General features: G+C 41.4%; 1 protein-coding gene and 1 pseudogene across 2 annotated transcripts; both read right to left on the reverse strand.

The window, feature by feature from the left end:
• Window positions 1-4,003: 4,003 nt before the first annotated feature.
• On the reverse strand, window positions 4,004-4,102 carry LOC121464997 (annotated as a pseudogene).
• A 6,252-nt stretch (window positions 4,103-10,354) lies between these two features.
• Window positions 10,355-36,354, reverse strand: Rxylt1 (ribitol xylosyltransferase 1). Of its 2 annotated transcripts, XM_041663218.1 has the most exons (6): window positions 36,104-36,354; window positions 35,174-35,329; window positions 30,234-30,336; window positions 19,452-19,766; window positions 17,375-17,545; window positions 10,355-10,805 (listed from the first exon to the last, which is right to left on the reverse strand). In XM_041663218.1, the coding sequence occupies exons 1-6, from the start codon at window positions 36,270-36,272 to the stop codon at window positions 10,388-10,390; spliced, it is 1,332 nt and encodes a 443-aa protein (XP_041519152.1). In that variant the 5' UTR covers window positions 36,273-36,354; the 3' UTR covers window positions 10,355-10,387. The 2 variants fall into 2 exon arrangements, with proteins under 2 accessions (XP_041519152.1, XP_041519159.1); XM_041663225.1 differs by lacking the exons at window positions 30,234-30,336; window positions 36,104-36,354 and having other exon boundaries at window positions 35,174-35,309.
• Between the last annotated feature and the right edge of the window lie 35,735 nt (window positions 36,355-72,089).

Raw genomic sequence — 72,089 nt, forward strand, 5'->3', positions numbered from 1 at the left:
TTCCTTTGGGACAAGTACTGTTTAGATGGCTGTTCCCTTTCTCCCACACCTCTGAGCACTACGTAATCATCACAAGTTCATGTTTGTCTGCGCTGTTACAATATGACCATGGCAATTAAGTTTTTTCCACAACAACCCACACTGTCTGGGCTGCAGGGAAGAATGTCACCATAGTGGGTGTGGTCCTGGCTGCATATGAACACCTTGTCTTATATTAGGATTCTGATTGTTCATGTCCCAAACCACGCTCCCCTGGTTGTGGTGACTCCGCAGACGCTTCCAGTTCCGAAGGGAGGAGTTTCCTTAGAATTGGTTATAATAGTATCTGTATGTCTCCTGCAGAAAATGACCCAGTGTGGCAGCTTTTAAGTCTATAGCTCCATTTTTGAATATTTGTCTTACTGAATCACAGTAACTATAACATAGAAAATATACTAGTTTCCAGGGAAACAGTAGAGTGCCCAAATGCCAGTTGATGACCTGTGTGAAACTAATTCTCTGGCATTGAAGTCATTACCTCATGTTCATGGAGGACTTAGATATTGCTGATAGTATATTAAATGTCATGGCTGACAAGCTGTGCAATTTTAAGTCATTTTATAGATCACGTATCTCTGAAATAAGACTTCTACACTATTACTCATAGTTTCCTAAATAAGAATTTTAGCAAATCCCTATTTTTTTTGCAGAAGATAATTGTTATTCCCTGAGAAAAGATTATTTACTGTTTTAAAAGCTGTCAAAAATTAAATACAAGAAAAAAATTAAATAAGAACTAAAAAATTAATCAATATGAATATATAAGCTTTAACCAAAAGCAAAGATTTTTACATTTTCTGGTTTTATTTTTATGTAGACTCAGAATTATTAGATTGTTTGTTTTATTATTTTAACAAATATTAATTTTAGCACTCTATTTCATTCTAGCACAGAAGAGAGCACTGTTAAATACATTTTTAAAGTACTTTTTTAGATTTATTTTATGTGAATGAATATTTTGCCTGTGCATATGAATGTGCACCACATGCTTGCTTGGTACCTGCAGAGATCAGAAAAACATGTCAGATTCCTGAAACTGGTGTTACAGATGGTTGTGAGCCATCCTGTGGTTGCAGGAGTTAAACTTGGTCTCTGCAAAAGCAACAAAGACTTTAAACCACTTCAGCTTCTCTTTAAATTTTTTAAAATTTATACTTATTTAGTGTGTGCAAGTATGTGTGCACACCATAACCTATAAGAGGAAGTCAGATGAAAACTTCAAGGAACTGATTCTCTTTTACTTAGGGCTCCAAAGACCAAACTCGGGTTGTCAGCATTCTTAGAGAGAGGGGGTGAGGGAGGAAAAGGGAGATTGAGGGAGGGAGGGAGGAAGGGAGGGAGGGAGGGAGAGGAAAAGGAAGAGAGGAGAGAGGAGAGAGAGAGAGAGAGAGAGAGAGAGAGAGAGAGAGGGGGGGGGGGGGAGGGAGGGAGGGAGGGAGAGTCTACATTTTTAACACTGTTTAGAAATTTTCAGTTACAGGTCACCGATTGTAAATTCTGCTTTACACATCTATACCAATGGGGCACAGCTCGGCTAAGTTCGTGGCTCTTCTACAGCACAGTTCTCTGTCCTGGTTTCTAAAAACACAGTCTTCATTTCCTTCCATGCCCCGCCTACCTTTACCATGCACATTCTACCAGCAGTCAGCCTACGACAGTCTGTGTGTATTGAGACAGCGTAGGCATTCTCTCCTGTGTCCTCAGTGTGTGACCGTCTGCGTGTACTAGAGACTCCTGTGTCCTCAGCGTGTGACAGCGTGTACTAGAGACAGCATAAGCTTTCTCTCCTGTGGTCCTCACCCTCACCTGGCTCTTCCTCACTGAATGAACCGGAAGTATCTGGATTTCTCCTGCACTCTTCAAATTAGTCTGTTCTAGACTTTATTAAAAAGACCATACCGTGATGGCTAATCTTGGTTGTTAACTTGATAGCAACTGAAATCAATTTAAACAAGCTGCTAGCTCTCCTGTGAAGGTTTTATTGATCTGACTATCTGAAGCAGGAAGACCCACCCTAAATGTGGCTGCTACCTTCTGATGATAGCCCACACACAAGAACATGGAAGAAAGAAAGTTTGTTTTTTGCCTGCTTGCCCTAATGCTTTTGTGGGTTTTTTTTGTTACTTAAAACAATTTTAAAATTTAACCATAATTTGAACATACTTTGATCATATTCTTCCCCTCCCCCAAGTCTTTCTAGGTCTTCTCCCCTTATGTACTCACCCTAGCAAAAGCAAAAAAAAACAAAACAAAACAAAAAAAAAAAAAAAACAAGTACAACAACAAACCACCCCCAAACCAATAAAACACCACAATCTGTAACCAAATAAAAGCACACACACAAACTGTAAAGTCCATTATATGTCAGTCACCTACTCTTGTACATGAGGCCTACACTGGTGTAGTAGATTTACCCAGGGTCACGCCATTGCAGAAAATTGATTCTCCCTCTCCAAAAGGTGTAAGTGACAGTTCAGTTGTTAAGTTTCACTCTAGTGGTCTTGGGTGGGTGGGGGCTAAATGGGAGGATCAAGTAGGGGAAGCAGAGAGGCTAGGTTTTCATCATTCATTCATTCATTTATTCATTATCTTAATACAACTAAATAAAATACAATAAGATAAAATAAAAACTATCACATCAAAATTGGATGAGACTAACCAACAGAAGGAATAGAGCCAAAGAGAGGGCACAATTAATTAGACATCCACTTATTTGCACACTCAGGAATCCCATAAAACCAGAAGCCATACTGCCTACACAATGGACTTGGTGTAGACCCTTCAGGCCCTGTGCGTCCTCTTCAACCTCCGTGAGTTCATCTGAGCTTTGCTCATGTTGATTTAGAGGATCTTCTTCTCTTGGTGTCCTCTGATGTAGGATTTCCCTCTGTATGCTGTGAATATGTTTAATTACCACTGGTTAGCTTTGGCCTATGGCAGGGCAGAATATAGCAAGGTAGGAAATACAAGCAGAGATCGTCATGTAACTGCTGAAGGAGACAGATGCCAGAAACTTACCTGTAGGCCATAGCCTCATTATAATACATTGGTTAATAGAAATGGGTTAACTTAAGATGTAAGAGTTAGTTAATAAGAAGCCTGAGCTAATTAGGCCAAGCACTGTTGTAATTAATACAGTTTCTGTGTGATCATTTGGGTCTGGTCAGCCGGGAATGAATGAGCAGTCTCTGTTTACAGTCCTCCAGCCTCTCTGACTCTTACACTCTTTCTGCCTCCTTTTCTAAATGCTTCCCTGAGCTCTGAGGGGAAGGGTTTGATGGAGACATCCCATTAGGACTAAGTGTTTCAAGGTATCTCTCTCTTTCTGCACACTGCCTGGCTGTGGGTCTCCATATTTGTTCCCATCTGCTGCAGGAGGAAGCATCCCTGATGATAGCTGAGCAAGGCGCTGACCTATGAGTATAGCAGAATGCCATCAGAAGTCATTTCATCCCTACTCATTTTTAGACCAGCATTATTTGATTTTGTCTTAGGTCCCTGGGCTGCCTAGTCTCAGATTCTTGGTCACCCAAGCAGTGTTGGGTATGATTTTCATCTTGTGGAATGAGCCTTAGTTCAAATTGGTTATTGATTGGGTATTTTTATAAGCTTTGTGCCACCATTGCCCTAGTCTATGTTTTATTTATTTATTTTTATTTTTTTTTTGATTTTTCGAGACAGGGTTTCTCCATAGCTTTTTTGGTTCCTGTCCTGGAACTAGCTCTTGTAGACCAGGCTGGTCTCGAACTCACAGAGACCCGCCTGCCTCTGCCTCCCGAGTGCTGGGATTAAAGGCGTGCGCCACCACCGCCCGGCCCTAGTCTATGTTTTAGGCAGTGCACCATTGTAGATTGAGTTTGTGACTGGCTTGGATTGAGAAGATTGTAATTCTAGTTTCTAATATTTATCTAGTTTTCATTGGGTGCTTGTGTTTTAGCCCTTGGTTTGTGTTTCTTCTCTGGTTAAAAATATGGAATTTCTCAGGAATTTGTCACCACTGTGTGGTGGCCATGCTTATTTTCTCTGTATAGCTCCAATTATAGTTTATGTGCTGCCAAAACAAGCGTTTGCCCTCAGTCTTTTGTTTTGTTTTTTGTTTTTTTAAGACAGGGTTTCTCTGTGTAGCCCTGGCTGTCCTGGAAGTCACTCTATAGAACAGGCTGGCCTTGAACTCACAGAGATCCGCCTGCCTCTGCCTCCCTCAATCTTAATGGCAAGTCCATCTATCCTTGTTGTTGCATTCCTTTGTCAGTATAAGAACCAAGTTTTTTCAGGACTCCTGTGGGTCTGAAGACCAGCAGCTCTCCACCAGTCTGCCAGGCCTTTTGTGTCAAACGGAGGCGTGCACTGTAGGCACGTGGCCCACGAACAAAGCTGTGTAAGGAGTTTCCGAGACATTGTGGGAAAACTCCAAGTGAACAAGGCAGGAGTCTTGTCATCTCTGTTCCCACATAGCATGGGTTGTTCTTAGAATGTGCTTTCACATATCAGATAGGCGTTAAATTTCCATCAGTTTATTCACTACTACTGGCCATTTTTATTTGTTTTGTGACTCTATGGGAAAACATGGTTTTGCCTATGTAGCTTGTCCTTGGGACTGTACACTTTACTCAGGCAACTCTTCTTAACCCTCAGAGTATAAATTGTCTGATGCTCTGAATAAAGTTGGCTACTTCATGAGACTTGAATCTGCCTCATTTTCAGGCCCCGCTCTCCCAGGTTCATGCTGCCAACTATAGCAGTAAACAATCCAGATTCATGACCTCTCCAGCGTGACACAGCTATTGTTGGACTATCTGGATTGTATCCCATAAGCCAATATAGTAGCTCCCCTTTTAATGTGTATTTATTCCACTGTTTTTTTTTCTTTAGAGACACTAATATATTTACTTTTCAAAATTCTTCCAGCCTTCCCTCACTTCCCAATGCCAAAGCCAATCCCCCATGTTTAAGTATTTGTTACAGCAATTCACGTCTGGGTCCCAAAATTCTCCCATATAACCCATACTTTCCTGTAGCTGCCATAACAAATCACATACAGCCCAGTGATCCTCAAGTATTTTACTTCTATCTCCCAGCCCTGAGAATATAAGCACATGTTACTACAGCCTTAAAAAAACCACATTATTTACCAATCTATTACCGCCCCCACCCCCGTGTGTGTATGTGTTTGTGTAGGCATACATTTGGAGGTCAGAAGACAACTTCTGGGCCGTGGGGATTGAACTCAGTGGCCAAGCTTATTGACAAGCACCTTTACCCACTAAGCCCATCTCTCTGACCAGCTTTTTACAGAGTGTTGGGGTTTGAACTCAGGTCCTCATGCTTATAAATATTTTACTCACTGAATTGTCTGCTATCTCCTTCATCACATATATCTTCTCAGAGTAATCATATATGAAAAAATAAAAATAACATTCTTATAAATATCAATACTAATGGTTATTTTTTTCTTTCCTCTTCAGGCCTCTGTTGCACTAATTTCATTCTAGATCATATATGTGGTCCTGAATGAATAATAATTAGATCGCCTGATGGTAAAAGTGTGGTTGAACATGGATCTCAGTGATTGAAATGCTAACCTAGTATGTTCAACTTCCTGTCAACCAAAAGTATTGGTAATGCAGAAATATCATTTCTAGAATGAATATAAGAAGTTTTGATATCAAATTTAGTTTTGTTTATCTTTTGCTTGTTTAATTTTGTTTATCTTTTGCTTGGAGACTGTGGTCTGTTTTCTACAGTTTCATCACAGGGCCCAGCTGTAGTTTCTGGCTACTTCTCCATAGATGTGGACAATGTGGTACTTGTTTTAAATGGAAGAGAAAAAAACAAAGATCTTCCACGCCACCCAGTGGTTACTTTACGCACAGAACTTAATGCAAACCCAAAAGCTGCAGCATCTGGCTGTTGTTTTGCTGGGAAATGAGCAGTGTGATAATGACTGGATAATGCAGTTCCTCAAAAGAAACGGAGGCTTTGTGGACCTGCTTTTCATAACATACGACAGCCCCTGGATTAACGGTGCAGATGTTCTCCAGTGGCCTTTAGGTGTAGCAACGTAAGTACAAGATAAGACTGTGTATCCCTAGTCTCCAGGGTCTAGTGTTCTGAATCAGGAACATGATGTTTTAAATGATGATAAGCTTACAGGTGATTAGGCCAGGGGCAATCTTTCCTAGGGTCAATAAGAGTGTGACCCCTCAGTGACAATAGTGATCTTTTTCCATGTCAATTTTTGGGTTTTCTTGGGTATTTTATGAAAAGAGTTGATCTAGTTAAATGTCATTAATAGGCTTGCCTTTACCTTTTAGAATGGGATCATATGGACTTTTTGAAAAAGTAAAGAGATTTTAAAATGAAGAGCCTTTCAAGTAAGTTATTACTTTATTTTTAATATGTTGAAACAGAATTACATCACTTTCCCCCTCCCCTTTTTCCCTCCAACACTTCCCAACTACTCTCTTTTGAATTCCTTCTATGCCAGTTCTCAAATTGATAGCTTCTTTTTTATTATTGTTACATACAATCTATGTGTGTATGTGTATGCACAAACATATATAAATACAACAAAATTGTGACTTTTTAGAGTGTTTTACTCTTTCCCAAGAACTGAAAAGTGTCTTTTGTTGTTGATTTTTAGGAAAGATGTAGTATAGATTATCAAAGTTATTAAGATTTTCCTGAAGAAACAAAATTTAAACAAAAATGAGCAAAAAGTCTGTATAGTTTATAGGAATAACAAATACTTTTTTCTTTTTAAAATTTTTTAATTGAAATAGAACTACAGCATCACTCCCTTTCCTTTCTTCCCCCCCATGCAGAGTAAAAGAGCCAGCCAAAGAAACACACCCTGATCCTGAAACCAGATCAAAAGATCATTGGCCCTGAAACCAGATCAAAAGATTAAAAAGGGCCAGTGAAAGAAACACACCTTGTCCCTGAAACACACCCTGTCCTGACCAACTCAGCACAAAAACCAGCCAATCTCAAAGCTTATCCAAACTCATGGTTTGTAATCCGACCAGTTCCCACCCTGAAAATCTACACGGTGGAAAACCTCTGCCCCTAAGAATCCCTGTTTGTACCTGTTACAGTTTAAAATTGCCCTTTCCCACCCTGGCAGAGGCAGCCACTCTCCTGGATCCTCTGCTTCACCCCCAATAAATCTCTTGAATAAGGTTTAGGTAACAAGGTTCTTTTTTGGGAGTGGAGTGGGGCAGAAAAGTAACAACTTTCCTTGGAGCAGAACTGCTACATTTCTGCAGGGGAGCTCCCTTTGCAGAACAGAGCTATAATGGCTCTCCTGGCGAGGAGCAGATGTGCCTCATTCCTGGGGAGAAAGCACCCGCCACTGGAAAAGAGCTGTAGGTATTGCCTGGTTTCCAATGCCCAGGATACCTTTCCCTTCAGAGCTGTAACACTCGTAGGTATTGCCTAGCTTCTGATAGCCAAGATACCTCCCCCTTCTGAGCTGTAACACTGATACCCCAGCCCTCCCAGCTATCTTTTCCTGAACCTCCACAGATACCACACAATATCCTTGTGGGTGGAAATTGGTTGAAATTATGTAAATCTCATCTATAAAAGGAAAAAATTAATTTGATGGTAGCCAAGTTTCCTCCATGTCTAACCCTCCTCCTATAAGATTTTCTTTTTCCTTTTTTACCTTTCTGGTTAGAGATTTTAAATTAACACCAAGTAGACTTTACAATTAGCTGCCACTAGCCCAGGAACTTTTGTCTCATTTCTCCCCTGCTCTAAAAAGTGCCCCATGGAGTGACAATAAGTGCTTAGCGCGTAAATGAATTGCCTCCCTGGTAGTTTTTGAATTAGACATTCATTATCATTTCGCTGGTTACCACTATGTACAGCCTTTACAGCCTTAGACTTTGGCCCAGTTAGCTGCATAGATGTCCCCAGAGGCCATGATAATAACCCTATTTCACACTTCTACTCTTACAGCCTTCCAATCGAGTAGGTTAGAGGTAGATCCAGTCTTGGGTGTTTTTAAGAAGAGCCTATATTTGTAAAAAGTTTTGGAATATTTTACTTGCTCACAGAATATACTGCACCACCCATTCATATAGTAGAAGATAATTTTGGTGTTGTTTTTCGTGTCCAATTGTGAGATCAGTAGTTCTCACTCAGCACTCTCTGAAGGCATTTGGTAAAGACTAGAATATTGTTTGTTATGACAACCTCAGGGAGTTGTCACACTGACATCTACTGGGCAGAGTACAGGGATACTGTTAAATACCCTCCCCCCATGTTTGCAGGATGTCTATAGCAGAATATTTTCCAACACACACACAGTTTTCAGCATGATGAGAAGTACTTTTAAGTATCAGAACTTCATTGATTAATATCTTTAAATTCTAAACTTTTGAAGTCTTGGCATCATGTATCATCTTTAAGCTTTATCTTTTATGTATCTTAAATTATTGCAATTACTTATCTTAAACTACCTTTTAAGCCTTTACAACTTACTTTATATCTGTGGGAGGCCACAGATTAGACTCTATTCCATCTTGACTTAAGATTAGATGTTCAAACCTATTCTTGGTCTTAAAGAATGTGTGTGCGGTTAGTAGATGTCTTGATCCTGAAGGCCAGTTAACAGGATGTTTGATCTAAGGCATGGTTACTGGGTGCTTTGAGAATTAAGGAAGTAATTACACTTGTTTGTTCCTTCTATCATGGTATTTTGCCTTCCCCTTTTGCTTAGGATATATAAGGGCTATGAGACATAACTTTGGGCAGATAAAGTACTCATTGGATGCCCTCCCGACTCTTTAGTTTCTTGTCTATTTCTTTCCTAAATCCTCACTCCCTCTTTCAGGCACGTTTGAAAAGATCAGATTTTTTTTTTTTAACACATATGCTTGGATATTTTTTTTTCCATCCAATCATTTATCACGAGACACAAATGGCGATTTCTGAGAGCAGTCACTACAAAGCAAGTTCCTCTAAATAAATAGTAAAAAGTCACACTGAAACCTGTTTTCACCTAACAGCTCTAGAAGCAGCAAGGCCTGATTTTCACATTGGAAATGAACTAACCAGGCAGCTGCTATTAAACAGAAGAAGCTACAGTTAGCCATCAACATGGGCCAGAGATCTGAGAATAAATTTAAAGAGGAAGTATAAACCAAAGGGCCTCTGTACTGAATGAGAGACTTACTAGCTACCTGGACAATTACTCTAGGCTCATCCTAGGCAATCTTGGTACTCTGGATGGAGATGGAGTGGCTCCATTCTTCAGTGGTCACTTCGGACAGTGTTAACTCATTAACTACCACATGGGGCCTGTGTAAATGAAAAAAACTGCCAGGTGCTTTATCCCAATAGCAAGGGAGCAAATACTTTTCACCTGGAAAAGAACTAAGACACAGCATGAACAGTTGGCTTGGGCAAAATCCCCATGGAAACTGCAGTTCTTAACCTGTTTTTCTGACTGCAATACCCAGTCTTTTGATATACAGTGCTGATTCCCTAGAGTGAACTAATTATTTCTAATCCTGGCAGATAAAATTGAATGTGTTTATCAAGTGCAATGCTTTGGGGACATATACACTGTGAACTGACCACACCTTGCTAATTAACATCTACATTACCTCAGAGTTAATACATTTTATGAGTACATATAGCATCCACTCATGCAGTCTTCAAATTTATTATTACAATAATCACCATTTTGTACAATAGAGCTGTTGAATTCATTGATCGTAACTGTAATTTTGTAACTTAGTCAGCATCTATCCTCATACCCTTACATTCAAATGTCAGTCCTAGTAAATAATACTGCATGTTAGTTCTTTTATTTCATGCATTATGTGCACTTGTGTGCAGGTGTCCTTGAGGACATGTATCAGGACATATGGAGCAATACTTACAGATGGTTGAAAGCCTGATATGGCTGCTGGGTACCAAACTGAGCTTATATGCAAGAGAAATAAGCACTCTTAACCACTGAGGCAACTCTACGGCCCCTAATGTGGGCTAAAGATGAGAGAAAAATTGGTAAATACTGAGTTATTTATCTTGGTAGAACTGAACCTAAGTAAGTTATTAGATGTGTTTCCATGCTGGTGGAGGTCACAAGGCAGCCTGTGAGACTCATTTCTATCCTATCATGTGGTGAATTTAGGTCACCAGGCTTGGCAAGAAGCACCTTTACCCACTCAACCATCTTGCCAGAGCAATCTGGGTAAAATTTTACCATCTTTTTTATCTTGTACGTAATAGTCAAAAAGGAGAGCATTTGGTCTGGTATATAAAACAGAAGTCGATGAAGCTTAGCAAACACTATAAATATACACACTTATAAGCACACACTTAGATATGATTAACCTTTATTATTCATAAAAAAAGAATTTTCTAAAGTATTAATAAATTTCCACTTCAGCTCTGCTTTGAAGTGTTGGTACCACTGAAGTAGCATTTTCCTTCTTTGAACTTTTTCTTGTAAAATTATAGTCTTCTCCTTTTCTAAAATAGCAGGAAGCTCCTTCCAGTTCTTGATGAAGATAAAGGGAGCACCCATGGCTTTGAGCAGCTGCAGAGGGGCGCTGTGGTGACTGGATGTGTTTCCACAGTGGCCAGCTGTCATGACATCTTCTACCACAGGGATGGAACCAAAGGAGCAGGCCTCATATATTCTATAACATTCTGTGTTCACTCCTACAGGACACAATGTGAGGTCACTCTGAAGCAAAGCATCCTGGTAATTCTTAAGACTTTCATTTGTCTCCTGAGGCTGCCACCTAGAAAATAAAACAAGGAAATCCCTGTAGGGTTTTACTTTCCTATGGCACCTGTTTTGAAAGAAATCTTTTAATGTCAATTATCAAAATTGTGAACAAATTATAGAGATGAGAAATATGAGACAATGAAAATATTGGACCAAATGTATTTAAAACCTTTTAAGAGTTTGTGGATGTGGATATAGCCCAGCTGGCAGCACTCAGACCTAGTTAGTATTGACCACCATCCATCCATAAACTGGGTGTGGCTGTACATGACAGTAATCAGAAGATGGTAGGTGTAGGAAGGATTAGGAGTTTAAAGTCAGCCTGGGCTATACACTGAGTTTGAGGACAGCCTGTGCTACACAAGACTCCCTAAAACAATTAAGGAATTTGAACATTTTATTGTTATATTTTTAAATATCTGATGATCAATCTTTGAGTGGGTAGTATTCATTCAATCTGTATTTCCCAAGTATGGGTTCTTTCCTCTCTAGCATATTCTGCCACGGCTGTGTTACAGTCTGGTGGTGAACATTAAGTCTTTAACTGAGTTAGGGTCAGAGTGTTTTCTAGAAAGGCTTAAGATCTGTGAGGAAAATTAAAGCAGAGAAGTACCAAGGGACTTCCGAAGTGATAGGGCTACATTCTCAAGGTGACTAGAGAATGTTTTATTTCTGAGGACTCAGAACACAAGAGTTGTGTGCGAACAGGTAGGCCATGCAGATGTGGAGAAGAATGGAGCATAAACAAAGATGAAGTCATAAGACTGCATGTGCCCACCATGCTCAAGGGACTGTAGGGAGCACAGCCAGGGAGAAGAAGAGTGGCTGATGGGGGCAGAGGAAGAACAGAGTCTGATTGGTCACACAGGGTTCTCCTATGCAGTTTTGATCAGGATGACACAAGCAACCAACATTTGAATGAAATCAACCTGGCTGCCATGTTGAGAATGGAACATACAGGCCATGTACATGTAGGAGCTAAGAAAAATCACTTAGGGGCCAAGCACTGTTTTCTATTTGTATTTTCTTAGTGAAATAAGCAAGGATTTTTAAAGCAGGGGAGATGGAGGAGGAGGTGTTGAGAGTTTAGGACAGAGAAGGGAGGAAGAATACATTAGGAAGAAAATTGTGTGAGTGTCAAGTTTTTAAACTGTGCAAACTTGTGCAGGGTATGAATGTGGGCATGGGGTGGGCAGAAGCTGAGATTAGCCAAGGTGGGGTTTCCTAGATGGGGGACTGAGGCACCTTCCTGACTCTATTTCGAAGGCAGGAGCCATTATGCTGTATTTTAAAAAATAAGTTTCTATTTACTATGAGAGTTAGAGTTGCTCTGCTTCTTGGAACCTGATGTTCCCCTACCCATGACCCTGATTTGTTTCTGAGAATACCCTTACACTCCCTGACCCCTCCCTAATCACATGGTGGGTGACCACATATTTTTTTTTAAGGTGTTTTGTATTTCCTTATTGCCCCATTGTCTCCTTTTTGTAAAACTACTTGTGATTTTACTCCTTAAAAGGGGCCTAAGAGATGGATTCAGGTCTGTTCTCTTTTTTGTTTTTTGTTTTTTTTTTGTTTTTGTTTTTCGAGACAGGGTTTCTCTGAGGTTTTGGAGCCTGTCCTGGAACTAGCTCTTGTAGACCAGGCTGGTCTCGAACTCACAGAGATCCGCCTGCCTCTGCCTCCCGAGTGCTGGGATTAAAGGCGTGCGCCACCACTGCCCAGCCACATCTGTTCTCTTTAATCTGACATAAGAGGCAATCACTGGCCAGCTCTTGGATGCACCCCTAAAAAATCAAGCTTGCTTCAAATTTGGCTCAAACTGTGGTAGTGATGATGTTGATGGTAACAGGATGAGGAAGGTGAATGTATATGCAGGGATGGTTGAAGTGAATACTGGGATGGGATGACAACTACAGGAGAATAAGAACAATGGGTTGTAAATTCCAGCTGAGTTGTGGAGTCAGCTGATAGGGAATGAGCTGGAATGACAGACAGGGTGGTTACCAAGAGGAATGCTGGACTCTGCAGTATGGTGAGACCCTGTGTTTGTGAAATCCAAGTGGCCATTGAGGAAATGAACATGATAGGAAATGGCTGACGTCAGCTCGCAGCCTGGAACTGCAGACCGAGGTGAAGGAAAAACTGCCTCCTCAGACTTAGAAACTGCCAAGCATTGAGACAAGAGTGGTGTGAGCCAGAGTGACTGTACAGGAGCCATGCCCTTTAAGGAATCAGGGAGGTACAGCCCAGGCTCAGTGCTGCAGAGAATGCCAGCCACAGTTACACATGCTGACAGGAGACTGGAGGACTGGGGTTTTGGGAGGGAAGGGAAGAATGGTCTAGAAGCAGCAAGAGTGCACAGAGGTACCTGACCTCTAGCTCAGTGCATCGAGAGCCATTTTATCAGCAGTCCTCCTGCAGTAAGTCTTTCCTCTTTTCCGACACCCTCACTCATTTATCAGCAGCCTGTTGTGGTCAGCACCCTCTTGCCTTTGTTCCTCCCTCCAAATGGACACTGGTGTCCCACACCAACACAAGGAAGACCCTGCTCCCTCTTTGTGCCTGTGTTTCACACAGTCCTCTACCTGGCGCTCTCCTGGGCTACTTGAAAAATCAATGTTCTCCTCTCCACCTGCTTAATTCTTTTCTTACATGCATTATCGTTGTTTGGAAAGTTTAGAGCCCCTTCCCCTTGGAGTTGCCACAGCCCAGACTCCACCTCCAAGAAAGCCAGCCAAATGGTGAGCCCTTCCCACAGAGGGTCAAGATCACTCCTATAGGCTACTTAAACTCCCCCCAGAGAACAGTGGTCTCCCCGGTTTTCCTTCCCCCTCTGTGTTCTGGAGGGCCACCAAGGAGCGCTGGCATCCATTAAACCTGGGCTTCTTTTAATTTGGTTTGATTTGGTATGACCTGGATGTAGGGCCGGAAAAACCCAACATTTGGAGGGTCCACCGAGATGGGCTGTTTTACTCACTAGCCCATGGTTACATGTTGGAAAAATGCCTTTCTTACCCATGCTTTCTGCCAGGCTTGGCTTTGTCTGGGTGAGTTCCCTTTTTTCAAGCACATAGGGCCCAGGGCCCATAAGTTTGTTGGGTAGTCTGTTGAAGCCACAGCCCATGTTGCCCCCCCCCCCCCCCCCCACTAAAAACGGTGAGGCAGTCCTCACTGAGGTGGGATTCCTTGGGATGGAGATGTTTGTCCATGCAATTCTCACACCCTTCTGCTTTTGTCTTATCACAGTGGACACACGTGGTAGGCACTGAGTCCCAAGACTCAGTATAGACTTGTAAAAATGGACACTTGCAATTTGAGGCCTGATCTCCAAACGCCCTGGGCTGCCTTTTATAAAAATCCTATTAAATTGGGGCTATCTAACGTCTAACGTAAAACAAACAAGGCCCCTTATGCCCATGGTTTCTAGATGCTGTGCTCCACTCCCCTCTCTCTCGCTATGTGTTCTCTACAACAGATCCGTTACTCCCATCCTTCTACTCTAAAACTGTATAGGTGTTCCATCCTTAGGTTTCTGTTTTCTCTTGTAGCGTCTGTTAATCTGGCCCTTAATGGCACCACCTGTGTGCTTCCCTGGTTCCTGCTGCTTGCCTACACCAGGAATTTTAAGTTGGTCAGATGACACAGGTTCCTAAAAAAAGATTTATTTGTCTGTTAAAATAATGTGGCCACACTATGCTTTATGTCTACGTGTGTGTGTTTCCATAGTATGCTTGTCTTATTTCTCTGTGTGTATGTGTGTGTGTTTTAAAATCTGTAAAACTTGTCACTCTCCAGATTACAACAGCGCTGGAAAAAAAATACAAACATGTGGGTAGCTTCCATTTTGACCTCAGCTCCATCTCTGGTAAGAGTACTTTCGTATACTAGACCTACCAAAGGAGACAGTCTGCCTCCAAAATTCTTTAATTTACAAAAATATTTTAATCTTCTTACATTCACTAGCATTGGTAAGCTGTAACTAACTGGGTAAAATACATGTCTAAATTTAATTTATATGTCTAATTTAAATATAACTAACAGGTAATGGTACCCAATTCTCAAATGCCTTTACAAATCTGAGAGCATGGCATTTAGCAAAAGAGCTTCTATTACAGAGACATGCCAGTTCCTGCAGCATCCTATAGCTCCTCCAAGAAGATGCATGGTTACAAAAAAGACCTTCCTCCTGGAGGCTTGCCTTTGGGTATGGCAAAGCCACCCACACACTAAAAGGGGCCTTGTACCTCATCAGCTTCCTGGACGCTACACCAGGGAATCAATCTTCTCATCCTGCCAAGACAGGTAGACTAAATCTTCCCCTGAAGGAAAATCTTCAGACCTCCTGGACTCAGCAGCTAACAGCTAACAGTACTGCTTCTAAGGCTGGTGTTCTCCAAAAACTACAGAGAGCCTTAAGATTGCCTGCATGGCCAGAAAAGTGGTCTCATTTATCTTTCCCAGATCTGTCTAATGGCATTTGATGACTTAAGTAAGGTACTGGTAGTTCATTACTTCATTTGTTAGGTTTCCTGCTAAAAATAGACAGGTGTGCCTCTTTCACAGGCTTCAGAGTGCAGGATAACAGGCTTCAGGTGTATCTTCAGAGATCCAAAGTTCCCAGTTCCCTTTGTCTTCTAAAACGTTTCTGTTCCAGTCTTACAGATACCTGCAGGTTCCTAGAAAAAGTTCTGCTGTATCAAAAATCAGGTCTGAAAAAAACTAACAATCTCCAGAGTCTATTTTAGCCCCACCCATTTTCAAGCATATTTTACAGGTCACTCCTGCTGTCTTGGCCAAGACCAACTTACAAAGGGCCCTCCAGACAATGCCAACACCTGTACTAGTTCCTGGGACTTCACCATTAGTACCAGCTCTCCAGACTCAAAAGGACAGCAACCAACTAAAATCTAGTTTTAAAGGGCATTTCTGCTCTCCTGTCTCACTATTTACCCTTGCCTCTCCTGTACAACCAGGGTACTTCTCCATCCCATTCTTTCTGGCAGTTAATAACCCTTCTCATGGCTAGCCCCATTCATAGGGGCAATAATAACAATATATTTTTTCTTCTAGCCACCTGCCTTCTCATCTCCCTCCAAAGAAAAGATGCCTGAGGTAAACCAGATGCCTCTCCAGCCACACCTCTTGCTGAGCGTGAGCCCACCAACTCCCAACTCTCCCCTCTCCCATATTGCCCCATGCCCTTGGGAAGTAGCCAGACTTGAGCTGGTACCCCCCCCCCCCCCCCTTATCCAAGGAGTCTGGAATGTCTGGTTGGAAGCATCACCTCAGCTCTCTAGCACCCCATTTATTCAAGGAGTCTGGAATGTTTGGAAAGTTCCAAGCCCCCTCCCCTGGGAGTTGCCATAGTCCAGACTCCACCTCCAAGAAAGCCTGCCAAATGGTGAGCTCTCCCCAGGGAGGGTCAAGACCACTCCCATAGGACCTCTTGGGAGTGCTGGCATCCATTAAACCAGGGCTTCTTCTAATTTGGTTTGATTTGGTCTGATCTGGATTATTGCATTGGCAGAGAGGTTTGTCAGACCAAAAAAAAAAAAACTTAACAATCATCTCTGACACATGCTACATTTTTATGTTTCCTCTAACAAACATCTGACTGCTATGAAGGCACATTTGTTGTTTTTGTTTTTCACTGCTGACTTTATCATGGGTTCAATGGTTCCTGGCATATGGCAGGTTTTTGGCAAGTGTTAAGTGAATGAACTTAATATAGTTACATAAATAGTAGTTGTATCCATCTAGAAGGCAATTTTTGTCACAATTAAAAAATAAATTTCTAGATCTAGAAGCATATCTTTTAGGTGTCTGGTCCCTGGCCACTCTGCATTATACTCCCTTATACTCCATGTGTTTATTTAAAAGCAAAATAAATTATTGCAAAATGACTTCTGTTACTTTATCGACACCTCCTTCTTGATTACTATGTAAGATGGGAGAAAAGTCAGTTTCTTCTGTTTTAGTTACTGTTAAGCTTTTCTGGTCTGACAATCCTCTCCACCAATGCAGTAATCCAAATCAGATTAAATCAAACCAAATAAAAAGAAGCCCAGGTTTAATGGATGCCAAGGCTCCCAGGTGGCCCTCCAGGAAAACAGAGAGAGGGGGAAAGGAGAACCAGGGAGACCACGTGTTCATTCTCTGGGGGGCAGTTTAAATAGCCTATGGGAGTGGTCTTGACCCTCTTTGGGGAGGGGTCGTCATTTAGTGGGCTTTCTCAGAGGTGGAGTCTGAACTGTGGCAACTCCTAGGGCAGGGGGGCTTGAAATGCAGTTTTCCAACCAACATTCCAAAATGGATGCCAGGAGTTGGGGTGACACTTCCAACCAGTTACTACTATAGCTTCTGAGAGGACAGTAGAATAAGCCGAGTACCAGCGATTCTCTGGAAACCTCTGTGTACACAAAGTGACACTCAGATTGGGGAGCAACAGGGAGGAATCATGCAAATATAAAACTTATGCTTTGTGGAAATGTACACATTTCAATATATATATTGAAATTATACTATATTATAATTAAAATATACATAAATTTATATGTAGGTAAAAAAAAAAAACCTTACTGTTCCCTTGCAGAAACCCAACAAAGTTGATCACTTCCATCTTGTTTCAAAATGTTCATCAGTGCTTGTCTTGATGAATTTTCATAGATAGTTCCTAAGAAATTACATACATAGGGCCTCTCATCATGGAGCATCGACCAGCTGGCTTCAACCACAGGAAACTTCCTGTATCTATAAAAACAACCAATAAATTATTATATGGTAGGAACATCCCACAGCCTGGCTTGTTAGGTTATGTATAGTAAGGACATTTAAAATATGATTTCCAAACACACTGCTCACCACAGACATAATCATTCATTAAAAAGAAAATATACTGTTAGAGTCATGAGCTCTGAAAACTTAATTCCAAACAACAAACAACAAATACCTGTATACTATATGATAGAGGCTGACTATGCTGTACATGAGATTATTATGGCATTTTGGGACACATAACTTTTTGTTTGGAAAAGTGTTGTACACGGTGCCATGTTTAACAACATCCCTGGTGTGGTGGTTTGGATGTAACTGGCCCTAATAAACTCACAGGGAGTGGCACTATTGGGAGATGTGGCCTTGTTGGAGTGTGTCTCAGTCCACTTCCTGATGCCTGTAGATCAGGATGTGGAGCTCTCACTCCTCTCCAGCACCATGTCTGCCTGCACACTGCCTTACTTCCTGCCATGATGATAATGGATTAAACATCTGAACTATAGGCCAGCCCCAATTAAATTATTTCCTTTATAAGGGTTGCTAAGGTCATGACTTTTCTTCACAGCAATAGAACACTGACTAAGACACCTGGGATCTACACACGAAATGGAAGTTGTGACAACTTCCTCTTTTTAGTTGAGCAACCAATTTTCCATTTGGTACTGAATCTTTCCTTGTTGGGAACAGGGCGAATATGGTGATTCCAGGATTACTATGTTTCTATCTTCTATTATACAAACAGGTGATGTCATACAATGTGGAAAAAGTAAAAATATTTTTATAAATATAGGCCCTTCTCAAGGACTAGATTTTTCTGAAGGTCTTAAGGGTGGATATCCTCAACAAGTCTTCCAAACCTACTCAGCTGGAATGTGGTACATGTAGGGAATGTGTCAATGGCATTTTTTCTGGTGACAGCTGTGTAGCTAAATAGAAAGAAGCCTGAGGCTACAAATGGTGGTAACTAGTGACATAATGAATGTCTGATTTAAGTCTATCAGGGAGATGATTCGTTTACTTACCAAATAATTTAGTACCTACAGTATCTAAGCATTATTTAAAAATTTAATATTTTTCATTTATGTGTGTATGTGTATGCCTGTCTTTCTCCATGTGTAGCCATGGACCCGCAGTTCAGAAAAGCGCGTCAGATCCTTGGGACTGCAATCATACACAGCTGTGATCTACACCATGTTAGTGCTGTGTCCCCTATAGCAGCAGTAAGTGTTCTTAATTGCTGGGCTTTTGCTGTAGGTGTTCATGTACATTTTTAGAGCTGGGAAGAAAATTTATGCCCTCAGAAAGTTTATATACTAGTGGGAACCTAGCTTAAAGTTTGCTCACTATTAAAAACCTATCCATAGAAAGCTTAAAAATGTTTTCCAATTTTTAAGCGGGGGAGGGGGATAATTACATACTGAGGATCTTAAATTATTTATTGAATAACATTTGTTTGAATAGTTAAAATTTGCATAAAGTCAGTCAATCACAACCCAAGGGTAAGTGTATTCTTTATATGAAAATACTGCTACAAAAGTATTTGTTTTTTACTAGAAATTATGACTCTACCTTTATTCATTCTCTGTTAAACATCTCTTTAGGACACTAGTAAGCTTAAATATTTATTCTATATTAATTTTTGAAACAAAAAACGTACTCATCAGTTCTCCTCAGAGGAGAGTAAAATATTCTCAAAACAACAAAACAACGAAGACCCTGTCACTACTGTTACGGAGGCATGAGGTCACACTCTTATTGACCCTAGGAAAGATTGCCCCTGGCCTTATCACCTGTAAGCTTATCATCATTTAAAACATCATGTTCCTGATTCAGAACACTAGACCCTGGAGACTAGGGATACACAGTCTTATCTTGTACTTACGTTGCTACACCTAAAGGCCACTGGAGAACATCTGCACCGTTAATCCAGGGGCTGTCGTATGTTATGAAAAGCAGGTCCACAAAGCCTCCGTTTCTTTTGAGGAACTGCATTATCCAGTCATTATCACACTGCTCATTTCCCAGCAAAACAACAGCCAGATGCTGCAGCTTTTGGGTTTGCATTAAGTTCTGTGCGTAAAGTAACCACTGGGTGGCGTGGAAGATCTTTGTTTTTTCTCTTCCATTTAAAACAAGAACCACGTTGTCCACATCTATGGAGAAGTAGCCTGGAACTACAGCTGGGCCAGTGATGAAACTGTAGAAAACAACACACCACAAATAAGAGATAAACAAAATTGAACAAAGGAAAATTTCAATAACTTTACATGAAATCCAGAATGAGATTTAATTTGCATTCTTTAGAAATGAAATCTGTCTAATACAAGTTCTTCTGAATAAGTCTGGGACAGGGCTATAGACTAATAGAGAGCTTTGGATGAAAAATTCAACTAGTATATGAGACTGGAATATGTAGGATTCTCATTTCTTCACTGAAGGCAAGGCATTGAAATATAAAGGAAAACATACCACATTTCAGGACACTTAGCACTTAACTAAAAGGATGTGTGCATGTGTGCACACATGCATGCATGCATACATGTGTTTGGAGGACAAAGTGCAGGAGTTGGTTCTTTCCTTCCACCATGCAGGCCTTGGAGCTAAACTCAGGTTGTCTGTCTTGGGGGTAGCCATTTTTACTATCCTGCCAGCCCTTAAGGTATAATTTTATGCAAATATAAAACTACATATTGAAAAAATATTTATATACCTTCTATCAGTAGAAATATAAAAATGTAGGAGCATACGCCAAATTCGTAACAGTAATTTTCTTTGAGTGAAGAATAAAAGGACTATGAAACAAAGGTCTTTTATTGGAAACATTTCTTTGATGATGAAAGTTAAATAAGGAATTTATAACAGCTAAAATACATTAAGTGTGAGTGGTTAGCAAGAGGGAGTATACTGTAATTCTTTGTTTGCAATACATTTTTTGAAGTTTTCATAGAAGGAAAAGACATGCTCCATAATGCACATTGTCATATACTGCCTCAACAGTCACTGTCCCACAAGTATTTTGAACTTTTAGTCCAAGTGCACAGGAATGATAAGGAGGGAAGCAGAGTGGGTGAGTGTGGACAACTGGTTTGAGAGTACAGAGGGGGACAAAAGGAAATGAGGGCAGGTGGGGAACAAAGGAAAGAAAGGCAGTCCCAGGAAGAACAGTCTTCGGAGACAAAGATGGAGTGCATGGATGTGGGGAGTGTATACGTAGGACTAGGAAAGGTCACCACACAGAGCATTCAGGATGGCTAAAGGCTCTGACTGAGAATGGGTAAAAGACGTCTGAGATGTCATTAAGGGAGATGACTATGGATGTCTTCATTTTCCCTTCAACTTCTGATCCTCTTTCAGAGTGCTGGGAATAAGCTGTGCTACCACCCCTTGTCCATATGGTGTTAGGAACTAAGCTAGAGTCTGCATTTTAGGTAAGCCTTCTACTAAATGAGCTCAATTTCTAGCTTCTTGCTACTGCATGTAAAACATGAAATTATGAAAATTGCTGAATTTTCCTACTACACATTAACATTATAAAATAAGGCTTATGTATGACTTAGTATAATATACAGGATGAATACTATGCTTTATTAATGAAGGTTATCATTGAAGCATCTATCATGAAAATCCATTAGCTGAAAAATAATCATAGCTAAAGAGCTCATGTGTAGAATTCTGAAAGGTAATTTACCCCTGTAGGTAACTTAGCATATGTCTAAGCATCAGGACTTATAACTTTCAATATATTTTTTATATTGCTTGTCTCAATTGAAAAATGTCTTCAGAGTAAATACTTCAATATAAGAAGCCCAGAGAAATCATTTAAATTCTGAATGACTGTGCAAACAATATATTTTTGGAATTTAAATTAGTATCTACATAACTTGATTGAACTTACAATTTGCAATTTTATGAGTTTATTAATTTTGGATAAATTATATACAACTTTTCGTTGCTTAATAAGATATTTTGAAAATCTGTTACAGTATTTAAATACAAAGTTCTCTAAGAGGAAATAGAAGTTTTTTGATAACCCAAAATCTTGCATAAAAATTTCAGAAGGGGTAAACTGGGGCTTAGCCTTTCTTGGGAGTTAACAGTGTTTACTTATTCCTTTTTAATCACTGTGGCAACACCATGTAACTATAAGTTTAAGGATGCTACTTATGACTTTGTAGTAATCTTCTACTTAGTGTAGTAGAACTACTATTAGCTTAAGTCTACTGACATGTTTACTGTTCAAATACAAATACAGATATCAATTTATGCACATAATAGGCATTCACTTTATTTTTGTACTGGCAATTGAACCCAGAGCTTTGCACATTCCAGAACAGCCTTCCTACTCCCGAGGTCCATGTCCAGCCACACATTTACTCTCTAACAGTGGAATCTAAAGACTGTAAAGTTTAGAAGTGTGTATATATATATGTATATGTTTGTGTGTGTGTATGTATATGTATATATGGCCTACAAAGAGATTAGAGCAACCACTATAAATATCTGCTTTTCTTCAAGTTTAACTCCTTTGAGAAGATTTGTGTAATGAGGGGTTATGGAGGTTGCTTAGTTGGTAAAATGTTTGCCTTGCAAGCATGAGGACAAAACTTCAATTCCTTGCATCAATGTAAAAAGTTAGATGTAGCATAGAGATAGGTATATCCCTGGGTCTCACTGTCCAATCAGCCTATCCTAATCATTGAACTAGGAGAAACTGTTTTTCAAACAAACACAAGTAGCAAAGCCCACCCATCCCCTGCAACCTCAGTGGTTCCCTGAGGCAGACTGTGACTACTCAGAGTGGACCAAGAGGTGAGTGACCAGCTCCCCAACTGGACAGCCCAGTCTCTAGGCCCCAGGGCAAAACCCTGGCCCCTCCCCCACCTGCCTCAGATTCACTAGCCAGCCAGCAGGTGCCACCTGCAGGCAGGCTGCTCCAACCTCCCCCCATCAGTCAAACCCTGTAATCTAAAAGTTCCAATCCATTCCCAAACCCACCCACCCCGGGGAGACCTCAATTGTTCCCTGAGACACAGACACTGATTGCAAGGATTAGACGAAGAGGCAAAGACACCGCTTGCACCAATTGGAGGAAGAGATGGGTAGGCACCAATGCAAGAATTCATTCAACAACATAAAAAGCAACACGGCAGCTCCAGAACCCAGGGGTCATACAACAGAAAGACCTGAACATCCTAACCCAGAAAAAGCAGAAGAAAATGTCCTTAAATATAACTTTAAGAAAACGATAGAGACCCTTAAAAAGGAACTGAAAAATTCCCTTAAAAAATGGAGAAAAAGAAAAACAAAAAATTGGAAGAAATCAATATCTTAAAGAAACCCAAGAAAACCAAAAACAAACAAACAAACAAACAAACAGGTGAAGCAAACAGTTCAAAATTTGAAAACTGGAATAGAGATAATAAAGAAAATACAAACCAAGAGAATTCTAGAAATGGAAAATCTAGGTAAACAAACAGGAACTATAGATGTAAGCATAATCAACAAAATTCAAAGGATAGAAGAGAGAATCTCAAGTGTTGAAGATACTATAGAGGAAATAGATTGATCAGTCAAAGAAAATGTTAAATCCAATAAATTCCTAATACAAAACATCTAAAAAATATGGGACACCATGAAAAGAAGAACAACTCCAGCTCAAAGGCACAGAAAATATATTCAACAAAATCATAGAAGAAAACTTTCCCAAACTAAAATAAGTCTATAAAGGTACAAGAAACTTACAGAACAACAAATAGACTAGACTAAAAAAGTCTCCTTACCACATAATAATAAAAACACTAAACATACAGAATAAAGAAAGAAGACTAAGAGCTGTAAGGGAAAAAGGCCAAGTAACATATGAACACAGACCTATCATAATTACACCTGATTTCTCAATGGAAACTCTGAAAGCAAAAAAGTCCTGGACAGATGTGCTGCAGACACTAACAAACAATGGCTGCAAACCCAAACTACTATACCTAACAAAGTTTTCAATCACCATAGATGGAGAAAACAAGATATTCCATGACAAAACCAGATTTAAACAACACCCGGGTTTGTGGAAACCCAGCCTTACAGAAAGCACTAGAAGGAAAACACCAACCCAAGGAAGTTAGCTGCATCCCCCCCCCAAAAAAACACAGATAACCTCATACCAGCAAACTCCAAAGAAGGAAAATACACAAACACTACCAATGAAAAATAACAGGAATTAACAATCACTGGTCATTAATATCTGTTAGTATTAATGGACTCAATTTGTATATAAAAAGACACAGGTTAATAACAGATTGGATATGGAAACAGAATCCATCCTTCTGTTGTACTCAAGAAACACACCTCAGGGGGAGGACTGAAGCGGGGAGGGGAGAGGCAGAGAGGGGAGCAGAGAAAAATGTAGAGCTCAATAAAAATCAATTAAAAAAAGAAACACACCTCAACTTTAAAAATGGACATTATCTCAGAGTAAAGGGTTGGGAAAAGATTTACAAAAGATGTCCAAGACACGAACGAGCAGTTTTCATTTACAGTGCCTACAGAAAGACAGTGGAGATATCTCACAGTAGAGACTTTACAGCATACCTGAAAGCTCTAGACCAAAAAGAAGCAGACTCACCCAGGAGTAGATGACAGAAAATCATCAAATTGAGGGCTGAAATCAATAAAATAGAAACAAAGAAAACAATAAAAAGAATTGATGAAACAAAGACATGGTTCTTTGAGAAAATCAACAAGAAAGGCAAACACTTTATCCAAACTAGCCAAAAAGCAAAGAGAGAATATCCAAATTATTAAAATCACAGATGAAAAGGGGGACCTAACAGATACTGAGGAAATACAAAAAGAAACATAAGGTCATACTTTGAAAACCTGAACTCCACAAAATTGGAAAATCTAAAAGAAATGGTCAATTTTTGGATCACATACCAAATCAAATTAAGACCAGATGAACAATTTAAATAGACCTATAAGCTCTAAGAAAATAGAAGCAGTCATTAAAGTCTTCCAAATCCTAGCACTTGGAGGTAGAGGCAGGTGGATCTCTGTGAGTTCAAGGCTAGCCTGGTCTACAAGAGCTAGTTCCAGGACAGGTTCCAAAGTTACAGAAAAACCCTGTCTTGAAAAACTAAAAACCAAACCAAACCAAACCAAAACAAAAAAAACAAAACAACAACAACAACAACAAAAAAAACAAACCCCAAAATAAAAGAACAAAAACCAAACCAAATAAACAAATAAAACTAAAAGAAAGCACAGGGCTTGGTGGTTTTAGGTGCAGAACTTTGAAGAGTTACTACCTATACTCCTCAAATTGTTCCACACAATAAAAACAGAAGGAACATTACCAAACTCTTTTTTTATCAGCCTACAGCTACCCTGATTCTCAAAACACACAAAGACTCAACTAAGAAAGAGAATTACAGACCAGTCTCCCTCATGAACATTGATACAAAAATACTCAAGAAAATCCTGGCAAACTGAATCCAAGAACACATCACAAAAATCAACCATTATCAGATTTGCTTCATTCCTCAGATGGAGGATTGGTTCAACATAGGAAAATCTATCAATGAAATGCACCATATAAAAAAACAGAAAAAAACATATGATCATCTCATTAGATGTTGAAAACTTTAAACTTTACACCCCTTCATGAAAAAGATCTTGGAGAGATCAGGGATAGAAGGAACATATCTAAACATAATAAAAGCAATATACAGTAAGCCGACAGCCAACATCAAATTAAATGGAGAGAACTCAAAGTGATTCCACTAAAATCAGACAAGACTGTCCACTCTCTCCATATCTATTCAATATAGTTCTTGAAGTTCTGGCTAGAACAATAAGACAACAAAAGATCAGGGGAATAAGAACTGGAAAAAAGGAAGTCAAGCTTACATTATTTGTAGATGATATGATAGTAGGTGTAGATGAGATATATATCTCCACAAAATTTCGACTAAGGAACTCCTACAGTTGGTAAGCACCTTCAGTAAAGTGGCAGGATACAAGATCAACTTAGAAAAAACAATAGCCTTCTTGTATACAAATGACAAAGGGGCCAGGCGGTGGTGGCACACGCCTTTAATCCCAGCACTCGGGAGGCAGAGGCAGGTAGATACCAAAGCTACAGAGAAACCCTGTCTTGAAAAACCAAAAAAAAAAAAAAAAAGATTGTTTAGGGATAGCAGGTTAAATGCTCTACCAATCAATCACTGCAACAAATGACAAATGGGCTGAGAAAGAAATCAAAGAAACATCACCATTCACAACAGCCACAAATAACAAAAAAATATCTCGGAGTAACACTAATCAAAGAAGTGAAAGACCTGCACAAGAAGAACTTTAAGTCTTTGAAAAAAGAAATTGAGGAAGATACCAGAAAAATGGAAAGATTTTCCATGCTCTTGGATAGGTAGGATGAATATAAAAAAATGGCAATCCTACCAAAAGCAATCTACAGATTCAATGCAATACCCATCAAAATCCCCGCACAATTCTTCACAGACTTCAAAAGAACAATACTCAACTTCATACAGAAAACCAAAAAAAACTCAAAATAGCCAAAACAATCCTGTACAATAAAGGAACTTCCAGAGGCATCACAATACCTGACTTCAAACTCTAATATAGAGTTATAGTAATGAAAACAGCTTGGTATTGGAAAAAAAAAAGACAGTTAACCAATGGCATCAAATTGAAGACCCTGATATTAACCCACATACCCATGAATATCTGATTTTTGACAAAGAAACTAAAATTATACAATGGATAAAAGAAAGCATCTTCAACAAATGGTGCTGCCAAAATTGTATGTCAACATGTAGAAGAATGAAAATAGATTCATATCTATTGCCATGCACAAAACTCAAGTCCAAATGATCAAACATAAATCCAGGACTGGAGAGATGGCTCAGAGGTTAAGAGCACTGGCTGCTCTTCCAGAAGTCCTGAGTTCAATTCCCAGCAACCACATGGTGGCTCACAACCATCTGTACTGAGATCTGGCAACCTCCTCTGGCATGCGGGCATACATGGAGGCAGAATGTTGTATACATAATAAATAAATAAATCTTAAAAAAAGGAAAAAATAAAACAAACATAAATCCAGCCACACTGAACCTCACAGAAGAGAAAATGGGAAGTAGTCTTGAACACATTGGCACAGGAGACCATTTCCTAAATATAACACCAGTAGCACAGACATTGGGAACAACAATTAATAAATGGGACCTCCTGAAACTGAGAAGCATCTGTAAGGCAAAGCTTCTGTAACACAAAATGGCAGCAGCCTACAGAATGGGAAAAGATCTTTACCAATTCCACGCGGGATAGAGGACTGAACTACAAAATTGTCAGGAGCCATTTCCCCCCAAAATTATTGCAGGGACCATTGCCCTGGGGAGTTTGCAGAAAGCCCCACACTCAAAAGGTATTTAGAGCTGTTTTATTGGCAGAGCCTATTTCACACCCAACTATCTTGAGAGCTATCTGTTAGCGGAACCCACCCCACATTCCAACTATCTAGAGAACTAGGTGTGTCAACTTGCCACTTCCTGACCAGGAATCGTGACCTGACCGATGCTAACCTCCTGGACAACAACCTTGCAACCGGCTGGAACCATCGTTGCAAGATTCCTTCCTGGCCATGCCCCTGCCCCCCAATCTCATCCCCAAATTCCTCATCCAGGGGCTATATAAGCTGTAACCATGACTCTAATAAACGGAGGCTTTGACAAATCTGCTTGGCCTTCTTCCTCTTTCCTGCCCATGTCTTTCAGATAGCACCTCTCCGGGACCCTGGAATAACTGACCAGCCAGGCGGGTTACAACCCTAGACTGAGTGACCCGCCAAGGAGGTCTACACAAAATATATAAAGAACTTAAGAAACTAGATATTAAAATACTAAATTATCCAATTAAAAAATGGGGCACATATCTAAACAGAGAATTCTCAACAGAAGAATCTCAAATGGCAGAAAGAAACAATGAAATGCTCATCATCCTTAGCCATCAGGGAAATGCATATCAAAATGACTCTGAGATACCATCTTACACCAGTCAAAAGGGCTTGCTGGAGAGGATACGGAGTAAGGGGAACACTCCTTCATTGCTGGTGGTAGTACAAACTTGTATAGGCTCTCTGGAAATTAGTATGGCGGTTTCTCAGAAAATTAGGAAACAATTTACCTCAAGACCCAGCAATATCACTCTTGGGTATATAATAGGATGCTCAATCAAACTTTAAGGACATTTGCTCAACTATGTTCAGAGCAGCATTATTTGTAATAGCAAGAACCTGGAAACACCCTAGATGTACCTCAACCAAAGAATGGATAAAGAAAATGTACATTTACACAATGGAGTACTACTCAACGGTAAAAAAACAATGACATCTTGAAATTTGCATATAAATTGATGGAATAGAAAAAAAGCATCCTGAGTGAGGTAACCCAGACCCAGAAAGATGAGCACGGTATGTACTCATTCAGAAGTGGATATTAGGCATAAAGCAAAGGATAACAAGCCTATGTCCATGAGTCCAGAGAAGCTAGGTAACAAGAAGAACCCTAGCAGGAACATACATGGATCCCCCTGGGGAGAGAAAACAGACAAGATCTCCTGAGAAAACTGGGAGTGTGGGGTGGGGGGGAGAAAGGAGGCTAGAAGGGAGGGGAAGGGGAGAAGGGAAGGGGGAGGAGAACATAAGGGAATGGGATGGTCAAAATGGGGGAAGGACAGAGAGGGAGAGCAAGAAAAGAGGTACCTTGATAGAAGGAGTCATTATGGGGTTAGCAAGAAAATTAGCTCTAAAGAAATCCCCAGGAATCCAAGGATGACCCCAGGTAAGACCCTAAGCAATAATGAAGAGGGTGCGCAAATGGCCTTGCCCTGTAATCAGACTGATGACTACCTTAATTGTCATCATAGAATCTTCATCCAGCAACTGATGGAAGCAGTCACAGAGATTCACAACGGAACTTTGGACTGAGCTCCCAAAGTTCAGTTGAAGAAAGGGAGTAGCGATAATATGAGCAAAAGGGTCAAGACCATGATGGGGACACCCACTGAAACAGCTTACCTGAGCTAGTGAGAATTCACAGACTCTGGCCTGACAGTGGGGGAACCAGCATAGGACCAAACTAGGCCGTCTGAATGTGGGTGACAGTTGTACGGCTGGGGTAGACTGGTAGTGAGAACAGGATTTATCCCTAGGGCTTGAACTGGCTTTCTGGAGCCCATTCTCCTTGGAGTGATACCTTGCTCAGCCTAGATAGAGTAGGGAGGGCCTTGGTCCTGCCTCAAAGCCCTGTGCTAGATTTTGCAGACTCCCTATGGGGAAAGGCAGAGGGAGTGGGAGGAGAGGAGAGAGTGGGAACAGGAATTGGTATTCAAAATTTCAATTAAATAATAAGAAGAAAGTAAGAAAAAACCACAACTACTAGCAGTTGCTACTTGCAGGGGAGGGAAAGGGGGGAGAGAGAAGGAGGGCAAGAGAGAGAGAGACTGAAAGAGCCATTTTTCTTCAGGGATTTAGGCCCTGAGAAGCTACCCATGCTCCAGGACATGATCTCACATATGGGCATCAATAAGTGGACTTGGTGGGTATTAGAGAGAGCGAGCAAGAGAATGAGAGAGACAGACAGAGACACACAAAGACAAACATTGAGAGTGTACATGTGCAGGCATGTGAACATGAAGTCAGGAGGGAAACTGATGGAGTTGTATGGAGAAGGAACTGGAGGGTAGGAAATGCAGGTTGAACTGGACCCAAACACATTGTATTCATGTACTAACATTAAATAAAATATTTAATTGAAAACAAACAGCGTCTATAGCTCCTAACAAAGAATGCCCAAGGTTGTGGAAAAATAATGGCTTTATAATAAAAACCAGACTCTCTTATTGACATATGCCCAATACACAATTGTCACACGAAGTAAACATGTAAAAACAAATCATGTTTATTTCAGTAAAAATAAAAATGAAAATAGTACTTTCATGACAAAATTACGATTTTTGTAATTAAAGTCATGTTAATTCTGTTCAACAATAAAAAATTATATAGTGATAGGTAAATTAAAGTAAAACTTCTAATGAATTACATTTACAGAATCTAAAAATCAAACCAGAAACAGTTCTGAATTTTGTAAAAACTAGGAATCTGTATCATTAAATAAATCATAGTAGATATGACATAAAATGCTTTAACAAATCAAAGTTGGATTTTATCTGGATATTACAAGGCTAACATAGCTACTAATGAAAATAATGAAAGCAATACTTGTTTACATATTAGTCCTCCAAGGCACAGAACGTTAAGTACTCATTTATCACAAAGCTTTCTAAATCATCAGCTTAAAACAAAACAGAAATATGACTCCCCAAAACTTATTTTTTCTCAGGAGTGGGGACAGAACCCAGGGCCTTGCACACGGCAGGCAAGTTCTCTACCACTGCACCACGAGGCACATTTCCTCCCTCCAAAACTATTTTGTAATGTCAAATTTAATATAAAAATGTTTAATGAAGCTTGAACTAAGAACACATATTCACAAGATTTATTTCTGTATTTTTCCCCGAGTTGAAATGGAAATGACATATAAATGTGACATAAAACACCACACAGCAACCCAGGGTTATGCTGTCTGATTGGTACCTGTAATGTGTTCTTCCTACAACTGACTGTCCTTCCCTCCATTGAGCAGTCACATCAGCGGGATCAAGAGTGCCTTCAAAAATGTGTTCCCAGAGATACAGACCTGGTAACGAAAGAGGAAAAAGAGAAACATCTGCTGCCTTATCCATCTGCGTATGTCTGAGAAACATGTTTTCTTCCTTTCTGTTTTGACTATGAGACTAGAAGGTGCCTGCCATGATCTGCCGGCAGGCAGTCCTACCAAGCAAAACCTCAGTCATCAATACGGCAACTAACTGTACGAGACTTCAATGGCTGTAGGCATTAAAAGTGGGGTGTAGTAAAGACAACAGAATCTTTTACTTTATACTGAGGAAGCTCTAATGCTGCTGAACCCTTACTGCCTACATATTCTGAAGAAAAGTTTGTATTATAAACTAAATTACCATCATTAGAATTAAGTTACCATCGTAACTGAGGGACTAAACATTTTGTGCTGAAGCCAGAGGAGCTCATCAGTATGAACCAAAATATTCAGCATGTCGAGGGGATATTACCTCCCCATTTGAACAGACATCCTTGAATGCATGATCCCCTCTGCAGACAAATGACACTTCATCCTTTCTCCCGAGGACAACCATGATGCTTCATCTGAACGAAAGCGTTAGGGGTGGACAAGATCAGCAGTAGGCATGAGGTTATAGTAACGTGGAGTCATCCAGCACCTGAGAACATGGTGCCAGTTATACTGAAAGATGCATTTTGTTCCACTTCCATTAAGTCACCCTAACAACCAGATTTAAAATTTGGGCAATCAGATAGAGCTTCCAAATGTGTAAGGCTGAATAATTCCCTGCTTCCCTACGTCCATATCTGAATCTCTAGAGCCTGTGAACACTATCTTACACAGCAAGTGTCTCCATGTCACTATGGTGCCCAGATGGCGAGCCTTCCCGAGACATCTGAGATGCCTCCCTCGAGAAAGGCAGGAAATAAAGTTGTAGTTAGGAATTATGAAATAGGGTAGTTTTTGTAATATCTGTGATAGCAGTGATAGAAAACTATGTGTTACATGGGCAGAACATGGTATTGGGAAGTGAGGTGATTCTGTAGCAAATAGTTAAAATAGGAAACAGGAAAATGGGGGTGGCTGGAAGAATTTGGAAGAGTATGACTTTTAACAAAGATTAGACGACAATGCCTCAGAGTGCAGAGAAATGCAGATGTTCACTGCTCATTCAGTGAGGAAGACTCAGGTGAGGGTTAGGACCACAGGAGAAAAAGCCTACACTGTCTCTAGTACATGCAGACGGTCACACGCTGAGGACACAGGAGAGAAAGTCTACATTGTCTCTAGTACACGCAGACGGTCACAGGCTGAGGACACAGGAGAGAAAGCCTACGCTGTCTCTAGTACACGCAGACTGTCACACGCTGAGGACACAGGAGAGAAAGCCTACGCTGTCTCTAGTACACGCAGACTGTCACACGCTGAGGACATAGGAGAGAAAGCCTATATTGTCTCTAGTACACGCTGACTGTCACAGGCTGAGGACACAGGAGAGAAAGCCTACACTGTCTCTAGTACACGCAGACTGTCACAAGCTGAGGACATAGGAGAGAAAGCCTATATTGTCTCTAGTACACGCTGACTGTCACACGCTGAGGACACAGGAGAGAAAGCCTACACTGTCTCTAGTACACGCAGACTGTCATACGCTGAGGACACAGGAGAGAAAGCCTACGCTGTCTTTAGTACACGCAGACGGTCACACGCTGAGGACACAGGAGAGAAAGCCCACACTGTGTCTAGTTCACGCTGACTGTCACACGCTGAGGACACAGGAGAGAAAGCCTATGCTGTCTCAATACACACAGACTGTCGTAGGCTGACTGTTGGTAGAATGTGCATGGTAAAGGTAGGCAGGGCATGGAAGGAAATGAAGACTGTGTTTTTAGAAACCAGGACAGAGAACTGTGCTGTAGAAGAGCCACGAACTTAGCTGAGCTGTGCCCCATTGGTATAGATGTGTAAAGCAGAATTTACAATTGGAGACCTTAGGTATTTCTCTGAAGAGATTTGTAACCAAAGTATTGAATGTCAGAGTCTTCTGTTTTGTGTTGATTTCATTGGTTAAATAAAGAAACTGCCTTGGCCCTTTAATAGAACAAAAAATTAGGTAGGAGGAGTAAACAAAACAGAATGCTGGAAAAAAGAAGCCAAGTCAGTAGGAGTCGCCATGATTCTCCCACTCCAGATAGACGCAGGTTAAGATCTTTCCTGGTAAGCCAGCTCGTGGGCTACACAGAATATTAAAAATGGGTTAGATCAATATGTAAGAGCTAGCCAATAAGAGGCTGGAACTAATGGGCCAGGCAATGTTTAAAAGAATACAGTTTCTGTGTAACTATTTCGGGGCATAAACTAGCCATGCAGGTGGCCGGATGCCAGGGACGCAGCCCGCCGCTCATCACTACAGATTATAGTAAAATATAAGAGGAAAAAAAGACAGAGGGACAAAAACTGTTAAGTAATAAGAAAGCAGCATTTGATAGTGGGAAAGTTTTGAACTATTCAAATTTTTTTTTTTTTGCTTTTTTTTGTTTTGTTTTTTGAGACAGGGTTTCTCTGTGTAGTTCTGGATGTCCTGAAATTTGCTTTATAGACCAGGTGTGTCTTGAACTCACAGAGATTTGCCTGCCTCTGCCTCTGGAGGGCTGGGATTAAAGGTGTGTGCCAACAAAATTAAACCAAAAGAAAATCAAAATATTCATGTGTATAAGAGGCTGTGGGAAGAGATTATGCATGTGATTTGTGGATCTCGTTAGCCACCTCGGCAGATGCCAGAAATAGAGAAGGGACTGTCCAGGAAAGATATATGGGGGAGCTCCATTCCTAATACAGTGAACTCTTGTGACACACAAAAGATCTTTAAAGTGTTAAAGAACGATACGTTTTATCCCAGGCTTTTTCAGACCCAGGCCAGCTGGCCTTGGTGAGTTCCCGATAGAACATCCCCATTGTCTCAGTGTGTGGGTGCACCCCTCACGGTCCTGAGTTCCTTGCTCGTGCTCTCTCTCCTTCTGCTCCTGATTTGGACCTTGAGATTTCTGTCCGGTGCTCCAACGTGGGTCTCTGTCTCCTTTCATCGTCTGATGAAGGTTAATATTCAGGAGGATGCCTATATGTTTTTCTTTGGGTTCTCCTTCTTATTTAGCTTCTCTAGGATCACTAATTAGAGGCTCAATGATAAAACCGGACTCGCTGAACATAGCGGACAATGAGGACTACTGAGAACTCAAGAACAATGGCAATGGGTTTTTGATCCCACTGCACGTACTGGCTTTGTGGGAGCCTAGGCAGTGTGGATGCTCACCTTACTAGACCTGGATGAAGGTGGGTGGTCCTTAGACTTCCCACAGGGCAGGGAACCCTGATTGCTCTTTGGGCTGACAGGGAGGGGGACTTAATTGGGGGAGGGGGAGGGAAATGGGAGGCGGGGGTGGGAAAGAGACAGAAATCCTTAATAAATAAATAAATTAATTAAAAAAAAGAAATAAAAAAGACAAAAAAAAAAAAGAACGATACGTTATCAGGAATCCTGCCAACCTAGATCAATTGTTGAAATGGATTCGCCTCAAAAACTCTACCAGCAGGAAAGGCTGATAAATCTACTGAGCGGTAAACACATGATATTCCTCATGCAAATGGAAGAATGGCTCCAAAGGTGGAGTTGAAGAAAGACAACGCAAAGCTGTATCAGAGATTACTCTAGGTAGAAAAATCTCATGGAATTTGCCTCAGTTTCCAAATTGGACAAGGACCCCTGTTACGACTGTTAGCAGGAATTACAGTCTGCTGTAACCGTAGGGGCATGTGCCAATGAAAGGAGTGTCTAGTAGTTCGAGGGCCTCTATGATGCTCACTGGACCAAGAAGTCTAAAATCATGAAAACCCACTGACATGTACAATTCAAAGTAGAATGAGAATATGGAGTTTTATAGGGAGAAATCAGTACTTAATTTAAAATTCAACGACAACAGAAAAACCACCAGAAAATCCCTCAAAACTGTTAAAATTGAGTCACTTCAAATCCAGGTAAAGCTATGTGAAGCTCAGAGCTCAGTAGTAATCTTCAAGATACATTTTTGTAATTAATCATAAATAAATTTATGAAATGCCTCCAGCCAGGCACTATGCTATTTACCCTTTTGTCATCCTGTTCTTGCTATTAATTGTATCGCTCACTATACATAAGTCCAACTCACATTGAAAAGCCATAAAAGCAGGAGTAAGGGGGATTATGTAAAATGAGGAAACGTCAGTCAAATGGTATAAGGTCTCATAAACACAGGATGAATTCTGGAGAGCAAATGTACAGGATCACGATTATACTTATTAATACTAAATTGTATACTTTACATTTGTGAGGAACTAAATTTGAAATGTTCTCACCAAAAATAAGTATGTTATATGATGGATAGCCTGCTGACAATTTCACAAAGCAAATGTTTATCAACCTACCAGTGTTGCACACTGTAAATATATATATTTATGCACACACAATCTCAATCACCAACGGCCTCACGCTCTGAGCATGATGTACATCCTGCAACACTAGATTCCCGATAAAGCAGCTCCCGTGAACAAAGTTTTTGTTTGTCTATTTTCGCTGCCGGGATTGAGCTGAGGGCACTGCACGCGTCACAGTTTAATCAGCTACATACTGAATCCCCTCACTGGACACCCAGTCTACTTTGTCATCTACCAACGAAAGCCAACAACCAATAGGAGAGTATGTGTATTCTTGTTACCTAAGGGGAAAGGCAAATGAAATTCCGAGGAAAGGTAAAATGTTGTCATTAAACAATGAAATCCATTCTCTAGCAAATGTGGCGCTGGAATGGTCCACACTGTGCACGGCCTTCCCAGACGACTTCCCCTGTCCGCGGTAACTTACCAATGGCAGCTTTTCCCCAGATCTGTACCCTGTGCTCTACTTTTTCTTTGGTGGATTTATTTAATATCTGCAGGCCACTTTTAATTCTTTGTTGCTGCTCGCTTTTTTCATCTCCTTCCCACGGATTCCATTCTTCACTCTCCAGGACAGACTGCTCTGTTTTTAAAGAAAGTGACTGCGTTTACCACTGAGGAATAACTGCTTATACAAAGTTAAGTCATTTGAATGAGATTATCAGAGCGAACTAGTTTCACCTTCAAATTTCAGAGACAATCAAATTCGAGGTATACAATTGAAAAAAAGAAACCAATATCTTTTAATTGAACCATCTCTGTTAAAGATTTAAAAATTTTTAACAAGTATGTCTTCCCCGCAAGCCTTTAGAAATACCTGCAGAAAACATATCGAGTCACACGTTTTAGTTCTGGAATTGTTTACGGGTTTTATGTAAGTAAACTATTAGTAAATCTTAATTTTAGAGCGCTGTCTCCACCAATGTCATAACACAACTGTGCAAGAATTCTGAGCGAGAGTGGGAGGGGGGTTAAAAAGGTCCGCAATTCCAAAACAAGTCAAAATACCAGCTGGGACTCGAGCTGGGACTATAAGGTACGGCCTTCTGCAGTCACATGACTAGAAAGGAGCGTGCTTTGTGACCACGGGAAGAGCGGCTGGAGACTCAGCGGTGACTTGCCGCTCGCCCGCAGCGTTACCGCAACTCTGGCCTTGAGGCCGTGCGGGGGCTGCTCCACGCTTTAAAGGCGTGCAGGCCACCAGCCTCGGGGCGGCTGAGGCACGGAGCTCGCCCAGCATGGGAAGAGCCCCCAATCCGAGTTCGGGCTGGCTCCGGGCTGAGGACGAAGGACGCCCGAGGGCCCGGGGATCCCAGCGCGAGCCGCAGGCCCGCAGCCCGCCCTGCCTCCGCCTTACCTCGGCCGCGCCTCTCCTTCGCCTGCGCTCCCGCTTTCCTGGAGCCCCGGGGGGTCCCGACCGGCGCCCGACGACGGCGCCCGAAGAAGACGTGGTAGGCGGCGTAGATGGAGAAGAGGCAGTACAGGGCGACGAGCAGCGAGCACAGGCGCGTCCGCGTCAGCCGCATCCCACTGCTGCTTCCGGTCCCGGCGTCCTCGCCGCACTCCCGGGCCTTAGGAAAAGCCGGGCTCAGGCTCGCCGCCGGCGGTGTGGGCGGGCGCAGGCCAAGGCGTTCCGCTCAGTCCCCGCCCTCGGCTCGCTCAGCCCCGCCCTTCCTTAAAAGAGGCCGCCCGCTGGCCCCGCCTCCTCCTGGGGGGCAGCCTCTGCAGGCCCCGCCTCCCGCTTGGGGAAACCTCTTCAGGCCCCGCCTCCTCCCTGGGAAAACCTCCTCAGGCCCCGCCTCCTCCTGGGGCAGCCTCTTCAGGCCCCGCCTCCTCTTGGGGCAACCTCTTCAGGCCCCGCCTCCTCCTGGGGGCAGCCTCTGCAGGCCCCGCCTCCTTTTGCGGCAGCCTCTGCAGGCCCCGCCTCTTCTCCCACAGCCTCACTCAGTCCACCCCTCCATACCACAGCTTCACTCAGGTCTGGCCTCCTCTTCTTCAGCACACTCAGGCCCTGCCTCCTCTCCCTCAGCTCACTCAGGCCCCGCCTCCTCTCCCACAGCTCACTCAGACCCCGCCTCCTCTTCTTCAGCCACTCAGGCCCCGCCTCCTCTCCCACAGCTCATTCAGACCCCTCCTTCTCTTCCACCACTTACTCAGGCCCTGCCTCCTCCCCCACAGCCTCACTCAGGCTCCACCTCCTCTCCCTCAGCTCACTCAGGCCCCACCTCCTCTCCCACAACCTCACTCAGGCCCCGCCTCCTCTTCCTCAGCTCACTCAGGCCCCGCCTCCTCTCCCACAGCCTCACTCAGGCCCCGCCTCCTCTTCCTCAGCTCACTCAGGCCCCACCTCCTCTTCCTCAGCTCACTCAGGCCCCGCCTCCTCTTCCTCAGCTCACTCAGGCCCCACCTCCTCTCCCACAGCTCACTCAGGCCCTGCCTCCTCTCCCACAGCCTTACTCAGGCTCTGCCTCCTTTCCTTCAGCTCACTCAGGCCCCGCCTCCTCCTGGGACAGCCTCTGCAGGCCCCACCTCCTTTTGCGGCAGCCTCTGCAGGCCCCGCCTCCTCCTGGGGGCAGCCTCTGCAGGCCCCGCCTCTTCTCCCACAGCCTCACTCAGTCCACCCCTCCATACCACAGCTTCACTCAGGCCCCGCCTCCTCTCCCACAGCTCACTCAGGCCTCACCTCCTTTCCCACAGCTCACTCAGGCCCCACCTCCTCTCCCTCAGCTCACTCAGGCCCCACCTCCTCTCCCACAACCTCACTCAGGCCCTGCCTCCTCTCCCTCAGCTCACTCAGGCCCGCCTCCTCTCCCTCAGCTCACTCAGGCCCCGCCTCCTCTCCCACAGCTCACTCAGGCCCTGCCTCCTCTCCCTCAGCTCACTCAGGCCCCGCCTCCTCTCCCACAGCCTCACTCAGGCCCCGCCTCCTCTCCCACAGCTCACTCAGGCCCCACCTCCTCTCCCTCAGCTCACTCAGGCCCCGCCTCCTCTCCCACAGCTCACTCAGGCCCCACCTCCTTTCCCACAGCTCACTCAGGCCCTGCCTCCTCTCCCACAGCCTTACTCAGGCTCTGCCTCCTTTCCTTCAGCTCACTCAGGCCCCGCCTCCTCCTGGGACAGCCTCTGCAGGCCCCACCTCTTCTCCCACAGCCTCACTCAGGCCCCGCCTCCTCTCCTTCAGCTCACTCAGGCCCCTCCTCCTCGCCCTCAGCTCACTCAGGCCCCGCCTCCTCTCTGGTCCTCTTGCATTTCGTAAATTAAGGAAAATACTCTATCATCTATTCTATCTTTGTGAGTCTAAAGTTTTATATCTAATTTATCTTTTATCATAACTAAGGAAAACTATAATTATAATTATTTACTCGTCAACTCTAAAGACTACAGAAGGATGTAGTACTATGTAAGTAAACAGGAAGTGCATTGTAAGCAACTCCTAAAGTTCTAGAATTGACAGAGACAGCTCGCTACCTGGACAGTCACCCAAAGCTCTTTTGTCCCACCGGGGCAAACATCTTCAGCCTACAGGCCCATAACTTCTGGCAGACTCTTCAGTGAAACAGGAAATGTGAAGCTCTGTTCTCCCTTGCACTGGCAAAGTTTGTCAATTGCTTCCGTGTCCTGCAGGATGTCTGATAGTTTCTTATGTGAAGCAGGAACACGGAAGGATCATCCTATGTTTTGGAAAGATCAGCAGGCACTTTTCAGTGGATCCTGCATGTTCTGTTCATACAGTATACCACCAAGCAGTCCAGACAAGGGCAGTTTCTTGCCCAAATTGCCACCTCCCCACCTCTACTTTCATATAGCTCAGGTTTGCTGAATGGTGGAGGACAACTTCCTGTCTCCACTTCCCAAGTTCTAGATTGCAGCCGTGTGCCACTATACCTGGGTTCCCCTGGCTTCTTAGATTAGGTTTTCAAAATTTAAATTCATTTTAGGCACTTTATTATATGTTTGTATCTCTCCGTCCAACCATATTTGGGTTTATCTGTCTAACTCTGGCAACTGTTAGATTGTGCATCCGTTTTTGTTTATTTTGGTCACTTTGTTCAGCTGCTTACTGTTTTCTCCTAACTTCAGTTGGACAGTTGGTGGCCTTTTTCATCAGTCCATCAGCAGGAAAAGCTAGACACCCACTGGTTCCTCAGTGGCACTGGTTGCACTCTGAACGAACATGGTATTTTTGCTCCTATTTGCCTTCTTTTTTGGTCTAGAAGAGAAAATAGAAAGATTGCATATACTATTTTAATTACCACATGGTCAAGGTTTTGTGGGCAGGCTTTTTAATTTTGTCAAAGTGGTGGTTAAAATGATATTTTATTTTTTATCTCCCTATTTAATAGTGAAGATGAATAACCTTTAAATCTTGGCTATTTTCATTTCATTTAGTTTTTGATGTAAGTTTAGAATGTGTGGCATTTCATGTAAAACCCTCTAGAGTTGCAATGGAAGTTTGTTACATTTAAAGTATAATTTGTGTGCAGATTGACTTGTTTGTTATTTGATTTTGGAGATAGGTTTTCTCTACGTAGCCCTGGCTGTCCTGGAACTCACTTTGTAGACAAGGCTGGCCTTGAAATCACGGAGATCCACCTGCCTCTGTCTTTCAAGTGCTGGGCTTAAAGGTGTGAGCCACCACCCCCAGCTGCTGCTTGACTTTTTATAAAACATTGAATACTTTGTTTATGGACCTTTATTACTTAGGGTTTCTGTTGATGTGATGAAACATCATGATTAAAAAACAAGTTGTTAATTTTTTCTCACAGTTCCATATAACAATCCACCATCAAAAGCAGTGATGGCAGGCACTCAGGGAAGGCAGGAATCTGGAGGCAGGAGCTGATGCAGAAGCCATGGAGGGGTGCTGCTTACTGACATGCACTTGTTGCTTGTTCAGCTTGCTTTCTTATAGAATCCAGGATCACCAACCCAGGGGTGGCACCACACACCATGCTCTGGGCCTTCCCCACCAATCACTAATTATGAAAATGTCAAAACAGTCTCTGACCACCTGAACCTTAGTCCCAACTGCCTTTGGAGGGGTGAGTGTCTGAGTTCATTACTGGAGGGCCAGCTCTCTAGTCCCTAGCCCCTGGAGGCACATCCTGTGCCCCACCCCCATCTAGGAAGGCCCCAGGGACCTGGGAGTAGTCTCCCCATACCTGCAGCCATCCCCCACCACATCTCTGACCACTGGAGCCTTGGTCCTTACTGCTCCTAGAGAGGTGAGTGTCTGGGTTCCCAGATGGACAGCCCTGCTCTCCAGGCCCTAGCCCTTGGAGGAACATCTTATGCTCCACCCACAACCACCAAATCCCAGAGACACAGGAGCAAGCTCCTCATACCTGCAACCATGCCTGACTGCACCTACAACCATTGGAGCTTTGGCCCTGACTGTACCTGGAGAAAATCCCCTAAAGCCACATCAGCGACTACCAAAGGCATGGCCCTGCCTACACAAGGAGGAGAAGTGACCACCCAAGCCATAGGATCCACCTGCACCAGTTGGAGAAAGAGAAACCCCCTGATGCACAGACCCCACCTGCACACCTTGGAGGAAGAGATGGGTAGACACCAATGCAAGAATACATCCAACAAGCTAAAGAACAATGATGGCAACACCTGAACCTCATGGTCCTACAAAAGGGAGACCTGAGCATCCTAACCCAGAAGAAGCAGAAGAAAATGTCCTTAAATATAACTTTCTGAAGACGATAGAGACCCTTGAAGAGGAAATAAAAATATTCCCTTAAAGAAATGGAGGAAAAGACAAACAATAAATATCTTAAAGAAAGCCAAGAAAAGAAATAAAAAACAAACAGGTGAAGCAAACAGTTCAAGATTTGAAAATTGAAATAGAGTCAATAAAGAAAACACATACCAAGGGAATTCTGGAAATGGAAAACCTGGGTAAACAAACAAGAACTACTGATGTAAGTATGTTGTAGGAGGCTGCTTGTTTGTTCCCAGCTACTCAGCCCTGAAATAATCACACAGAAACTGTATTAATTAAATCACTTAGTTTCTTATTGGCTAACTCTTACATCTCAATTTAATCCATTTCTATTAATTTGTGTATTGCCACATGGCTGTGGCTTACTGGGTAAAGTTCCATTCCCAGCATCTGTCTCTGGTGAGGCTATATGGCTTTTCCTGACTCTGTTTTCTTTTACCCAGAATTCAGTTTAATTTTCCCCACCTAGCTAAGTTCTACCTTGCCATATTCAGTTTCTTTATTCATGAATGAATAAAAGCAACACATAGACAGAAGGACTGGTCACACCATTTCCCCTTTACTGTTTAAATAAAAAGGAAGGTTTTAACTTTAACATAGTAAAATTACATACAACAAAACAGTTATCAAGCAAAAATTAGTTACAATATTTATATCCACTTTATCTTTTATTATAAATAAGTAAAACTAAAATTATAACTATCTACTCTTCAACTCCATCAAAGACTTTAGAAGGATATAATATTACCTAAGTAAACAGGAAGTGTATTGTAACCAACTTCCAAAACTTTAGAATTGATAGAGACATCTCACTGCCTGGATAGTTATCCAAAGTTCTTCTGTAATGTTGTGGGCACCTATCTTCAGCCTACTGGCCAATGGTATCCAGCTTTTCTTTTTTTTTTTTTGGTTTTCTTTTATTTATTTATTTATTTATGATTTCTGTCTCCTCCCCGCACCCGCTTCCCATTGCCCTCCCCCTCCCCCGATCAAGTCCCCCTCCCTCATCTGCTCGAAGAGCAATCAGGGTTCCCTGACCTGTGGGAAGCCCAAGGACTGCCCACCTCTATCCAGGTCTCGTAAGGTGAGCATCCAAACTGCCTAGGCTCCCACAAAGCCAGTACGTGCAGTAAGTAGGACCAAGAACCCCACTGCGATTGTTCTTGAGCTCTCATTATTCCTCATTGTCCGCTATGTTCAGCTAGTCAAGAGGAACATGGGATGTACTCACTCATATTTGGTTTCTAGCCATAAATAAAGGACATTGAGCTTATAATTCATGTTCCTAGAGAAGCTAAATAAGAAGGTGAATCCAAAGACAAACACATAGGCATCCTCATGAATATTAACCTTCATCAGGCGATGAAAGGAGACAGAGACAGAGACCCCCATGGGAGCACCGGACAGAAATCTCATGGTATCCAGCTTTTCATGAAGCAGGAAATTTGAAGATTTGTTCTGCTTGTAATGGCAAATTCCATCAGTTGCTTTTTTCTGTGTCCTGCAGAATGTTTGACAGACTCTTTCTTGTAGCAGGAACCCCAAAGGACCATCTCAACTTTAGGCAAGTTCAGCAGTCATTTCTCTGTGGGTCCTGCATGTCCAGTCAAACAGTCCAGGCAAGAGCAGTGTCTTGCCCAAAATGGCTAACAAACTCCCTAAGGAGCCTCTTCGATGCCCATCTTCTTCTTGAAGTAGATTGGTGCTACCAAGAGCAGATGTGTCTCATTGTCATGAAAAGTTGTAACTCCTTAAAACATTTTAAATGTTATATTCTGAAGGTCTCTGAAAGATTCAAGGAATACCTATCTCACTGAAATATATCTCTATATATCTAGAAAACCTAACTAACATGGCTACAAGCTTGACTATTATAGATGATTATCAATTAGCAAATATTTCTTAATTATACATTACATTTTTAAATGAACTGCACAATCATAATACCTTAATCAAGAGCATAAATATACATAAATAAACCAAGATCTATAACAATGCAAATTAGTCATATCTATATCATATCCCACTTTAAATGTAAACAAACTTTTATAAACCATATTTGGGAATTTGGGCATAGTTCTCTCCAAACTGCTTCTTGTTTTTTGTTGGGTGAAGTAATTTTTGGGGGTGTTTACAGTGACCTTTCAGGGAGTCTTGGTCCATCAAGCCACATTAGTCTGGAATTAATCCACAGGTTTTTGTCTTCTATGGAAACAAAAGAAGGACCTCTTTACATAAGCAACATATCCTTAGACCCAAATTTTGAAGACAAGATACCTTTAGAGTATATATGTTGGTTACTTAGCTCTTTTGCAGTCAAAACAATTAAAAGAAACCACAATAATATGCATACTGTAGACTCTCTGCGCATTTTCCATCTTTATGTGGCTTATTTTTCTTTATTTCTTTAATCTATGACTGTAGTCTGTCTCTTTAAAGACTTTGTTTTATTTTTTAATAAACCATTTACTTCCTTTTATAACACTCTATACTCTTTTTATTCTCTCACCCAAGCCTACGTACATTTTTTTTTAACACACTATGTCTCATTTAGAGGTCTTTTATGTCTGAATCTGTCCTTATTGCATATCTGTAATTCTTTTCTGACCAGGACTGCTTCTTAAAATAGTAAGCACTTCTTAAAAAACTAAGTAGCAGTGTGACAAGTACTAAGGCTGCTTTGCCTTTTGGCTCTGCCCAGAGCATGGTGGAGGCATGTTCATTGCCTCTATAAGCCGTGCACACTGCCCCAGTTCCAAGTATGTGGTGGGTCTGTGTGGAGCCATTAAGCACTTGTAGCACTTGGCTCATGAACCCCATTTAAATGCTCAGCCTCCTGAAAGAGCCAGAGTTAGTTCTGGCAGAACAAACCAGGAAGCCTGTTTCAAAACCACTCAGGTTTTCATCTACTACCATTGAATCAGGAAGATCTGTCTTAAAGGAGCTGCAGCATGCTGACAGCCACAGCATGGCTACCAAGGAGCCGTGCTTAACTCTGTTCTTTTGTGTCTAGAATTCTTTTCCAAGCTTTCTCATGCTTTATGTGGATTTAGCTAGTACATGTTATAGTGCCAATTTGTTGTAGAGGACCACTTGTTTGTTCCTGGTTGCCCAGTCCCAAAATAACCACAAAGAAACTATATTAATTAAATCACTGCTTGGTCTATTAGCTCTAGTTCCATATTGGCTAACTTTTTTTTTCCTCTTGAGAGCTCATTTCTTTTTTTTAATTAATTAATTAATTTATTTATTAAAGATTTCTGCCTCCTCCCCGCCACTGCCTCCCATTTCTGTCCCCTTCCCCCAATCATGTCTCCTTCCCTCATCAGCCCGAAGAGCAATCAGGGTTCCCTACCCTGTGGGAAGTCCAAGGATCACCCACCTCCTTCCAGGTCTAGTTAGCCATATTGGCTAACTCTTACATCTTAATGTAAATCATTTCTATTAATCTGTGTATCATCACGTGGCTGTGGCTTACCAGAAAATTTCTGTCCCCAGCATCTGTCTCTGGCAGGGCTACATGGCTTCTCCTGGCTCTCTACCTTTTCCCCCCTAACATTTAGTTTAGTTTTCCCCACCTAGCTAAGTTCTACCTTGCTATAGGCCAAAGCAGTTTCTTTATTCATTAGCCAATACAAGCAACACATAGACAGAAGGACCTCTCACACCATAAGCATAACTAACAAACTACAAGAGATAGAAGAGAGAATCTCAGGAGTTAAAAATATGGTAGAGGAAATAGATTCATTGGTCAAAGAAAATGTTAAATCCAACAAATCCTTAACATAAAACATCCAGGAAACCTGGGTCAACATGAAAAGATAAAACCTAAGAATAATAGGGATAGAAGAAAGAGAACTCCATCTCAAAGCCACAGAAAATAAATTCAACAAAATCACTGAAAAAAAAAAAAACTCTCCCAACCTAAAGAAGAAAATGCCTATGGAGGTACAAGAAGCTTACAGAACAACAAATAGACTGGACCAGAAAAGAAAGTTCCCTCGCCATAAAATAATCAACACATTAAAATACAGAATAAATAAAGAATATTAAGAACTGCAAAGGAAAAAGTTGAAGTAAGATATAAAGGTAGATCTATGAGAATTACACCTCATTAATGGAAATCCTGAAAGCCAGAAGGTTCTGGACAGATGTGCTGCAGACACTTAGAGACCATGGATGCAAGCCCAGACTTCTATACCTGGCAAAGCTTTCAATCACCATGGATGAAGAAAATAATATATTCCATGACAAAACCAGATTTAAAGAACACCTATCTACAAATCTAGCCTTACAGAAAGTATTAGAAGGAAAATTCCAACACAAGGAAGCTAGTGCACTCCCCCAAACACAGATAACCTCATACTAGCAGACCCCAAAGAAGGAAACACACAAACACTACCAATGGAAATAACAGGAATTAACAACCACTGTTCATTAATATCTCTTAATATAAAATTATAGACTCAATTCATCTATAACAATATATGAGCTAACAGAATGGATAGGAAAACAGTATCCATCTTTTTGCTGCATACAAGAAACATACTTCAACCTTAAAGATAGACATTACCTCAGAGTAAAGCATTGGGAAAGATTTTCCAATCAAATGGACCTAAAAAACAAGTGGGTGTAGCTATTTTAGTATCTAAAATAAACTTTAAACTAAAAATCAATCAAAGAGATAGAGAAGGACACTTCATACTCATCACAGGAAAAATCCATTAAGAAGAAGTCACAATCCTGAACATTTATGCCTTCAATACAAGAGCACCCACATATGTAAAGGAAACACTACTAAAGCTTAAATCCCACATTAAACCCCATACATTAAGAGTGGGAGACTTCAAAACCCCACTCTCACCAATGGGCAGGTCAACCAGACAGAAACGTAACAGAGAAATAAGAGAACAGATGGACTTAACAGACATCTATAGAACATCTCACCCAAACACAAAGAAATATACTTTCTTCTCAGTAACTCATGGAACCTTCTCTAAAATTGATCATATGCTTGGTAACAAAACCAACCTAAATAGATTAAAAAAATTGGAATAACTCCTTGTATCTTATCGGATCACCATGGCTTAAAGTTAGAATTCAACAACATTAATTACAGAAAGCCTACAGACTCATGGAAATTGAATAGTACTTAATCGAATCACCCCTGGGTCAAGGAAGAAATAAAAAAGACTTCCTAGAATTCAACAAAAATGAAGGCACAAAATACTCAAACCTATGGGAAACTATGAAAGCAGTACTAAGAAGAAAGTTTATAGCACTAAGTGCCTACATCAAGAAAGTGGAGAAAGTTCACACTAGTAACTTAACAGCACACCTGAAAGCTCTAGAACCAAAAGAAGCAGACTCATCCAGGATGAGTGAGGGCTGATTAATCAAATTTGAATCATCAAATTAAGGGCTGAAATCAATAAAATAGAAACAAATAAAACAAAGAAATGATGAATTAAAGAGGTGATTTTTTGAGAAAATCAACAAGATAGAGAGACCCTTATCTAAACGAATCAAAAGTCAGAAAGAGAACATCCAAATTAACAAAATCAGAAATGAAAAGAGAGGCATAACAACAGACACTGATGAAATCCAGAGAACCATTAGGTCATACTTTAAAAATTTGTACTCCACAAAATTGGAAAATTGTAAAATAAATGAACAATTTTTTGGGTAGGCACCACATACCAAAATTAAATCAACACCAGATGAACAATTTAAATAGACCTATAACCCCTAAGGAAATAGAAACAGTCATCAAAAGTCTCCCAACCAAACTAAGCTCAAGGCCCAATGGTTTCAGTGCAGAATTCTACCAGAACTCTACCAGAAAAGCTAATACCTATACTCCTCAAATTGTTCCACACAATAGAAACAGAAGGAACATTACTAAACTCTTTTTTTTGTGAGCCTATAGTTTCTCTGACACCAAAACCACACAAAAACTTGACCAAAAAACAGAATTACAGACCAATCTCCCTTATAAACATTAATGCAAGAATACTCAATAAAATACTGGCAAACAGAATCCAAGAACACATCCAAAAAAATCATCCACCATGATCAAGTTGGTTTTACTCCTTAGATGCAGGGATGGTTCAACATATGAAAACCTATCAATATAATTCACCATATAAATAAACTGAAAGAAATAAAACTATATTATCATCTCATTTGATGCTGAAAAGCCTTTGACAAAATTCAACTGTTTTTCAAACTATATGAAGAACTCAAGAAATTATACATTAAAATTCCAGATAATCCAATTAAAAAATGGGGTACAGAACTAGTCAGAGAATTCTCAACAGAGGAATCTCAAATGACTAAAAGGTACTTAAGGAAATATTCAACATCCTTAGCCATCAGGGAAATGAAATCAAAATGACTCTGAGATACCATCTTACACCAGTCAGAATGCCTAAGATCAAAAACACCAATGAGAACTTATGCTGAAGAAGATGTGGAGTAAGGGGAACACTCCTTCATTACTTGTGGGAATGTAAACTTGTACAACCACTCTGGAAATCAGTATGGCAGTTTCTCAGAAAATTGGAAATCAGCCTACCTCAGGATCCAGCAATACCACTCTTGGGTATATATAATAGGATGCTCAATCATACTTTAAGGACATTTGCTCAACTATGTTCATAGCAGCATTATTTGTAATATCCCTAATCCAGAAACAACCTAGATGCCCCTCAACCAAAGAATGGATAAAGAAAATGGACATTTACACAATGAAGTACTACTCAGCAGTAAAAAAACAATGGCATCTTGAAATTCGCATACAAATGGAACTAGAAAAAACCATCCTGAGTAAGGTAACCCAGACCCAGAAAGATGAGCACTGTATGTACTCACTCATAAGTGAATATTAGGCATAAAGCAAAGGATAACAAGCCTATAGTCCGCGAGTCCAGAGAAGCTAGGTAACAAGGAAACCCCTAAGAGAACTATACATGCATCCCCTGAGAAGGGGAAATATACAATATCTCCTGAGAAAATTGGGAGTGTGGGGATGGGGGGAGAAGGGAGAGCAGAAGGGGAGGAGAAGGGAGGAAGTGGGGAGGGGAGGTGAACTTGAGGTAATGGGATGGTTGAGATGGGGCAGGACAGAGGGAGAGCAAGGAAAGAGATATCTGGATCGAAGGAGCCATTATGGGGCTAACAAGAAACATGGCACTAGAGAAATTCCCAGGAATCCACAAGGATGACCTCAGCTAAGACCCTAAGCAATTGTCGAGATAGTGTCTTAAATGGCCTTCCCCTGTAATCAGATTGATGACTACCTTAATTGTCATCATAGAACCTTCATCAAGCAACTGATGGAAGCAGATGCAGAGATCCACAGTGGAATATAAGACTGAGCTCCCAAAGTCCAGTTGATGAGAGGGAGAAGTGATAATATGAACAAAGGGGACAGGACCATGATGGGGATATCCACTGAAACAGCTTACCTGAGCTAATGGAAGCTCATCAACTTTGGCCTGACAATGGAGGAACCAGAATAGAACCAAACTAGGCTCTCTGAATGTGGGTGATAGTTGTATGGCTAGGGTAGACTGTGGGGCCACTGACAGTGGGACCAGAATTTATCCCTACTGCTTGTTCTGGCTTTTTGGAGCCCATTCTCTTTGGATGGATACCTTGTGCAGTTTAGATATAGTGAGGAGGGCCTTTGTCCTGCCTCAAAGTGATATGCTAGATTTTGTGTTACTCTCTCTGAGGAGTGGATGGGAGGTGGGGTGTGTGTGGGGGAATGTGGAGGGAGTGGGAGGAAGGGAGGGAGTGGGACCTGAGATTGGTATGTAAAATGGGAAAAGAAAATTAAAAAATAAAGGATAAAAAGAAAATGTCAAAACAAACAAACAAACAAAAAACCCAAAATACCAAAAAATTATAAAGGGCTAAGTGGTAGTGCACACCTTTAATCCCGGCACCTGAAAGACAGAGGCAGGTGGATCTCTGTGAGTTCAAGGCCAGCCTGACCTACAGACAAAGTTACAGGGCAGCCAGGGCTATTACACAAAGAAACCCTGTTTTGAAAATAACAATAACAATAACAACAACAAAAGAAAAAGCAAAAAAAAGAAAATGTCTTTGTTTGGGTTATTCTTCACCCCAGCCCCTGGCATCCATATACCCAAAGAGTCTGGAATATTTGAGTGGAAGTTACATCCCAAGCCTCCTCCCCTCGGAGTTGCCTCACTTCAGACTCCACCCCTGAGAAAGTCTGCCAAAGGATAAGTCCTCCCCACAGATGCTCAAGGCCACCCCCATAGAGTATTTAAACTGCATCCTGGAGAACAAACACATGTTTTTTTCTGTCTTCCTTCCCTGTCATCATCCTGAGGTCCCAAGGGGGCAGTTTCTCCCACTGGCCTGGGAGCACGTGTTGGGAAAACATCCTTCTTCCCCACAACTGCTCTCCACCAGGCTAAGATTGTCTTCATCAGAGTAAGTCATTGCCTTAGAGGTCCAGGACCTCATGCAAATTTTGGGCTGTCCTGTGAAAGAAGCAGCCATGCCAGAGTTGCGACCTGTTACTGGGACAATGTCCTGCCTTGTCCTGTGGACAACGACCTACCTTGTCTGTGGGATCCCCTTTTAAGGAGATGTCCTCTTTGAGGGAATTTCTCACACCCCTCTGTTTTGTGACCCAAAGTCTACCACAGTGGATGCGGAAGCATTGCACTAGGCTTTGGGTCTGTTGTAGACTTGCGAAATGGACTCCTATAATTCAAGGTATTTTCAAAATATTTGTCTTGGATTAGTTCAGCAGCATTTATAAACAACTATCTTTTAGCAGCTGTTACTCTTTCCTCAGCATTCAAACAATTTAAAGAGAGCATAATAGCATACAGTATCAAGATTTTCTGTGTATTTTCCATCTTTGTGCGGCTTTATTTTAAGCTCTATTTCGTTTGTTTTTACTTTTATTTTATATTCTCTGTATATCTTTGTCCTGGAATAACTCTTGTAGACCAGGCTGTCTTGAACTCTCAGAGATCCCTCTGTCTCTGCCTCCCAGGCATTGGGATTAAAGGCGTGTGCTTCCACACCTTGAAGTCACAGAGGTCAAACTACCTCTGCCTCCCAAGTGTTGGGATTAAAGTTGTGTCCTACCACACCCAACTACTCTCTTTTGTCCTTTTTTTTGTTTTTTACTTTAAGAACTTTAACTTTGAGCCTGCATATATTTTTAACATACTGTAAATTATTTAAAGGTTTTTTCTGTTTTGTTTTTGAATGTCTCTTTACTGTCTCTCTCTCTCTCTCTATCTGACCACATGAGCCTTTAAATTACTGAGCAATATGGGTAGGATTAAAGCCGTGGCTTTGCTGGCTAGATCCAGTCCATTCCTTAGCTTTCCAGCCTCATGGCAGAGGTACTGCTGGAGCCATTTTTATTGCCACAACTCTGTGGTGTTTCAAAGTCCCTGCCAGCAAGCAAGTTGCAGCATTCTGATCACAGACCACACTCATTCGGACTGACTGCCTGAAAGAGTCAGAGTTTGCCCTGGCAGGACAGACCAGAAAGCCAGCATTTTAAATAAAACAGCACAACTTTTTTCCTGCTACGGCTGAAAACCGAAAAGCATGCATTCAGCTTTCATCAACACCGTTTATGTGTTTTGTGGTAGGACCTCTTAAAAGAGGTGCAGGGTTTTGCAGCTGAAGATGAGTCAGGAAGCCTCTCTTAGATGAGAGCGCTTGCTTGCCTCTAGCAAGCAGAGCAGACCCGAGAAATTGCTGCTACCAAGAAAACATGCTTTATTCTTTCCCAAGCTTTCTCAGGCTTTCTGTGGATGCAGTTGTCCACACGTTGGGTGTCATTCTGTAGTAGGAGCTGCGGGCAGCGTTCTGCCGCCCAGCTCCTGGCCGCCTGGCTAGCTTATGCCCCGAAATAATAACACACAAATTGTATTCATTTAAACACTGCCTGGCCCATTTGCTCTAGCTTCTTACTGGCTAATTCTTACATCTTGATTACCCATTTCTATTAATGTGTGTAGCACCCCAAGGTGCACTTACCGGGAAGATTCTAGCCTACGTCCATCCTGGGTTGGAGCTTCATTGCCTCTGCCCTAGAGAGGAGAGGAAATGGCATCTGTCTGAGGCGTCTTACCTCACTTCCTCTTCCTCCCAGTATTCTGTTCTGTTTATTCCACCCACCTATGTTCTAACCTATCAGGGCCAAGCAGTTTCTTTATTAATTAACCAATGACCTTTCTCCGTCAGGAAAATGCAGTTCTTAATCTGTTTTTCTCACTGCAATACCCAGCCTTTTGATATATAATGCTGATTCCCCGCAGTGAGCTAATTATTTTTAATCCTGGCAGATAAAATTGAATGTGTTTATCAAGTGCAATGCTTTGGGGACATATACACTGTGAACTGACCACAACTAGCTAATTAACATTACCTCAGAGTTAATACATTTTATGAGTACACATAGCATCCACTCAGGCAGTCTTCAAATTTATTATTACAATAATCACCATTTGTACAATAGAGCTGTTGAATTCATTGATCCTACCTAACTGTAATTTTGTAAGTTTGTCAGCCTCTATCCTCATAACCTCACATCCAAATGTCAGCCCTAGTAAATAATACCGTATATTAGTTCTTTTATTTCACGTGTTATGTGCACTTGTGTGCAGGTGTTCAAGAGGACATGTGTCAGGACATATGGAGCAATACTTACAGATGGTTGAAAGCCTAACATGGCTGCTGGGTAGCAAACTTAGCTTACATGCAAGAGTAATAAACACTCTTAATCACTGAGGCAACTCTACAGCCCCTAATGTGGGCTAAAGATGATAGAAGACCTGAATCTGAGTAAAGTTATTTAATGTATTTGCATGCTGGTGAGAGGTCACAAGGCAGCCTGTGAGACTCATTTCTATCATGTGTTTCTCCTTTTCTAAAATAGCAGGAAGCTCCTTCCAGTTCTTGATGAAGATAAAGGGAGCACCCATGGCTTTGAGCAGCTGCAGAGGGGCGCTGTGGTGACTGGATGTGTTTCCACAGTGGCCAGCTGTCATGACATCTTCTACCACAGGGATGGAACCAAAGGAGCAGGCCTCATATATTCTATAACATTCTGTGTTCACTCCTACAGGACACAATGAGAGGTCACTCTGAAGCAAAACATCCTGGTAATTCTTAAGACTTTCATTTGTCTCCTGAGGCTGCCACCTAGAAAATAAAACAACAAGGAAATCCCTGTAGGGTTTTACCCTCCTATGGCACCTGTTTTGAGGGAAATCTTTTAATGTCAATTATCAAAATTGTGAACAAATTATAGAGATGATAAATATAAGAGACACTGAAAATGCTGGACCAGATTGTTTTGGGTGGAAGCTTCACCCCACCCCTGGCATCCATATATCTGAAGACTCTGAAATGTTTGGGTTAAATCTTCATCCCAGCCCTTGGCATCCATGTATCCAAAGAGTCTAGGATATTTGGGCACAAACTTCACCTCAGCCCCTGGCATCCATATATCCAAAGAGTCTGGAATGTTTGGGTGGAAGTTCCAACCCAAACCTCTTCCCTTGCGAGGTGCTTCAGTCCAGACTCCACCTTTGAGAAAGTCTGCCAAACGATGGCTGCTCCCCACAGATGCTCAAGACCACTCCCACAGAGTATTTAAACTGCATCCCAGAAAACAAAAACGTGGGTTTTTGGGCTTTCTTCATCTGATCCTCTCTGAGAGGCTGGAAAGCCACCCAGAAGCATTGGTATCCATTAAACCTGGGCTTTTACTAATTTAGTTTGATTTGGTCTGATTCGGATTATTGCATTGACTCTGAGACTTATTGGGGTGCAGAAACTTCTCAGTTTTACGGCTTGGTCTTGTGGAGGTATTTTCTCAATTAAGGTTACCTCCTTTTAGATGACTCTAACTTGTGTCAAGTTGACATAAACCTAGCCACTACAACCAGGGAACCCCAGGGATACTCCTGCCTCTGCCTTTCCGGCACTGGGATTTCTGTATCCTGGGAACTAAATTGGGATCCTGTAAAACTTTACCGACTGAATTATTTCTCAGGCCTGGATCTTCTGACATCGTTTGTTAAGCTGTTTCTTTTCATACATATTTGATCTTTTGGTTTCAATTTTGGTTTGTTTTTGTCATATGAATTTTCTTGAATTAATTATTTTCTGTAGTCATTTCTGAGAAACTCTGGCTGTTTCAGGAGCACAGTAACTTTTGTAAATGTTGTTAATAGTAGGGAAGCTTTTTAGTCGATAGCTCTCTACTACCAAGTTCAAATTTAAATCATACATTAAATTATTTTTACCCATCCTCTTGGTAAAAATAACTGGCATTTTGACCCAGGAGCAACAAAATTATTGGTTTGGCACCATGCATTCTATTTTCAGTACCCATGCTGTTAGAGTATATTAGTTTTCATTAGCACTTTTTCCACCTCCCAGAAGAATCTCATGTATCTGCTCTGGTATTTGACCTCATCTCTGGCCATATAAATTGCTTTGGCTAATAATTTTTAAACACACCATCATATGGCACTTTGGGGAAGAGTTGTAGGAAAGCTCTGCCGTTCGTGATTGCTGTGCTCAGGGCGTCTACAGATGTGGTCCAACACAGAACTGTAAACTTCCTCTGACAACTATATTGTAGAGCAGCCGAGGGTGTTGACTTCGCAGATGACAGTGGTTGTGCTCAAGAAGCATTGCATGTGCCTGTCCAGGGCTAACGGTGTGGTTATCAGAAACAGGGACTCTTCTGTTGGAGAGCTAGGCTCAAATGGCATGGTCAGAAAAAAAGAAACAAGCCTTGATCTTTGTAAGCCTCTAAAGCAGTGGTTCTGAACCTGTGGGTTACAATCTTTAGGCATCAAACAACCCTTCCACAGGGGTCACCTAAGACCATTGGAAATATCAGATAGTTACATTATGGTTTGTAACAGTAACAAAATTACAGTTATAAAGTAGCAACAAAATAAGTTTATGATTAGGGGTCACCACAATGTGAGGAACTGTGTCAAGGGTTGCAGTGTTAGGGAGGTTGAGAACCACTGCTCTATAGGTTTTGCATTGTCGGTAACCCAGTCTTGCTTAGCTTCTTCTAATGGATACAGCGATATTTGGAGAACCCACTGACAAGAGACTATTAGTCATTTTACATCCAGAATATTAGTATAGCAAAATATACACACAATTTGGTGACACATGGGATTTAGGAGTCAAACAAGAGTTTATCTGTGAGTGTGTTTCAAGGATGTTCAATAATTGCCCCAGAGCAAACCATTTAGTTTCCAAAGATAGAATTCAGAGGTATCATCAAGAGAAGGCGTTTCCATCCCATGCTTATTTGGTCCCAGTCCCGCTGGTCTTGGGGAGCTCCCAATAGATCAGTTCTACTGTCACAGTGGGTGGGTGCACCCTTCGTGGTCCTGACTTCCTTGCTCATGTTCTCCCTCCTTCTGCTCCTCATTTGGACCTTAAGAGCTCAGTCCGTTGCTCCAATTTGGGTCTCTGTCTCTATCTCGATCCATCGCCAGATGAAGGTTCTAAGGTGGTATGCAAGATATTCATCAGTATGGCTATAGGATAGGGTCATTTCAGGTTCCCTCTCCTCAGTTGCCGAAGGTACTAGCTAGGGACATCTCCCTGGACACCTGCAAGCCCCTCTAGAGTCAAGTCTCTTGCCAACCCTAAGATTACTCCCTTAATTAGGATATATATTTCTCTGTTCCCGTATACACCCTTACTTTCTCCTAACCATCCCATTCCCCCAAGCTCCCCTCATCCTCCCCTTCTCACGGTTCTCACCCCATTTCCCCTTAGCCCCATGCCACCTCACCCCCAAGTTCCCAGTTTTTGCCCGGCAATCTTGTCTACTTCCTCTATCCAGGCAGATGACTATATGTTTTTCTTTGGGTTCACCTTCTTATTTAGCTTCTCTAGGATCACAAATTATATGCTCAATTTCCTTTATTTATGGCTAGAAACCAATTATGAGTGAGTACATCCCATGTTCATCTTTTTGGGTCTGGGATACCTCACTCAGGATAGTGTTTTCTATTTCCATCCATTTGCATGCAAAATTCATGATGTCATTGTTTTTTACCGCTGAGTAGTACTCTAATATGTATATATTCCACTTTCTTCATCCATTCTTCCATTGAAGGGACTCTCTGAACATGGCGGACAATGAAGGCTGATGAGACGCCAAGGATAATGGCACTAGGTTTTAATTCTAATACACAAACTGGCTTTGTGGGAGCCTAGCCTGTTTGGATGCTCACTTTCCTGGACCTAGATAGAAGTGGGAGGACCTTGGACTTCCCGCAGGGCAGAGAATTTGGACTGCTCTTCAGTCTTGAGAGGGAGGGGGAATGGGGTGGGGGGAGGAGGAGGGAAATGGGAAACAGGGAGGAGGCAGAAATTTTAATTAAAAAAGAATAAAATAAAAAACAATTAAAATGAAGAAGAGGTTCCAAAACATTAAAATTAAAAAACAAAAAGAGAAGGCATTAATAAAGCTCTTAAGGTCAACATCCAATAATTGAATTATGTCTTTATTTAGATGACAAATGGAATGTGGAGAGTGTTCTAAGCATCCGTGCAGGCAACAAATAATTATTTACCACCTCACATCTTCATCTCTTGTTTCAGCAATGCGGCACTAGGTGTGGGCAAACAGAGCTCTTCCTCAAAGGAACCATCTTTGTGTCAAAATGACAATGTGTGTTCCCACCTATGTAGTGGTAGCAGCAGACAGTCAAGGCAGCAACCTCTGATAGATTACTCTTGCTTGTTGCCTGAAGTCAACTACAAGTAGTTTTGATTATTTAGTGACCGAGGTCATCTCATAAACAGACACTATGTATGTGTAAGATAGGTAACAGTCGATCTTGTGGAACAGTGTTCAAAGTATATGTTACAACCTTACAGTTTAGATTTAACAATCATACATCTTGGGGGTTTTAGGGAAAATAACTAAAATAATCTTTGTAATCTATTTTGTGCTCTTTTCTTCTACACAGTAGCTTCTTAATATAGCAGAAATATTGCTAGAAGTGAACTGTCCAAAAATTCTTTACTAACTTTGCAATCAAACAATGAAGCCTAGATAGGTCATTCTAAAGGACGGATGGGAAACTGCACTTAACTATAGTGGACAGAAGAGGGCACTGTAGGCAGACTTTTAGATATATCAACACTACTGATGTAGTAGAGATTTTTGATGTGCTCTAATATAAATGTTAGCATTCTTTTAAAAGTATAGTACAAAAGTTGGGTGTTATATGTATCTGTGAATTGATGTTTGTTTTGGGTTCAAAAAATAATTTTTTCAAAGAGAATTCTGGGGGCTGGAGAGATGGCTCAGTGGTTAAGAACACTGGCTGCTCTTCCAGAGGTCCTGAGTTCAATTCCCAGCAACCACATGGTGGCTCACAACCATCTGTAATAAGATCTGGCACCCGCTTCTGGCATGCGGGCATACATGGAGGCAGAATGTTGTATACATAAGAAATAAATAAATAAATCTTAAAAAAAAAAAAAAAAAAAAAAAAAAAAAAAGAGAATTCTGGGTTTGTTATTAAAGATATCTGTTCATAAATGTGACCAATCTTTTAGGAGCAAGCTCAGTTTCCAGTTCACTTCAACTGAGGGTGAAAATGGACTCAAAATGACAAGAAAAAGGAAGATTTATCTGTGCACGGGGGTTTGTCCCCTCCTCATTATTTCTGCTAAGGGGTCTCCCTCCCAATGAAGCTTGCAATCCACCTCCTCCTTCACCTTGGTTGGCTGTGGTAATGTCTTCCATGCGCTGTCCCTGGTTAACACCCAGGAAAATCCCATTGCTCCCAGTTCTCTGCGATGGTTACACTGATGCTGCCCTTCCAGAGTGCTACGGATGCTGCTAATATACCGAAGGTCACTTGTCATGCCAATTCTGCTGATATGAGTGAACCGTACAACATATTGTCACCACCGCTGTTTAGGAATAGCTCAAGCCAATTCACTTTTCAACACAAACAAAGCTCTTGAATCTTATTTTGAACTAGCCTCAAAATATGCCTGGTCTTGCCTGTAACCTAGAAGAAAGACATTTCACAACCAAGTTTGGATCTGAAATGTTAGGGCAGTTTGTATTGCTAATGTTTGCAGGGGGCAAAAATGTCTACGCCTTGCATATACTGTGGTCAGTTATGACAGCTACTCGGCTCTTTGTTTCTGGAGAAGCTCAACCTTGAATTTTAGTAGCAATATTTATTTTTGTGATGTGTATAGAGAGCTCTCACAGAAAGGAAATCGGACAGTTGAGACCTCTGGGCACTAATTTTCTGTCACACCATTTAGCTCCCTTTGTCAGCTATTCCTGCCACTCGGGAAGAAAAAAAAATGGCGTTTGAATGAAAAGCTCCAGAAATGCCCCAAGGTTGATGATAACAGCTTGATTTCCAAGTGAGTATTCTGGGGCGTTTGACTAAACTCCCTTGTTATTAATCAACTCTAGACTTCTGAATTATTTCTGTAATTCTTTAGTGAGCAGGATAAGTTTTATTTCTGATCGCTACCAAAATGTTGAAGATGTTGGAAACTAATTCATATAGTTTATCTTGGTTTCCCGAGGCTTCTAGTAGTGTGAAAATATTTCCAGTTCCTTGAATTAGTCATCACATGACATATCGAATAAATCCCCTATACGTTCAGAAAGAGCCATGGCGAAATGCAGCATGTCTTAGATCTATAGGTAGGAACATATAGTTGCCAAAGATGATAAAGTTTTTATTTTACAATAGTTCCAAAAATGGGAAATAATTTAAGCTCAACTCTAAGCATGCTCAGGATCTGTATGCTAAAATACGAGAACAAAATAAAAAAGAAAGACCTGAACCGCTGAAGACAGATATCAGATGTATGCGCATAAAGAATTATACTTGAGTTATCAATTATCCTCTATTCCAATTGGGGAGATGATTGTGTGAGTCTATACTGATTTAAAAAAGATTTATGTTTAAATTATATGATTGTGTCTTTGTATGGACATGAGTGTGGCTGCTCTTGGAGGTCAAAAGAGTATAGGATCCTCTGGAACTGGAATTGCTGGTGGTTTTATGCTGCCAGATGTGGGTTGTAAATCTGGGATTTGAACTCAGGTCCTTTGCAAGAGCAGCAAGGGCTCTTAACCATTGGACTATCTGTCCAGTCCCCATGTGGGTCATTGAGCTGAGAGCACTGCATGATGAAAGCAATATCTCAAATTTACAGTCACATTCATAGCCCACACTAGGCTTCCACATCCACAGATACACACACACACACACACCACATAATCTTAATATATGCACATGTATGTTGGTAAGGCTGGTGAATTGTGCTTGGATATGTGCATTTGTTGAAACCTGTCAGTGCTCAAGGGTAAGCTTTTGTTATATAAACTGTATCTGAATAAAGATTGTTTAAAATAAAAAAATGAATCAATGCCGTGGCACTGAGACCAGAACAGAATGTCGCACTTCAGGCACTGACGAGTGAGTGTCAAGTGGGACCGAGCTCCTGTTTTGTTACAGGCTGTAAAGAGTTCTTCTGTTTAATCAATGTGAGAAGCTTTACTAAACAACCACGATGTTCAGAGCACTGTTCTCTGAGTGCTCTGGGGATGCGATGTTTTTTGTGTCTTAAATGTCCTCTCAGAACCACATCAGGAATTATATGACTATGTCGTATGGAATGGAAGAGAACAGAAGCTAGACAGAGTCACTTCTCTGCCTTGCTTCTGAAGGTATAAACTTTGAATATCAGCAGAAATAATTTAGAAATACAAATAAGAAGCTCCACAAAATAACTGCACTCGGGTAGCTTGGCATTAAAACAAGTGACAGAAAACGTTAGCCTGTTACATGATCTGGTTTATAAACGCTTTCGAGTCACAAATCCCATCCAGAGGGAAAACTGAGAATCTGCTAATGTAGATACTCTTACCTGCTTTCAACAAACTATTTTGCTCACTATCTATAGACAGTTTTGCTGGGTGAGGTCAGTGTTGCTCAAACTGTTAGGGTTTCAGCTGCACAAGAAAAGGCTGGCTTTTCCTCTTGGACCTAGAACACGCATTATGTTTTACTAAAGAATACGTGATATCTTGTGACCCTGGGAGATGACGCTGTGAACGAGAGCAGAGGGAAGCTGCTGCGGATGTGAGGGGAAGCTCGTGATGCCCCAGAGTTCATCACGGGAGAAAATGACGAGAAAAACATTTCTTTATGCTTCATCAGTGTGGGCTCGTCGAGTCCAGGCTCCTTTCTTAGCCGTACTTGCCGTTAGCCTTCTGTTTTGTGTTAGGGGTGTGGGGCTGTCAGGATTTTGTTTGTGCTGTGTATCAGGGTCAAAGATAGAGACATTTTTGAATAACAGCTTTGTGTATCTGTTTCTAATTCTTCCCAGGCCATCATCCCCTTGCATTCATGCTTAAACCTTAATCTTCAAAAGAAAAGAAGTTATGAAAACTTGAGCTATTTTACCAAAAATTTACAAAAGATTTGAAACTTTAGGTGATACTTTTAGAAATTGACACATGTGGCTGACTTTAGAAAAAACATTGAGTTAAGATTCCTCTTCTACAGGAACGCTTCTACTGAAGTCTGTCGGTACACCCGCGTCCAGAGTAAAGTAAGGTTCCTCTTCTACGGGAATGCTTCTGCTGAAGTCTGTCGGTATGTCCACATCCAGAGTGAGGCCAATTCTGAGAGGCGACAGTGGGAACATGGGTCTAGACTTTCTGTTGAATCCTTGGCAACTGAGGTAGATTGAGAATTAAAGTATTGTTTACTTCTACTTAAGTAGTTTAATTTGCTCAAACAGCTCTGGCCACTTGACTCTGTCACTATAGGGTAATGACAAAACCTGTCCCACTGTGCCTTCCCTTGTAAATTCTGAACATAGACGCCTGGCTGTGCTTCAGCTCAACTTAATAGGTGTGAAAGCGTTCGTTACTTAAAGCCTTGAAATCTCATAGCATGTTCATATTTGGCCTAAACTGGCTTTTAGTTTTGGCTTCAAAATGTTTGTGTCCCAAGGGTAATATAACTTTCCTTATAGCTATTTATATGCTTGAACTTGAGGTTGTAGAAATTTATTTTAACAGAAATAAGAAGCATTAAATAGATACTGAAAACCTTATAAAGCCTGAGAAAAAGACCTTCAATACCTTATAGAATCTGGGAAATGGTGGCTGGAGATTATATGAGTAGCTCAGTGGCTAAGAACACACTCTACTTCAGCAGACGACCTGAGTTGGATTCTAGTCCCGCACCCCCCCTGCTTTGGGCAGCTCATAACCCTCTCTAATTATAGCTGCAGGCTACCCCGGGCCTCTGCATTCACATGCACACTCCATATACCTAATCCAAAGTAAAATAAATATTAACAAAGAAATCTGGGAAAAACGAAATCTGGAAATGACTTATGAAGCCTTAGCTGGATTGTGGGTTTGTGAGGCTAAACTTGCTGAATTCTTATTTTATCATTGCACATTCATTGCTCTTGTGAAAAACTGAAAACTACAAAGTCTTTAACATTGGATCTGTAGCAAATGCAATTTTGAAGGGAGATTTGGGATTATAGGACTGATTGCCGTGGAGCAGGATCTAGGTAGAAAAGATGTAAGTAAACTTAGGAGGTGAGGAAAACATGACGGCAAGAAATCCTTTGGAGCTCCCTGAAAGTGTGGTAGAATTTAAATCGGGAAGGATGAGAGTAATGCTGGCTGATTACTATTTTGATTAAAGTCAGAAGGAATTGAGAATAAACACGGGATGGATGACTAATTTCTCTCAGTGCAGGATCCCGAAGGTCAGTCTTCATTCTTAAGCATACCTGAATCAATGAGTAAGAAAGACAATAATAAAAATAGTTTCTTTTTTTTTTTTGAGACAGGGTTTCTCTGTAGCTTTGGAGCCTGTCCTGGAACTAGCTCTTGTAGACCAGGCTAGCCTCAAACTCACACAGATCCACCCACCTATCTCTGCCTCCCGAGTGCTGGAATTAAAGGCATGTGCCACCACCACAGGCTCAAAACAGATATTTTTAATAAAATGTATTTCATGTATTTTATTACCCCTTTGACTAAAATTTAGCTTATCCTCTCAGGTATCTGTGAACTTACACATATTAATGAGTATCATGAGATTTTTGAAATGTTTGGATGTTTTTCTTGTTTGTGTGTATATGTGTGTGTGCATGTTGTGTGTGTATATGTGTGTGTGCATGATGTTTTTCTTGTTTGTGTGTATATGTGTGTGTGCATGTTGTGCTTGCCTGTGTTCATGCCTGTGTGTACACACATGTATGTAAAGTCCAGATGTTGATTTTAGAATGTCTTCTTCTATTGTTCTTTGCCTTATCTTTTTGTGATAAATTGGACTCTCACTGAACCCATAGCTCACTTATTGTGTAGACTAGTTGGCCAAGTGAGCTCAGAGGATTCATCCTGTCTCTGCTTCTCTGAGGCTGGGATTTCAGGCTTTTGTAACCACACTTGACTTTTATGTAGGTTCTGGAGGTTGAACTCAGGTCCTTATGTTTGAACTTTTCCCATAGAGCCATTTCCCCAGTCTAACAGAAGACTTTGCTAAGATGCTTAGGCATGGGACATACATCTGTATTCCTAGATTGAGGTGGCAGAGACAGGAGGATCTCAGGCTAGCCAGTTTAGCCGAACCAATGGGCATAAGCTCAACAACAGAGGCTGTCTCAAAAATTAAGGTGGAACTCAGTGGAGGAAAATGCCTGACCTGGCTCTCACATGCACACACGCATACTGGCTCATAATGAAACATGCACACACATCATACAAAACACTAAACACACTTGGCGTATAATACATATGGAATTCACACAAGTAGAGAAAAATGGCAACTGAAGGTAATTGACTTTCTGTGAAATGTCAGGAACTGAGCTGCACAGGAAAGCCTACCATACGGGAGTGGGAAACAAAGAAACCGTGTGAGCTCCAGCTGTGAAGCTGAAGGAGATTATGGGGGCAGCGTCAATGTCTAGAAATGAGCTAAGTAAGCAAGACAGGAGAGAGAGCGTGCATTTTCTAAACTAGCGGAGCCATCTAGGTTGTCTGATTGCAGAACATGAGGAGGGCTTGATGGATTCAAGATGGAAAAAGTCTACCAGGTTACACTTTAGAGGAAGTCAAACGATGAAAATAAGGAGTTTGCATTTTATCTGGGAATATTTATGTATTATATAAAGTTTTAGGGAGCATTTCCTTTTCGTGCTGCCTGCCATATGCCTAAACTCTTTGATTTGTGGGGAATCTCTCTCTCTCTCTCTCTCTCTCTCTCTCTCTCTCTCTCTCTCACACACACACACACACACACACACACACACACACACACGCTGCACAAATACTTTCCGAGTCTGTATTGGAATGAGGGTAAGCTTGTGATCTAGACTGGATCTCATGATAAGAAATCTAAAACCGGAAATCAGAAACCGGTGTGTCACAAAAGGCGCGTTAGAAGCTGCCCTCCTTCTGGCAGGCACAGTAACAAGTTCCTACCGTGGAAGTGATTGAAGCACACGCTTGCTCAGGGCACCACAGCTCGTAGTGGCCTGAAGCAGCAGGGAGGATTCCATCGTGGGTGCCGAGGCTCATCCGGCAGCTTTGCTTCGGGCCCTCCCAAAACTGAAAACGACATAGCTATGTCCTGTACAACTTGTTTGTTACTGAAAATTTCAAACCCACAAAAGTAGAGATCACACTCAGTTTTGAGTTTTGGCCAGGATACTTTGTAGGCATCTTTTTCATGATTGCCACAATTCAGGAAGTGTACAATGGCCAGTTGTTTCTCCTTTGGTCGCCTTCTGATTGACTAAGTGGTTCAGGTGTAATCAACTGATCCTAACAGGAAGCTCCAATCGGCATGTTGCTAAGCAGCATTGACTGGTGCTAGAGAATGACACGGGATAGAATAAGAAACTAAACTTATTCAAGGAGAGGGAATTTATGGGAACAATTTAAGCTAATCTGTGAGACCGTTCACTTCATATATTTGACCTCAGAACTGGTGGTCCTTCCTTTCTTATACACAGCGCCGACTCCCAAAAAGCAGCATGATCAAATGTCTTAAGAGTTTATAATGGTAAACGGTAAGTGATTGCATATATGCTTGCCAGTGTCAAGTATTTAAAATTTTTTTGAACTATGTCCTACTAAAAGGAGTTTCACGAAGAGGTGAGCCTAAGGACGGGATTTTGCTTGCTGGCTATTCCGAAATCAGCAGAAATATGTGAGAAACTGTACACTCGTCTTCCTGGCACCTTCTATGGCTCTTATCAGGGAAGGTGAGGACAAAAATCTGCCCTGGGGTTGTTTGGCATGAGCTGGAATGGTTTTGAAAAAGAGTCAGCTTAAAGATATGAATACTTTCGTAATGATCATAATGATACTTATTATTAGACCATTAGAATAAACGATTAAATCATTAGAATAGAAATGGAAAACTCTAAAATGCAAAAGGTGTTAGCTGAATTTCATCCAAATGTAGCTTACTTATGTGATAAGTACTTGCTTTCCCATCTTGTTCTCAGTGAAGGCTCCCCTCTGTGATGGAGGCTCCACCCCACACCTCACCAGTCTCTCTCCAGTACTTTTGGTGAGGTTCTGGTCTTGTTTTCTAAGTACAGGTCTTACAATAGTTAAGACGCCTCTTCGCGTGAAACACCTGGAAGGATGCGTAAGGAACAGTAGGTGTACCAGGCTGTGGTGGTGCATGCTTTTGATCTCAGCACTTGGGAGGCAGAGGTAAGTGGATCTCAGTGATTTCCAAGGCTAGCCTGGTCTACAAAGCGAGTTCCAGGACAGCCAAGGCCATTACACAGAGAAACCCTGTCTCGAAAACCCAGTAAACAAACAAATAAATAAGACACAGTAGGTGGTCAGCATAGGCTATCCATCATTACCCTCTTGCACTATTTTCAAACATTTTCAAACTACTTTTGATAACAAAATATTTCCTGATGTCCTAACCAGAGCTTCTCAGGTTGTTTAATGCTCCATCGCTGCTCTCAGGCTCTAGAGCCCTGATTGGGTAGTGAAGGAATAAAGCGATAGCAGAAACATGTACACATGGAAAATATGGTTTTGGGGGGGTCCAGGCTCTCTGATGGAGAAACTACAGCACCATGGAAATTCAGTATGTTTATTCTGTTACAGTTGATCATGGACGCAGGGTTATTGCATGCAGCTGAACATGGAGGTGGGGTTATTGCATACAGATAAAGCATGGAGGCAGGATTATCATATACAGCTGAACATGGAAGCAGAGTTAGTTGACCTCATTGGGAGCAATCTTCAGGCCAGAAACATCCAGCAAGGAGAAAAATAAATAGGGTGGACATTTTTTGTACACACTGTTAACATTTGCATTCAGACCCAAGGAAGGCTTCTTTCCCACTCCCATGGGATGAGGGACTGGGGTACTTGGGGTGTCTGTGTCCTTGTCAAAGAATGCACATTTACCTACAACATTCTTCTGGACTCCTAGATGTACCATGATGCACACTCTGTGGTTATGAAAAAACATTTTGATGAACTGGTATTTGATTGGACACTTATTAATTTATTTAAATATATGTCAAAATTAAGGTTGGTAATTATAACTAGAGTTTTCTGAATTGACAATGTAAAGGTTTATATCAAGACACTAATGAATAAGTCCTCTTTATACAGTGGCTTTCAGTTACCCCAAACCAAAAGATGTACATTCATTATTACTGACTTACAGGACTATAGAATGCTAGAGGAAATGACTTTACATCCTATTAGCAACCCCGCGTTTGTGCTAGGAGACCAGGAGTGTTGCTGGCTGTGTCTTTATCTCTGTTGGTAAACCCTGAGCAGGTTGTCTGAGATGTCTTGACTATGGTTTGATTGCATGTTAAAAGACACTGTAACCCATATGCTTTGCCAGCCAGCAAGTATAAACAAGGCATGTCTATGTCCCAGGGACATCAGTTTTTGCAGTCTCTTGCTCCTCCAAGTTCCTGCCACCCAGCAGTCTCTGCAGATGTTTGCTTCGGATGTTCTTGGGTGGGGGAGTGAGATGCCCACTCAAGTGCTCTTTTTAATAAGTCTGCTGTAGTTTCTCTGTAAACAGAGACTGTGCTTTCATTTCCTGGCCACCCAGAAATTATATTAATTACAACACTGTTTGGCCATCAGCTTGGGTGTATTCCTAGCTAGCGCTTACATCTTAAATTAACCCATTTCTATTAATCTGCGTACCACCACCAGGCTGTGGCTTCTCAGTAAGGTTCTGGCTCTTTTCCTTTAACAGCTACATGGCATCTCCCAAATAACTGACTCAGAGACTGAATATGAATTATAAATGCTCAGCCAATAGCTCAGGCTTGATACTAGCTAACTCTTACACTTAAATTAACCCATAATTCTTATCTATGCTCTGCCACATGACTTGGTACCTTTTCTTAGTACGATAGTCTATGTTGCTTCTCTTCATTTGCTGGGGACTCCCTGACTGTGCCTTTTCTCTTCCCAGAATTCTAGTCTGGCTCTCGTGCTCAACCTCTACCTGCCCAGATATCAGTCATTGACTTAGACCTGTACATGTTCATAGTGTACAAAAAGATTGTTCTAAAGCACCTACTATCCCTACTCGGCGTCTTGTCAGTACAGCACCGGCCTTGTTTTCCTTGTTATCAGTGTCACAGGAAGTCATTTGTGAATCTTCTTCCTTCAGTGTCTTTCCCCCACCAACTTTTTTTTCTTTCCCCGTTTTCCCATACCTAAAGCCTAGCAACTCATGGAAACAGAATATTTCAAACAAAATTGACCTCTTCAACTCTACTATATATGTGCATATATTATGTATAATTGTATATATTTTTAGTGGATAGCTACTTATACATATAAGTTAAATTGAATAATATATTTAAATAAATATATGAATATATAGTTGAGTTGAATAAATATATATGTATTTAAAGCCAACTTGTAAAAAATTATTTACAAATTCATTTTATTTTTTGTTTATGTGTATGCATCTGTGTGTACACACACATGTGCAGGAACTGTTGTAAGCCAGAAGAAAATGTTAGGTCCACTGGAGCTGGAGTTACAGGCAGTTGTGAGCTGACCAATGTGGGTGCTGGGGATTAAACTCTGGTCCTCTGGAAGAGCGGCAAGTGCTCTTAACTACCAAACCATCTCATTATCTTCAAAGATTATTTTTTTAAATCAGCATTTCTAGTTATGACTATAATACTTCAGAAAGTAAAAATGATTTGTCTAATGTCTAAACCTCTCCTAGGCCCCTTATGTCACATGGCATATAGCAAATCTATAATCTAATACTTCCCAGACGTCTGTAGCATCCACTGTCCGTGATTAATGTCCTGTGCACACTGCTGCTGCTTCATTTCCTCAGTGCTTCCGAGAGGCACAGACAGGAGATCTTGGGTTGTTTGTCGTTTCTGCAGCAGGGTCTCTAGTCGTAGCTCAGATCGACCTTGAATTTGTGATCTTTCTGCTTCAGTCTTCTGAGTGTGGGGTTATAGGCGACTTCCACTTTTCCCTGGCAACAAGAGTCTTGACCACTGGTATAAATGCACCTCCATTTTTATCTAGCTGCTGGGTAATACAAACTTTGAGATAGTTCAGTTCTTTTGTATTCCCTTTTCACCGTTTAACATCAGCTGAATAACTCTATTGTTAACCCAACCCTCATCTTGATTTCCAGTCTGGGTTTTTCTGGATTTTGCTATTGAAACTTACAATCAAATTATATAAATTTAAGATTTCTAAATGATTTTAAAAAATAAATTTATTGAATTTACCACAGTTGCCCCTTGCTTCTCTCCTCACAGCCACATCCCCACCCCCTCTTCTGCTCTCACCTCCCAATCTACTCCTCTTCCAGTTCTTGTTTAGGAAAGACTTAGTGCTCCCCTCTTGTTTTGTTTTCCATTAGCTGCCATTGACAATGATCTGAAGATACTAAATGGAAAATTCCATGAAGAACAAATCCATAAAATTTAATTTTTCCCACAGTATATTCTTATAATTGCTCGATTTAATTAATGGTGTCATAAATCTCTTATCATTCCTAGTTCATAAATTTTACCAAGGGTGTTCATAACTAGGATAAAACAGTAGTTAGTATTGTCTGTAACTTCAGGCATATACATGGGGGAGGTCTTAGACTACCTCCTCTCACGGGTGCAGGGGAACTACAGAATATATGAAAGGGACACGGCATCGTGGGGTTGATGAGTACAAACAGAATGGAAGAGAATGAGCCACAGCAGTTCACAGGAGGAGCACACGGAAAACCCACTGGGGATCGTGAGGCAGGCATGCTGTGAAGCAGAGACGTGGAATCTGAGCAGGTTTGGTTGGGCAGAGGAAGCTGGTAAATCACAGTGGAAGGTGTTATTATACTGATTTTCCAGGGAAGAATTTTCTGTTTCTTTCATGTCTATCCTCACTTCATTTTTCGGCGCCTTTTAAAAGCAGTTCGTTTTCATTAATCATCCTTGATTCAATGTCTTTTTTCCCCCCACAATCTGAATAGTAAACAAAACTTTTAATGCTTGACCACTGACCTGGTTAATTAAATCTGATAGATTAATAAACCTTTTGCTCAGGGTTATTTTAAAAACTGAAATTTCAATGAGGCTGCTTTATTATTCCCAGCAGATCTCACGGGAAATAATCTACTTCGTTTATAAGTTTCTTGGGGAATGGAGAAGCTCATTAAAATTGAGGACCTGAAATTTTTTTCTGTTCCCATTTCTTCTCCAGTCATTCCATCACTTTAAGTCCATTTCCCCTGTCACGCCCAGCTACAGGAAAATGGAGTTCACTCTGTCTTGAGAGGCGTAAGGCATATGGGAAGATATGTCAGTGCCACATTCTTCAACATGAGGGATGTGGGCACCTGGGGGTTTTAGTATGGGGTCTTCCAGGAGCCCGTCCCCAGCTGATAGCCCGAGACAGCACTGTAAGCTTCACGGTTGCAAGTAGGCGCCATTTTCTTTTTGAACCCTTTCCTATTATCATAGACATTTAATTCTCTGACGCAGTCTTGAGCTTGTATAACATATATGTCACATTCTTATGTTGACATTTGTTGTCTGGGCTCATTGCTGGTTTTCAAATTCCATCAAGACAGTGGACCAGTTTTCTCTTTAGAGCAAAGAACAAATGAGAAAGACAGAGGCTCAGCTACGAAGAAAGACATAGGTTCAGATATCGATGTGTTTGAGTTCAAATCCAGATTTAACCATTTACTATGTCTGTGATCTTAAACTTCCCCTCGGTTTTCTCTGCCACAGAATGGAGACCTGGACAACAGCACGCTGTCAGTGTGGGATTAGATAAATACATAAGATTGGGGCGAGTGCAAGTTTTATATACCTATTGTTTAAGCATTTTTTTATAGAGCTTTTCTAAAATAAAAACGATTGGATAAATATTACAGCAAAAAAAAAATAAATAAAACACCACAGAAAAGAATCGATACAGCGAGAAGGTAACAAGTCATCTGTGCCTCTACAGTCACTTTCGGCAGACATTGTTCAAGTAATTTTTTCATTAAAAAGTCTTTATGTTACTTTATGTTATTATCTATTAAGATAATGTGATAATACAATTTTTTTATCTGTCATAAATTGCTGAAAATTTTATTTATTGTTAAGTGTTTAGAAATATTTATTTCTCTGTTATAGGTACACATCCTATTGATTAAAACATGCCACGAGTGAGCTCAGATTCAAAGGGAAGGAAAATAAACTGCACTTGTGGGTGGGAGAGCCGCCTGCAAGTGGGTGGCAATCTCTGCAGATGGTTCTCTACCTTCTACTCGGTGCTCGCAATTTCAGGTTTCTCCCAGGAACATACCAAAATATAGCAAGCATCCCTCCCTGCAAAAGTGTCATGCAGTTCGTTATTCGTTACTGACAAAGGCCAGAGTTGTAGGGAGTGTGCGAGGCGCTGACCTGCATGTCTCTAGCCACAGACCTCGTGAAGGGAAGAAGACAGTGAGAGACCGCGGAGGGCAGAAATAATGCGTGCAGTCGGACACCAGCACAGATTTCCAGAGGCGAGTGAGGCCCTCTCAGCCTCCGCAGTCCTAAATTTCAGCATTACAGTGAGCTCTGTGAGCCCCGGAGAACAGCCTCAGGCAACCCCTGCTTGAACTTCTGCTTCACACGCTGATGAATTAATGAGGTTGTTATTTTAAGCTGTGGTTTGTGGATGGCGACCGTGCGGCAGTAGCCACAGAAACAGCGTTGGGCTCTGCCCACATCACTTTTCTGCTTTTATTTATTTATTTATTTATTTATTTATTTATTTATTTATTTTTAAACCCTCAAAGCTTCAACTTGGACTTCCCGGAGAGCCTGAAATTGGATTTCCATTCTTCAATCCCCATCTCTCTTCGGCTTTTTAGTTCCCCAAATTTCAAAGTCTGCATTAGTCTATGTGGCCAAACTCTTGAAGCAAGGTCACTGCTTTTAGGGTGAAGAACTCGTTTTCAAAATGTCAAGTCTCAGTGTGGGTTTCAAGTACTTGACTTAACTGGAAACAACAAGGGAACGAAGAAAGGATAAGCACATGGACACACAGAGAAACTGGGATCCAGTGGACTGGGCTCTCCGCTGGCGAGCCCTCCACATCCTAGAATCTCATCGTATGTATTGTATTGAGTTGAACAGGAAGGTTGGGTCCAGCATACAGCTGAAGAAGGAGGTGGGATCATTGCTCACAGTTAAACCCATCAAAGGGAGGCATTTCCTAACTGAAGGTCCCTCTTTTCAGACGACTCCAGTTTGTGTCAAGTTGACAAATCACTAGCCAGCACCTGTGGTCTGTCTTCGTGATGCTTCAACTGAAGGAACTTTGGGTGTTATGATGAAGCAAACGTGGTATTTATGTACAAAGGAGACAACTTAATGAATTGTCAAGTTTGATCTTTCTTTTCAGGATAATAACATGCAACACCTTACTGTGGAGATTCTAGACGGGCAACTCTAGCCAGGAATGCCCCCTCAGCATAAACGTAGTGTTATCAAGCTGTGATGTTTAGTAGTGCCCTTTAAATTGAAACTACTTTCAGCTTAGGTCTGGCTTATTGAGCTATAACCCCATTGTAAATTGAGGAGCATGTGTAATAATGAGGCACCGTACTGCAGAGGTAAGAAACCAAATTGCTCCCGAAGCAAGCCACAAAAGGCCAACCCACAGGTATAGAAAGAGCAACAGCCTAATCACAAAAAGTAACCCTAAGGACTGGAGAGATGGCGCAGTGGTTAATTGTATTAGCTGCTCTTGAAGAGGACATAGGTTCAATTCCCTGTACCCATGTTGTGGCTCACAACCATCCTAACTCCAGTTTCAGGGGATCCCATGCCTTCTTCTGACCTCTGTGGGTATCAGGCACGCACCTAGTACACACACATATAAGCAGGCAAAACACTCACACTCACAAACTAAAATGCATGCATGTGGTAGCTTCAGCAAATGTTTCATCGTTGTAGCTATTACATGCAACAGTTTCCCTGCTCCTGCCCTTCCGATGGGGTTTAAAGTTTGCTCTACCAAGGGCTCATTTGTAGGTACCTGCTTCTGTAGAAACCAGTTTTTGTTGTGGTAACGCTGCATAACAATCTAAAAGTATTTGCTGTCCATGTTGTTTGTTTTTGGTAGGCTAAAGATAGAGAACATAACCTTACATCTTCCTACTTCAGAACTCTGTTTTGTTGGAAGAGACACCCCTATCTGCATATGTTGCTCTTTTGTGTCTTTTTGATTTTGGGACAGGGTCTTACTGGGTAACCAGTACGGCCTCAGAATTTACTCTGTAGCCCAGACTGGCCTTGGATTTCTGGCAATCCTTCTGTCTCAGTTTCCAAGTGTTGAGATATAGGTGACCAGCTCAGTAACTGAAGTAGATTTTCAGGATGATTTTGAGCTGTTATTTACATCTTAAGTGGGCTTATGCAAATTTATTTTTTACCAGCAGTCAGAAAACATCAGCAGTAGTGCAAGTGTGTAGGAAAATTGTCTTTTTTAAATTATAAAGTATTGATAAGTAATACATTAGGATATGACCTTTCAAAAGAAATGCTTCAAAGTCAGTTTTCTTGGTGGGATTTCTCTAAGACAGCCATTCATCTCATCTGTAAAAGGTTTGAAGTTCTGGTTTCCGCCACTGTAGAATATGCTGGAAAGAGCAGGCTATTCATTTATTTTTCAAGAATGCCCTGTCGATCAGTGCAATGGGTTTTCTTTTGGATTCATTAGTAAACTCCAGTGGCAAGTACATTATGGCTTTGATCTCTGCCCAGGAAAGAATTATGTGCAGTATTAGAAGGAGAAATTGAAGCTGACTAGCAGGGAATGTATTTGATCTGTGACATCCGTGGGTATGGTGACAATGGCAATGATTATTTCCTCTGAGTTTTTTAAAAAAAGCCTTTTGAAGTTGTACTTGCTATTATTCCTATAATAATGCCTTTTCCTGAAGAGGACAGGGAACTAAATTCAGAGTCAGGTACAATGAGACATTGTTATGCCAATGTCCGAGTTATATGAGTACCAGTGTATATTAAGTTATGATTATTGAAACTGCATAATAAATAATAAACTAACTTGCCAAACTTTTCTCAATATTTTCCTCTGCATGCAGAACAATGGAACAATGACTAATCAGTAGAGCACACAGTCTATTTCACTGAGCCCAAGGGCTGAGAAAAATGCCTGTCCAAAAAAATAAATATGTGGAAGACATTATTTTAATACAAACCGACACAAGTCTGTTGACATTTAATAGAGGTAGACATGATTTACTTTTAATATTTGAAGATAGTGAAGGACTTCCCACTTCCTTCCTTCTGCCAGATGATCCGTTACAACAGGCTTGCATTAGCAGACTGCCCTAGAACTGCCCTGAGCCTGTTCTAAAGTTAAAGTCTAAGTATAGTGGTTTGAATGAAAATGGGCCATAGACCCCCAGGGAGTGGCACTATCAGGAGATGAGGCTTTGTTGGAGTAGGTGTGGTCTTGTTGGAGGAAGTGTGTTACCATGAGGAGCCAGCATAGAGGTCTCAGAAGCTCAAGCCAGACCTAGCAAGCTCACTGTCTCCTCCTGCTGCCTGTGGATCCAGATGTAGAACTCGCAACTCCTCCTCCAGCACCACATCTCCCTGCACACTGCCATGTTTCCCACTATTATGATGATAGACCAAACCTCTGAAGCCGTAAGCCAGTCCCAATGAAATCTTTTTCTTTCTAAGTGTTGTGGTCATGGTGTCTCTTCACAGCAATAGAAACTCCAACTAAGACTCCCAGCCTCTGTGTCTTTTGTTGTTCTAGACATTTCCTGTTGGTTCAATGTGGGAGCTTATGGTGACTCTTTTCATGGTGGCAGGATTTGGTCTTCCTCCTTTGAGTGAGGTGACACATCCAATGTGAAGAAGAGACAAGCTTTTGTTGCATTAGGTTAGGACTCTGCTTAGTTATAATGTTGTAGTATATCCTAACATACGGCTTTTGTTTTGACAGATTTGGGTC

The sequence above is a fragment of the Microtus oregoni genome, unplaced genomic scaffold (genome assembly GCF_018167655.1).
Source record: "Microtus oregoni isolate MIOR12 unplaced genomic scaffold, Mior012 000001F_ref0000356, whole genome shotgun sequence".
Classification (NCBI taxonomy): domain Eukaryota; kingdom Metazoa; phylum Chordata; class Mammalia; order Rodentia; family Cricetidae; genus Microtus; species Microtus oregoni.

What these genes read in the sequence shown, in the direction of transcription:
- Rxylt1 (XM_041663218.1), bottom strand. Translation starts at nt 36,272, where the DNA reads ATGCGGCTGACGCGGACGCGCCTGTGCTCGCTGCTCGTCGCCCTGTAC. An exon ending in GAAGGAGAGGCGCGGCCGAG is followed by an intron (nt 35,330 to 36,103) that starts GTAAGGCGGAGG and finishes CTTTAAAAACAG; the next exon opens with AGCAGTCTGTCCTGGAGAGT. An exon ending in TGGCCTTTAGGTGTAGCAAC is followed by an intron (nt 17,546 to 19,451) that starts GTAAGTACAAGA and finishes TTGTTTTTATAG; the next exon opens with ATACAGGAAGTTTCCTGTGG.